Genomic DNA, 72,089 nt, shown 5'->3' with positions numbered 1-72,089 from the left:
GCCACCTGGCTTTGAAGATCCAGAATTTCCTAACTTTGTTTACAAATTATTCAAGGCTCTATATGGATTGAAACAGGCACCTAGAGCCTGGTATGATACACTGTCAGAATTTCTACTCAAACATGGTTTTACCAGAGGTACTATTGATAAGACTCTCTTCCATAAGAAGCATGGTGAAGATATGATCCTAGTTCAAATCTATGTGGATTATATCATCTTTGGATCTACAAATGAAAAGCTTTGTCAAAGATTCTCTAGGCTAATGCAGAGTGAGTATGAAATGAGCATGATGGGAGAATTGAGATACTTCCTTGGCCTTCAAGTTAGTCAAGGAAGTGATGGTATTTTCATCAGCCAAACCAAATATGTGAATGACTTATTGAAGAAATTTGGTATGGTGGATAGCTCACCTGCATCTACACCAATGTCTATTGCAACCAAGTTGGATGAAGACAAGAAAGACAAGAGTGTGGATATTTCAAGCTACAGAGGGATGATTGGATCATTGCTTTATTTGACTGCTAGTAGACCAGACATCATATTTGCTACTTGTCTATGTGCTAGATTTAAAGCCAATCCAAAGGAATCACATTTAATGGTTGTGAAAAGGATTTTCAGATACTTAAAGGGAACTCCAAACTTGGGATTATGGTATCCTAAGGGAACTGGTTTTGAAGTTGTTGGATACACAGATGCAGATTTTGCTGGATGCAGGGTTGATAGGAAAAGTACTAGTGGAAGCTGTCAATTTCTTGGTCAAAGACTTGTATCCTGGTATAGTAAGAAACAACAATCTGTGTCAACTTCCACAACTGAGGCTGAATATATAGCTGCTGGAAGTTGTGCTCAGGTGCTTTGGATTATAAATCAGCTAATAGACTATGGTCTAGTGTTACACAAAATTCCTATTATGTGTGACAATACTAGTGCCATATCTATAGTAGCTAATCCAGTTAATCATTCTAGAACAAAGCACATTGATGTTAGTTACCATTTTATCAGGGAACATGCTTCAAATGATACCATTGAGCTCATTTTTGTTCCAACAGAGAAACAATTAGCTGACATTTTTACTAAACCTTTGGATGAAGCAACCTTCACTAGACTTGTGAGTGAAATTGGAATGCTCAATTCTTCATCCTAAGGCAAGAACTCAGCTAATGTGTTGCAGCAGATTAATTTCTAATAAATCAACCTAGTTTGATTTAATTGGAAATTAACTGAAATATGAATTATAAATATTTCAGAATCTCTGTATATTTATTTTTTTTAAAACTCAAAAAAAATTAACTTAGAATATTTCAAATTCTAAGTAAATTGTTTAGTTGTTAATTTACATCTTAACTGTGTAAAATTAACACAAGGAAGAATAACAGTACTCAAAGGTATAGAGAACTGAGTTCTCGATAAGTCAAAATGACTTATCGACAAGTCATTCTAGAGTTCTCGAGTGAGTCCTCGATAAGTCTATTTACAGACTTCTCGAATGACTTCTCGATAAGCTCTATTATGACTTATCGATAAGACCATGTAGAGTTTTCTAATAGTGTTAATTCACAGAGTTCTCGACAAGGATATTTTGAGACTTATCAATAACTCAGAACTAAAATAATTTAATTCAATGAATTATTTTAGACAAATACTTTTAGAAAAATTATTCTGATTTCAATTTGATTCAATTCAAATAAATTAGAATCCTTTTTAGTCCATTTTCGGACAAACTGGGCATTTATCAGAGTTCTCGATAAATCATTTCTTAGTTCTCGAAAAGAATTAATAAAATGACTTATCGAGTGTACCTTTTTCAAAAATTACTTCTCGATAAGTTTAATATCAAACGTTTATTTGACTTCTCGATAAGTATTTTACTTTTTCTATAAATACCCAGACTTCTCGATACATACACTGTACTTACACTTTTTCGAGATCTCAAGTGACCTAGCTTTCAGACAAAAGGCGATTTCTCTCTCGTTTTTACTCATTTCTCAAAAAAATTTCTTACCCACTACTTCTACACACTAAAATGGTACAAAACATTGTTAGAGCTATCATTTCAGAGAAGGGAACCAACTTTATTGCTTTTCTTGATGCTAACCAAGCCCCTGACAGTTTCAAGGGGTTTGTGAAGTTTCTTTCTGAATCCTATATTGCAGGTGCTTTAACTGCAAGTCCTGTCCTGTATTTGGATTCTTCAGGAATTTTGGACATCATCTATAACTAGGACAGTTGTTCTAGAGAATGTCACTTCTATGGTGGTCACCTGCACAATTGGAGGCCAAGAAAATGAGTTTTCAGCTACTGATGCGAATACAGCCCTGGGATTGCCAACTAAGAACTATGGAGAGATGCCAACTGCAGATGAGCTGAGTGAATTCATGGACTTCATCAACTACAGTGGCTCAATCAACTTGGCAAGTCTGAACAGGACAAACCTTAGGAAGGAATGGTCCTTTGTGTTTGATTCTGTAGTGAGGGCTTTCACCTGCAGAAAAAATGGCTTTGACAACATCTCAAGTGTGGTGCAGAAGCTGGTGTTCTCAATAGCTTACAACAGGCTTCTGAATGTTGGGGCTCTAATTCTGAAGGAGCTGGCTACCAGGCTTACTATGCCTTTGAAGAATAAAGGTAAAGAAATCTTTTTGCCAAGGTTTATTATGTCTATTTTAGCTCATAAAGTAAATGACATACATTTTTTAGCTGGTATTGCTAGTAGTAAAATTGGCAATTATAAGCAAGTGTCCAAAATAATATTTGGCTCACTTACTACAAAGAATAAGGTGAGTGTAAGTCTTAGAATCACTCCATTTATGTTGGAGAGATTCAAGACTTATCCTTACCCTATGCCAGACATGAGGGCTCCTCAATTTGCTAGTTCAGCTATGGTTCCTGAGCCTGTGGAAGTACAAACACAGGCACACCAACAGGGACCTTCCAAAGCTGCAGCCCCTTCTTCTAAACCACTAGATGTTAGCAAACCAACCACTTTAGTCTCTCAAAAGGCTGAAGTGAGTAAAAAGAAGAGAAAGGAACCAACCCTTGGTGTTGTAAATGAGAGTGAAACAGTTCAAACTGAACCAGAGTCACCCTTGGTCAAGAGACCAAAGAAGAGTAAGATACCTGAGTTGACCACTCAAAACACCTCTGTGTCCTCCCAAAAGGGCACAGTTGAACAAATGGGGAGTAAACAGTTACTAGATGCATCCTCTCAACATGGTGTATCTATTGAAAAGAGCATTCACCCCAATGCATCCTGTACTGAGTCAGCACAACCTGCACCTAGAGTGTATGGTAGAAGATATAAGGATGGCACACAAATTGAGGGCACATCATTTGAAGCTCCCTCATCCATTCAGGGGGAGCTGCCAACACTCACAACTGAGCAAACTTCTCTAATCTCTCAAACTTCTTCATCATATAGAGCACTTGAATCTGATTCTCAAGTGCACCAACACTCAAGTGACATGGTTCATGAAACTGTGATCACCACCCAGAACCAACATCTAGATGATGAGAGGCTACTAGCTATGGTAGACCTTGATGACACCATCAAAAACATGGGGGTTTCATCAGTTTTTACTGAAGACCCCATGGTCACTCTTGCACCTTCATGTGCACAATCATCTTCACAGATGAATAGGTTTAAGGGTAGTACTCTTGAGGGAGAGCTATCTAAATCCTCTCCAATTCAATTGGAGGTTCCTCTAGAAGGAACAACTCCCCTCAAAACCCTAGCTGAAATTGCCTTGGGAGTTGAAGCTAGGAGTACAATTGCCAATGACCCTGTTATGGGAGAGGCAAGTTCATCACATTTATGTGACAGTGCTCTGCAAGGTGCACAAAGGTTTGAGGCTGGTGTACATGACAGTAACCCAGTCAAGTCCTCTCCAATTCCAATGAAGGTTCCCACTACATGTGGTGAACAACAAACTGTCAAAAACCACAGATTTATCCGTGAGTCAAACTGTGACTTCAGTAACAGGTGGTAATCTAGACATTTCTCAACAACCATCCATATCTCAATCCAGCCAACCACATGTCATGGCTCAATGGCTACAAGATATAGAAGCTCAGCCTTCTACAGTTGATGACATGTTGGTAGATCAAATCTCAGGCTTGGCCAATCTCTCTCAGCAATTGCTCACTTCAGACATGGGGAACCAGGACTATCAAGCTATACTGCTATGCTTCAATGAAGAGGTTGAACAACAAAAGGAGAAGATAGTAGATGAGGCTGAAGAGGATGGCAATGTAGATGCCTGGTTGTTTGATGACCATGTGGCAGAAATGGATGAAGTTTTGGCTAGATTCAGGAGGGAGTACATAACTATCATGGGAAGCAATGCTAAATCTCTCACTCCTCCGGAGGTCTATGATGCCATCATGGATGTGCACAAAGCTCAACTCAAGGCTTTCCATCTCTTTGGAAAGGCCCTTGAAGTAAAATTGACTGGACATGAAGATAAAATCAGGAAGCTGATCAAGGAAAAGATGGATGACATTGTGCCTTCTCAAAAGGACATCAAGAATAAATTCCAGTCTTTCACTGAGTAAATGTCAAGGATGAATCTGGCCTCCATGGAGAAGGAAGTGTCAAATATGAAGAGTTCTTTCAAGGCCCTGTTTGAACAAGTTCAAGCTCATATCACAAATTCAAATGATACCAGGGTCAAGCTAAATCAAATGCATACTTCTAGGTATGAGCCTTCATTTCTTCTCATGGAGGGTGTCAGAAAAGCTGTTGATGAACACTTTAGGTCCTTCTCAGCTACAACAGTCTCCACTACCTCTACTCCTCAAATAAAAGAACTTCAAGATCAAATTTCTTCACTTCAAGCTTCCAACTCAGATTTATCTTCACAAGTCAGAGCTCTAACCACATTGGTTGAGAGTCAACAACATGATATTCAGGCCCTAGTGGAGTCCCATAAGCATTTATAAATGCAGAATACAGTTGCTTTGGGAGCCATTATGGGAAAACTCAACATACCACTGACAGCATTGCCTGAAGCTGTAAGAGCTGAGATTCCTACTCCCCTACTCATGCCTGTCACCAAGACTAATGGGGAGATAGATGCAAGGCTAGCACAATCATAACTTAAAAGTCAAGTACAAGGTCTAGAACAAGAGAGGCTCCTTATGGCTGCCCAAGGTCCAGGAATGACACAAGAGTTTGACAATTTGCTCACTGGACTAAGGAACTCTCTTAACAACAACTTCTTCACTTACAAAAATACCTTGGAAAAGACTATCAATTACATCAGGGTGCTGCAGATCCCAGTCAAGGACCAGTTTTTGGAGAAAAGGATAGTGATCAATCTTAATGATTCTGGTGTAGACAGATGTATGCAAGTCAATATCAATTATCTAATTCCTAGAAGAGCATCTGAGGTGGATATTTTGCTTAACAAGGTCAGGATAATCACCAATGAAGAGAAAATGCTACTAGCAGAGTTGAAGAAGGCTCAAGAAGCTGCATTTCCAGAAGCCTATCTACATCCAAGCAAAGGGGTGCACTATATCTGCTCTACAACCAAGCAACTGAAACATTTCCAAGTACCTAAAAATGGTGTCATGGCCAACAGAAGACTGATAATGGTGCTTGAGTCTGAGCTGAAAAGTAAGAAATTGAAGACTAGTGAAGATGAAGCTATGATCAAGATTCTGAGGAGATACATTGATAACCCTGAAGCCAATTTTCCTAAAACTCAAATCAACAAAGATGACTTGGGTGATGATGAGCAGAAGAAAGATGGTCAAAATCCTTCTGGCTCAAACTCAAGTCAATCTAGCAAGGCAATTGGTGGAAAAAGTGATAGTGAGAAAGAGAATAAGAAGAAAAGTGGATCTGAGACTCAAAGGAGGGGTGGAAGGAGACAAAGACAAAAGAATGATACCTCACAACCCCTCCAAACCCTAAATATCCAAATACCAATTGCTAAACCTTCACATTCAACCTCATCAAAAACTGCTCAACCTCAAATCTCTACGTCTAAATATTTCTACAAGCTCACTGCAAACTCTCTCCTCAAAACTCAAATCACTCACAGCCATACTTCTCTGAAAAGACTCAAAATTGTACCTTCATTCAAGCCACCTCATAAAACACACTTCAAAACAGTTGGAATAGGTCCAAAAGAAGCCAAGGTCAAGAGAAGATTCAGAAGACAAAGAAGATAAAGAAGAAGACAACTAATAGCTGAATTTCTCAATGATCATGGATTTGGTGAAAAGGCCATCTGGAACAGATATGATCAAGATGATTTCCAACCTCTAAATATTGTTGATTTAGATGAAGACTACTTCCAACAGCTAGCTGAAAGAATGGTCAGAGTTTGGGTTGTTAACATCAAAGAAGTTAGAATCTACTACAGTGATGGGTCCTTTGAACAACTTGGAAATAGACTAATGGCTTCTCTCTCAATTATTGAACTAAAAAGGGTACTAAGCTTGATGAATGGTAAAGATTCAGCCACTAAGGCATGGAAAACAGTATTGGCAGTGTTTGTGGTTAACAGAGAGGAGATGAGAGATGAGCATAGAGCTTTGCTAGCTGAAAAGAGGAGAAAGTATGAGCATGACATTGATGAGTATATTAGAAGATCAGAAGAGTTGAAGGTAGCAGGCAAGAGCAGAATATCAAAGGATGGAAGATTTCTGAATATAAAAGCTGGGTCTTTGTCAAGATACAGGATAGGGATGTTAGCTAGTTATCCTAAGCTAGATTTGCTGAAAATAATAGAGGCTCTAACTGACACCCCCATCCTAGAAGAATTAGAAATACTTGTACAGATTAAGAACATAATTGAGAAAGGATCAGAAAGCTCAGTCTTTACTTAATTATTGTAAACTGTCAAATGTCCAATGTACAAGTGTTGTATCAGCTTTTGTATTGTTTTATTTTCATTCTTTAACTTGGGGTTAGTCTTGTTAACAGGCATGAATTTGTGATAAGCAATCTTCTCACAAATTGGGGGAGATTGTTGTGCAAGACATGCCTGTATCATAACAAGACTAAATCATATTGACAACCCTAAGATTAGTTGTATTGTAACCTTAATCTGTAATTTATACTTGTAACACTTAATGTCTGTAAAATGCAAATGGAGCAGACTGGAGCATTTTTCCCTAAACAGTGTCAAGCCTAAGAATTCTATCTGGAAGAAGATCAAGAAGTTCATGCCTCAGAAGAATTATGAAGAAGCTTGGAGTTGAATAATTCTGTTTGATGAAAAACATTCTAAGTCAAGATCTCTACAAGTCACAGAATTAGTGTTATAGAGAAGTCATTCGAGAACTCAGAAAGACCTATCGAGAACTCAGGAATTGTCTATCGAGAACTCAGGAAATGCTATTGGAGATATCGATAAGTCAGATACCCATTCGAGAACTCAGAGATATCGACAAGTATACATTCATTAGAGAACTCTGAGTTATCGATAAGCCAAAGTCCATTAGAGAACTTTGAGTTATCGATAAACCAAAATTCACTAGAGAACTCAGAGTTGTCGATAAGTCAAGTCAACAATGAAGTTTCAGAGATATCGACAAGCCAACATGCCTATCGAGATGTCGAGTTCTCTACAGCTTAATTGGAGATCTCGAAGTGAAGAAATTTCTCTAAGTACAGAATTGCAGAACAGTTCAATATCCAAGGTTGCAAATCAACAAACAATTCACACAACTGGATTGACAAGTCTACAAAAAGCAGCTTGAGAGATGTGCAGGATTAATGGTGAAGATTAACTGACAAAGGAGGATCAACCAATACACAGTGGATGAAGATATGCTAATCTAGATATGGAAATCTCACTTTTCCTTTAAATAGAAGTGATTAGTGACAGGTTAGAAAAGTGATCAGCACTTCTTATTGTTCACTGTGTAAATCAAAGTTAACTATCATACAAAGTTAACTGAGGTCCTTTGTTTAAGATAGGACTGAATAGATTAGAAATTGTATTATCTCTCAAGAAAGAAGCTAAGTTCTAAACCAAGAACTTATAGATTTTGTAGCAAAACACTGCTTGATTTTTAATATAAAATTAAGTGAGTTTTGAAGATCTTTATTTTACATATTTGCATTGTTATTTATGTTTAACATCTATTCTACAAAATCATTGATATCAACCAACTGCTAAACCCAAAGTCGATCAAAAAGTAAACATTTAAGCCAAAACACATTCACCCCCTCTGTATTGTATTCATATCTAACAGCCTCCCAAAACACATTCACCCCCCTCTGTGTTGTATTCATATCTAACAGCCTCTTAGTGTGTTCCTTATATATATATATATATATATATATATATATATATATATTCCACTCTATTTTGTTAATTCACTCTATTTTCCACTTAAGAGTTTGTTTGACGAGTTTTTGGAGATGCTCTTAGGATTCTAAATCTAAACGCAAGATTATTGTGCTTAATTTGTCTTTTTAAGAGTAACTCCAAGAACTTGGCTATTTGGAGTCTTAAAGTACAATATAAGGAATAGTTTGTAGGGAATGGATACATGGAATATTGTTGAAGCTGAGATTAGTTATTGATGTCTTAAATTATTAGGATCCAATATTTTATATTAAATTAAAAAAATTAACTAAGAAACTGTGGGAAATACTCTGACTACCACTACTAGTGTAATAGTGTAGATGAAAAATAATAAAAAAAATAGACAAATTTGGACGCACTAGCTATAATTTTCATTCCCATGTTCATATGTTTTGCATCTAGTGAACATAATATGATTTCTTTGGTCTTGTCATATCTTTTTGGAAATTTTTTTGGTTGAATTTTATAGCAAACGCACGAATGGGTTGGGGGGGATTGGGGCAGACATTGTGGATGTTAATTTCATAGCAAGTGTTTAATAAGTGCAACATAGAAGAGATAAACATTAAAACGAGGTCCAGAACAGAATCTTCATTTTCGGAGCAAAGTTGATGTGAAAAAATAAGTCTGTTCCTCAAAACACATATATAGGAATAACACGGAAATCAGCACCAAGGAATTATTGTCTTTTCAGTTCATTCTGCTCTGTAAATATAAAATCTGTTCTGGAAAAAACATTTTCCTCAAATGACTAATTACAATAAAATAAATAAATAAATGAGAATCACAGCAACTGAGTTTCAAAAGCATATAACAAGATAATATTTGAAGGTATTACAAACTGCGATGATTAGTGCAACAAAAGAGAAAAAAGATTACAAAGTACATTTCAACAGAAAGCCAAGTATATAAGACTGATGGTACAATAATGAAACAGAAAACTTCTGAAGAACAGAATAGTCACGCTAAAAATGCACAAAACAAGAACAGCTTCATGCAGTAGTACCAAGGTAGCCTGAGCATTTAGCTAATATAACAAAGCAACATCATCTCTCTGTAGTCAAACTTAGCATTGACGATTCATCACCTGACACAGAAATAGCAAAACAAGGAAGAAGTTAATTTGGAACAAAGAATATTTCTATTTTTTGTAAACAGATGTTTTATTTATAAAAGAAAATAAAGGACACATTTTTACGACTAATTTACCAATAGAAGTTCAGATTTTATCACCGGTCTCCACTCTAAATTACTCCATATTTTAATAAGATAAAACAGAGTATACCTTATCAGCATTTTCAGCAACAACATTTCTTTTGCTGACCGGGACAAGTGTTTCAACATAACTACAGGAATGTTCATAGTAGAACTGCCCATATTTAAAAATGTACATCCTTTCTTGTGTGTGGAGGTTATAGAAAAACAAGCTATTATCCGTATCATTGTCAACCATAAGCAGAAGATCATCTTTAAAATATCCACACGGACGTGCAAATCCAGTAGATTGTTCAACAACGTAATGCTTAGTCCAGGATTCTCTGTTCCCGTAATCATTCATCAGCCATATGTCAAAGTCTGGGGGATATTCCGTGGGGCTGTGAGGAACAATTAGACCCAGTAGATCATTTATTACCTCAAGCTGGCCCTTCTTTGCATGCAAAATTCTACGAGGCTCCAGTATGCTGTTCAATTTTAATTCCTCACGCTCAAGATCAAATGCCACGACTGCTACGCAAACGTCGGTAACATTTTTAGGATTTACAGCCAGCCAGTGAAATGCTCCCTTTAAAAACAATGTTCTAGTAGAATGACCAAAATGAAGCGGCAAAAAAGGATCACTTTCCAAAGACATATGATCAGGACCATCACAAGGTAAAGCCTTTGCATCAAGGACAGTCCAAGAGTCTGTGCTCATTTTGTAAACCTCGATTTGCATTATGAAAACATCACTGGGCGAGGGTAAAGTTATATTGCCAGAAGAATAGTAGGAAATAAACCTCACTACCTTGTACTCATTACTTTGAGGGGAATAACCAAATGCAAAAACAGGGAAAAGTTGTCTCTCTGGAGCATCAATCTTGGGTTTTGGAAGATATCTGTTATCTCTTGTGACAGGATTCCAAAGAATAATGTGAGATCCCCATTGTTCGCCAATCATTTCAAGAGAAGCACAAAACAGACCATTGCAGCTGCCTATGACAGAGGTAGGGATTGTGAGGGGATTACTCTGTCTCACACGCCGAATAGAAGTTACAGAATTGTCTTTGGTACCTATCAGGATGTGCTCGCTTCTGTCTCTATAATTCCCATCAATGACAAGAATACTAACCGAACAAGAGGTGTTGGTCTTGGATGAGGAGTTGTGGTTGACATGACTGGCTATAAATGTAGGGCTTTTGATCAGCTCGTCAAATGATTTGCAAACACATTTGCAACTTAAGAGCGACCTCATTGGAAGTTTTAAGAAGATTTCACAAAGAACTTCGACTGGTAAATCAGATAGTGATTGATTCCCCCCATGAAAGTTTGGAAGCTCCATCACTGTTACCATACCTCTCAACAATGAAAGCAGTATATACCTGAAAAAAATCTGGGCATTATATACATTAAGAATTTCTACAGAACGCAATAAACATAGACTAAAGCAAAAAACATGAGAAGCCACCAGACCCTTTCATTGAGATATAAATGCCAAGGGAAAGATGTAGTCGTCGTATTCTTAAAACAAGCGTAAATGTAGTTTAATGATAAAATGATAATATAATTGATCAGGCGTAAAGCATGGTAGAGCTAGGAACTAAAAATGTGGAATTCGTGGATTCACAGAAGTCAACAATACTATTTTGTTTCGTAGTTTACTGCAAAAAAAAATTCTCAACCTCAGTTTAGAGTAAATAAAATTTCTGTAAATTCATATAAAACCTTAATTTCAGATTGCTATTTCAAAATCATGATGTAGAATCCAAGGTCTACCAGAATCGGTAACTAGTGTTGAATAATAAACACTGTGTGTGAAAAAACTTACATGAGAATTTTGTAAAATAATGGGACTATCGGATGTTTACCTAAAGGACATGTCCTATAGTTCACTCCCGCAAATTGGTGGGGCAATGAAAGGACGAAGAGGTGTCTTATTTTCAAACAGTGGATTCGATATGGATTCCGTGTCTGTGTTCCCTGCTGTGTCCACGAGGATGCTGACAGGAAGTGCCGTGTTGGAATAATATGACCCCCAAAGCTAAATAATTAATCAAACTTATTTAATATACTAAATGTAATAAACAAAAGAAGATATTATTTGATTAAACCTAGAAGACTGATACTAATCAATTAACCCACAACACGAACATACAAAGTATGATGGCATGTTTTAATATAAAATTTAACAGACTATCTAATAAATACATCTAAGGATAATTTCTTAAGCAAAGCTTCAATCTGTTACCTTTACTAATACTAAGATAAAACATTGAAACTCCTATTTCATACTTCGTTCATATATACCAAAGAGGGGAAAGAGATTGATAAACATGCACAATTTGAAGTTTAGAAACAATTCAATCAATCACAAAATTAAGTTAAATATTGAGTATTAAAAAGACGAAAGACTTACCCGAGAAGATGACCAAATCTTAATTGCCGGAAGAGTGAGAGAAGGTAGTGTTTCCTCTTTTTTCTTCTTGGCAACCGGATAACAAATATACTCCGTTCAACTCTTATAAATAATAAATGTGCATGTATCAAGATAAACCAAATGGACACTAATCGCCTTGATAGCGTGCCACGTTGATATTTTTTTTATACACACACTTTCAACTCTCTTAAATAATACACGTGTATATATCAAGATAAACCAAATGGGACACTAATCATCGTGATAGCATGCCACGTTGATTTTATATATATATATATATATAAATATATATTTTTTGCATGCAGATTTTAACCCCTCTCCCCCGATTATAATGGATTATGGTCCATTTTAGCACAATTTAAATTAAAAGTGACCAAAATAGCACTCTGGAAATAATGACCCTTATAGGCACATTGATAATGCATATTCATCATGCGTTACCATCGAAACGTAAATCAGGGTTGCATTACAGGGTTGCATTACTGTGACAATCACCTGAAATTCAATGCTAACACATAGATTTTGCGTTTGTAGCTTTAACCACATCTATTTTTGTGCTATTTTAGGCATTTTATCAATTACTATCGATTTCTTTTCAAATTTGTTGTTTTCTTATACCCCTTCCACCTTTCTCATTACAAGTAACATCCCACATCAATTAGTATGTAAGTTAGAGGCCTTAATTACAACTAATGTATAACAAAGTTGGTAGCTCTTGGAAAGAAACGTGGTGGGTTGTTGAGCAACCCGCTGTGCATTGGGTTGTGGTTGTTTTTTTTTTTTTGCCAAAATTGGGTTGTGGTTTTAAAGCGTTACAAATGGTATCAGATATCTCCCCGATCGGAAGTACATTGGCACTTCCCCAGGGCCGATGGTTTGCTTGTGGGCTCGACCAGATGTTGACTCTGTATGGTGGAGTGTTGTTTGTAACATCTAACATCAATTAGATTCGATAACTTTGAGGCCTTTATAAGCACACATTTATAACTAGTATATAACAAAGTTAATAGTATCTCGGAACGACTTGTGGTGGGTTGTTGAACAAATTAGTATGTGTTGTGTTGCAGGTTTAGGATACTAACATATATACACATACTTGCAAAAGTGTAGGAATTTAACAAAACTTTCCGCTAGATCACAAATATAAATTTTATAGAGATTTCTTTAACAATAAAGTGCATAATCCATGATTTCTTGACCCCGTGAATATTCATAGTATATAACCGTGAAAATATATATTAGAAGATTTTACTTAGGATCTCTCTATGCAAAAAGTATAACCTTGCACGCTAGAGAAGTCTCTTTAAGCAAATTTTGCATATCAATGTTACCAAGTCTAAATCACTAAGAAAATTATATAATATAATACCTGCAGTTGTTATTGTTATTTGTTACTCCCTCCGTCCCTTTCAATTGTTTACATTTTTTAGAGAGTGTTCGATACGCATTTTAAGGTGTATATTACGTATAGTTCTATAATTTTTTTTTACAATTTGTTTTTTCTGAATAAAAATTAAAACATTTAACTTTTATTCAGAAAAAGAAAATTATAAAAATAAGTTACATAATTATACTTTTTATGCACCTTAAAATGCGTGTCAGACACTTCCTCAAAAATGTAAACAATTGGGAAGGACTGAGGGAGTAGTTGACAATGAAAATGTTTAAAAGCAAACACATCATCTCTTTCTTACTTAGAGATAAAAATTAGTATATAAGCTATGGTCTTGTTTGTTGCAATAAATTTGTAATTATTTGGGCAATTTGAACTTCCATGAAATTAAGTCGCAACTCATAGTTCATAGTTCCAAAAATAGTAATTTATGTGTATGGTTAAGTACCATGTAACTAAACATAGCTAAATTTGAAAATTTTAATCATTTAATAATTAAATAACTATGTATCTTTTTAGTACCTATAGGACATGTTTAACTGGATCTTTATGTTTTAGCGTCACTACAAAAATGAAAAAAATGCCTATTGATAATGCGGATATATTTATCAATGACAATGAATAATAATAATAATAATAATAATAATAATAATAATAATAATAATAATAATAATAATAATTTACAAAATTCTACCAAGTAAAGATCATATCTCTCCATTAGAAAAAATATCATTTCTCACAAGTTATTATGGGAATTAATAATATTACAGCCGATTATATATATATATATATTAAAACAATTCAACTGTAACAAATTTCAAGATCTGTATATATCTTTCAACTTCATAAAAGTTATATTTTACCTGTAATCAACAGTGGATAAATAGTAAATTTATAAAGTAAAAAAAAATTAGGACATGCCTCGAGCATCCCATGAATCTTGACTCTAGGTTGCAGTGGCGAAATAGCAAATTTATCAAGTAAAAAAATGTAGGACCTTCCTTGAGGATCCTATTAATCTTGTGCTCAAACCATTGATACAAGGAATGCGGTACGGTCCCGAGAATCGCGAATCAAATCGTTCGTCCCGGAACACGGTTCGTTTCCGTCTCAGATCGCCGGAATTCGTGTTTGGTTCGTCATTTCCGGCGACCTATCCGACGACCCATGTGTTATTCCACCCCGCAACCCATCCCGTCGGTCATCACCGGAGAACTTCCTTGGCTGATCTGTTATGAGAGACCAAAGAGCAGAAAGGAAGAAAGAAGAGGAGAGATTAAAGAAGAGGAGAAAGAAGTGGGATGACGAAGCGATATGTATACATACATGCGTGTACCTATATGAATGTATGTGGACTATATGCAATCTTCATTTATTAATCATTTTAGTAAAAAAAATTGTACAATAATAAGTTATTTAATTCTAAAGCTGTAAGGCACCTTATTCTAAAAAACAAGCTGTAACACACTTGTATATAAAATTGATTTAATTTGACACTAATAGATAGACAAAATAACTAAAAAAAAATCAAATAAACAATAAAAAAATTAAAAATTAAAAATGTTTAAAATTATTACTTTTAGTCTACTAATTAGACTCTTATTTTATATTTATTAAAACAATATAGTATTTGAATATTAAATAAAATTCTCTATATTACATTTTAGTATTTATATTTTTAATTTTTTTATTTATGAAACACTCATATTTACTTATAAATAATTTTATCCAAACACCTAAATAGCTTATATGATATATTCTATCGACACATTTTCTAATTTAAAGCACAAAATTTTAAATGAATATAAAAAGAACATCACAGAAAATTTCTAAGGTCATCACATTAACGTAACCCATATTTCCTATATATACACTTTATACATACATCTTCTCTTATTCCAACCAAAATATACTACAGTAATGGCTTTTGGCAAAAAAAACACAAGGCAAAGAGAAAAAACACAATCCACAGAGTGGGAGCAATCTCAGAATCAAGCATCAAACGAAGATTTTATTGATCTTGAAGTTGAAACTCAACCACTAGAAAATACAAGTGAGGAGAATCATTCACAAATTCATAAAAAGCCTCTGTTAGATGAAGTTACAATGGTGGAAGCACAGAAAGGAAAAAATGCAGGAGGAACAAAAAGGTGGAAATGCAACCACTGTAAGAAAAGCTATAGCAGTTCATATACAAGGATACATCTGTTGGAATAATCTTAAATTTAGTTATTAATTATTTGTTTATTTAATTATTAGATATTTAGCAATGATTAATTATTAGAGAAAAATATTATTTTAGAATTGTTTAGTAGTGGGGTAGTGGAGTTATGGAGTAAATTATGGACATGTAATTTACCCATTAATTAGTAGTGGTTAGTTTTAGTAATAGTTAGTTTTAATATGTTTGTAAAGCCTATATAATGGCTAGTTTACCTTGAGTTTTAAGAGAAAGAAAAGAAATAACAAGAAATATAGCAGTACAAGTTCTCTGCAAAATGTATGTGTCTTTTTCTTCTCTAAGTTTTTTTCCAACATGGCATCAGAGCTATATGTTCTAGGGCTTGTGAGACTTTTATAAAAATACATACATTTATATATATATATATATATTAAGTATTTATGTGTGATTTCAAATGGAATTAAAAATTTCTCCATATATATTTAGTGAAGTATCAAGATGAAATGATAGGTGGAAAAGAAAAGAAAAGCAAGAGATCAATGAGGGAGGAAGAAATTGGAGGAAAAAATGAGGGACTGCTATTAGCTAAAGCTTCATCCTCAAAAGGCACAGGTAACAAAGTTCAATGCAACCATTGTCATAAGATGGGACATGAAGAAAAAGACTGCTGGTACAAAGGAAAGCCACAATGCTACAAATGCAAAAAATATGGGCATCTGGCGAAGAATTGTAGATTTCAGAATGATGAAGAAAGGATGGCACAATTGATCGAGGGAGAACCACTCCTTTAGAGTTGTGGAGAGAAAGTGCTTCAAAGTGTTTTTGGAGAGAAAGTGCTCCAAAGTGTTTTTGATGAGATAGTGCATCAAAATTGATGGTGGTGAGAAGTGCATCACAGGCGAAGAGAAAGTGCTTCGTAAATTTAAGATTATGGGGGTGAATGTTGGAATAATCTTAAATTTAGTTATTAATTATTTGTTTATTTAATTATTAGATATTTAGCAATGATTAATTATTAGAGAAAAATATTATTTTAGAATTGTTTAGTAGTGGGGTAGTGGAGTTATGGAGTAAATTATGGACATGTAATTTACCCATTAATTAGTAGTGGTTAGTTTTAGTAATAGTTAGTTTTAATATGTTTGTAAAGCCTATATAATGGCTAGTTTACCTTGAGTTTTAAGAGAAAGAAAAGAAATAACAAGAAATATAGCAGTACAAGTTCTCTGCAAAAATGTAGGTGTCTTTCTTCTCTGAGTTACAATAATATAAGATCCTGGAAAGGGTCATTCTCTAACACCTTGAGGTTTTAGAGTAACTGGTTACTCAACATGGTATCAGAGCTTAGGCTGGCGGGAGAACTAAGGTTCGATTCCCAGCCACCCCCAATATTCTCACAATTTATTGTGGACACTAAAGGCAATTAATACCCCAAAGATGGGTGCCGGTGTTCCACTCTTCGACCCATAAATGGGCTTTCGAGTGAGGGGGAGTGTTAAATATATGATCCTATTGGGGCCTTCCTCTAATACCTTAAGGTTTTAGATGAGCTGGTTACTCAACAAATCACCACTTTTTTGGTGCTCCCGTGGGTGTCAAAGCCGAAATCGCTCGCTGCACGGTGATGTTAACAAATCGGACACTACTACAACAACTAAAAAAGAAAGTTGAAGAAGCTGAGAAAACTGGTATCTCTCCCTCACTAACAAGGTATACTGTTAACAACAAACTTACAGGCATAAGTAATAACCCTATTGAGAAGGCCTTTGGTGCTATTGAGCGGCATGATGTTGATATTGCAATAGTACGATTCTTATGTGCAAATGGGATTCCGTTTAATGTTCTTAGAAGTCCAGAGATGGCCTTAATGACGAATGCAATCAAAAATGCTCCTAAAGACTAACAAACATCCTTCTGCTGATAGAGCCAGGACATCACTACTTGATGATTGTAAGCCTGTAATTGAAAAAGAGTGTGTTCCGATCAGTGATACTTGGACGATGCTGGGTACTTCCATAATCTCTGATGGGTGGACAAACATTAAAAAAAAATCACTGATCAATGTTATTGCATCCAACAGTCGTGGCTCCATGTTTCTCTATGCCGAAGATTTTTCAGATGTGGAAAAAACCGGAAAAGAAATCTCCAACTTCCTACTCAAAGCAATTGACGAAGTGGGCTCTTCCAATGTTCTGCAAGTAATCACAAATAATGCAGCAAACTGTAAAGCTGCCGGAAAGGAAATCGAAAAGGTACATAAACACATCTTTTGGTCCCCATGTGTTGTACATACCTTGAATCTGATATTTAAAGATTTTGCTGTTGCGTTTCCATGGATGAATGATACCTACATGAGAGGAAAAAATATTGTCAAGTATTTTATAAATCATTCTCATGCTCACTCTATTTTTCGAAATCATTCTGGACTTGAGTTGTTAAAAGTTGCAAAAACAAGATTTGGGTCACATCATATGTTATTGAAGAGGTCAACACAATGCAGAGAAGCATTAGTTACTACTGTTTTTGTTCGAGCTTGGAAGGATTAGTTGAATTCTGGTGATGAACGAACAAAGGAGTTGGGCAGAGAAGTTACAGCGGCAATAAAAGATGAAGTGTTTTGGGATGAAATTGATAACATCTTGGCTATTACTAAGCCAATATACCGAATGATTAAATTCGCTGATGGGGAAGGACAAAAAATGGGAGAGATATACGAAAAGATGGATTGTATGATTGGGGGCGAGGTAATGAAAAATAATAAACATGAAATTGATCATGAGAAAATGAACGAGATTATGTTTTCCAGGTGAGAAAAAATGAATATCCCAGTGCATTGTTTGGGATTTGCTCTCAATCCATATTATTATGATACCAATTACTTGCAATCTCCTGCCCCCGGTGGGGAACCTAGACGAGCTCCAAATTGTGATCGAGAGGTTGTTTAAGGAGTGCTTAAAGCTTTTGATAAGATTGGAGAAGATGAAGAGGAAAGAAGGGTGTTACGTCATCAATTGGCTAGTTTTCAAGGTAAGGAAGGTATGTTTGGATCACTTGCGGCGAAAATTGATGCTGTGACAATGAGTCCTATATCATGGTGGTCTACCTATGGGGCTGAAACACCACAATTATCGGAAATAGCTATTAAAATCTTGTCGCAGCCTATAAGCAGCTCTTCTGCTGAAAGGGTGTGGAGCACATATTCTTACATTCACAACATAAAAAGGAATCGGCTTAATTCTGTGAGGGCAGACAAATTGGTGTATATTCATACCAATATCAGGCTCATTTCTCGTTTCACATCAAGTTATAAGGAAGGTCCATATAGAAAATGGGATATTGATGCGGAGAATTCGTATTTGGAAGATTCAATGGCTAAGCTCGATGAACTAAGATCGAAGGATGATGGGATTGAAGAAAAGAGTGAGACTCCTGTGATATCTGCTTCCAAGAGAAAGAGATATTCAGACTAGTTAAAGTCTGATTTTTTTTTATTTATGGCTTATAAACTCTATGTAGTGTGACTAGTATGATTGTATGACTAAGTTATGAAATCTGAATTTTGATCTTTTAACTTTAAAGTAAATTGCCTGAAGCATGCTATTTTAAATCTTTGTATTTTAAAGTAAAATTATGAAATTTAAATGTTTGATTTCTTTGACATTTGTTGTAGCAATATTAAAATAAATCGTACCCGTACGTTCCCTCGTCCCCGTGCGTTCCCTCGTCCCGGATTCATCCAAAACAACCTTCCGCGTATCCGAATTCGTACCGCGTCTCGAATCGAATCGCGTACCACGTAACATTGGCTCAAACCCATTGGTGGAAACCTTCCCCTACACCAAAACAAAAGCAATAAAGTTGTGATTTCAGCAATTGTTATAATTGAAAGGATGCGACATAATTACATAGTACAAAAATCATATAAAGTTATAACCTTTGATTGCTATCCTTGATGCCGAACAGAGAATTAAAATATAGGTTAATATACATTATTTTATTAGTTAGGATTAGTTGTGATTGTAATTTATTTTAAAACATTATTTTATTAGTTAGGATTAGTTGTGATTGTAATTTATTTTAAATTTATTTCATATATATTAGCAGGCATATACTAGAATAAGGTAGAGAACAAGAAAATGATGTTTTACTTTATTAAGAAAACTTTTACTTGATTCTTTAAGTTTAAGGGGTTTAACCCTATATAAGGAAATGAAAAATTTATTATAAGAAAATAATTGATTATTATATTTAATTGAGTTGCGATCCTAAAAAACTCTTCTCTTCTACAGTTGAGAAATCATAGGATAGTGATTCTTCTCCGGCTGAATCACTTTAGGGCGTGGATTGTCCACAGTTAATCCATACAATAATCTATCTTATTATTGTTTTTCCTTCTTGTCCTTACATCAAAGTGGTATTAAGAGCTTAAGTTTCGACATCGATTTCTATATTTGTGTGAGATTTAGGGGTTTCAAAAAAGAAGTTGCGATTCTCAGTCACTATTCACAATACTGCTCGTCCAGCACTATGAAAAAAGAAGTTGCTATTCACATCACTGCTCATCCAGCATTATTCATACTGTTCATTGCCACTGCTATCTTTATTCTTCATACGAGAAAAGACTTTTTTGGCTAGAATGAAAGAGATGCTTAATATTATGACAATAAACAACCACCTTTGACATTATGGAGCAAAACAATTTGAGATCATGAAATTTAGAGAATAAATTTAAAGACTTGAGTTTGCAAATGAAAGATGTGCATGATTTATCATGGATAAACTTGTTGTACGACATGATCCTCCACCTGTAAGAACTACCTAAAGGTGAAATAATGTGAAACTTGAAGTGTTGAATTTCATGCAGAAATGGTGCAAAGAACACCATTTAACCACCATGCAGATGATGATTGGTCTAAGATTGAAGTTGTGAGCAAGAAAACTGACATCATCGTGGTAAATCATATTGATTTTCTTGGAGAAGATGAGTTATTGAGAACTATTTCCATGCCAAAATATATTATCCTTTCCCCTTTACTTCCCCAGATACTACTAATGGGGTTGAACGGTGAATTGTCACTTCAAGAGTTGATTCCTAAATTTTATAAAACTCGAGGATGAGTTTTTTTCCAAGGCAAGGAGAACTATGCAGAACAAAGAATTAAATGTTAGTTTATATGATATACATTCATAGGAATATACTAGATTATGGTAGAGAACAAGACAAGGATTTGTTTCCTTTATTAAGATGATTTTACTTGATGGTTAAGTATAAGAAATCTGCTAAGATGCACCCCCTCCATCCGATAGATAATTGCCATCTCGATATATAGTTAACATTGTTATGGGAAAAAATAGTTTAATTTAAATAAATTAAGGTGAAGAAAAGGCAAGGAAGTGGGGTAAGTTAGTAGGACACATTTTTTTTTTTTTGGACTCATTAATATTAGTAAAGTAAAATATTGCTATTTTAAGAAATTTACCAATATATTGGGACATCCCAAAATATAAAGTGTTAATAACCTATTGGGACGGAGGGAGCAATCTTTTATTATTAAGAAAACGCTAATTAGTATATTGAGAATTGATTCTATCTTGTTATGGATTCCAATCCTCAAAAACTCTTCATTGAGAAATCCTGGTGTAGTGGATCTTCTTGGGTTGAATCACCTTGGGGTGTGCATCTTCTGCGGTTAATTCACATAATTAATTATCTTTTCCTAGTTATTATTATTTTCTGCATATAACTTTGTTCGTGTCATGTGGATTAATAAAAATATACTGATTTTAAATAAAAAAAATACTTGGAAGAGCAATTAATATAGTAAACATGTTAGGCAAAAAGAATGCTTATCTTAGTGCTACGTATACGAGTAATAGGTGTTGAAGAAACATATCACCTACTGTGGTGATTACAAAGTTCTAAATATGTACTTCAAGAGACTATTTATAACAGACTATTTAGGACCAATGGTATGAGTTGCAGTATATTGGGTCAAAACTTACATAAAAGTACATCTTCTATGTTCATTGGCCAAGATTCCTAGCTGCTTCTGGGAAATCAAACGGAGCTTGATTTGTTTCTACGTTCATTAAGTTGTTATGAAATAGTCTAGGTTGAGAAAGTATCAGATAAAACACTAGTGTCGCTAAAATTCTGCAGGACATCTCAAATATAGTAGATTGTTTTCGCACTGCGAGGTACCAAGGTTGCAAGGATAAAAAGAAACACATTTCTGTCAAGTACTCAAACTTTAGCAGAACATTTCAATTATAACAATTGCTGAAATCACAACTTTATTGCTTTTGTTTTGGTGTAGGGGAAGGTTTCCACCAATGGGTTTGAGCCAATGTTACGTGGTACGCGATTCGATTCGAGACGCGGTACGAATTCGGATACGCGGAAGGTTGTTTTGGATGAATCCGGGACGAGGGAACGCACGGGGACGAGGGAACGTACGGGTACGATTTATTTTAATATTGCTACAACAAATGTCAAAGAAATCAAACATTTAAATTTCATAATTTTACTTTAAAATACAACGATTTAAAATAGCATGCTTCAGGCAATTTACTTTAAAGTTAAAAGATCAAAATTCAGATTTCATAACTTAGTCATACAATCATACTAGTCACACTACATAGAGTTTATAAGCCATAAATAAAAAAAAATCAGACTTTAACTAGTCTGAATATCTCTTTCTCTTGGAAGCAGATATCACAGGAGTCTCACTCTTTTCTTCAATCCCATCATCCTTCGATCTTAGTTCATCGAGCTTAGCCATTGAATCTTCCAAATACGAGTTCTCCGCATCAATATCCCATTTTCTATATGGACCTTCCTTATAACTTGATGTGAAACGAGAAATGAGCCTGATATTGGTATGAATATACACCAATTTGTCTGCCCTCACAGAATTAAGCCGATTCCTTTTTATGTTGTGAATGTAAGAATATGTGCTCCACACCCTTTCAGCAGAAGAGCTGCTTATAGGCTGCGACAAGATTTTAATAGCTATTTCCGATAATTGTGGTGTTTCAGCCCCATAGGTAGACCACCATGATATAGGACTCATTGTCACAGCATCAATTTTCGCCGCAAGTGATCCAAACATACCTTCCTTACCTTGAAAACTAGCCAATTGATGACGTAACACCCTTCTTTCCTCTTCATCTTCTCCAATCTTATCAAAAGCTTTAAGCACTCCTTGGACAACCTCTCGATCACAATTTGGAGCTCGCCTAGGTTCCCCACCGGGGGCAGGAGATTGCAAGTAATTGGTATCATAATGATATGGATTGAGAGCAAATCCCAAACAATGCACTGGGATATTCATATTTTCCCACCTGGAAAACATAATCTCGTTCATTTTCTCATGATCAATTTCATGTTTATTATTTTTCATTACCTCGCTAATCTCCCCAATCATACAATCCATCTTTTCGTATATCTCTCCCATTTTTTGTCCTTCCCCATCAGCGAATTTAATCATTCGGTATATTGGCTTAGTAATAGCCAAGATGTTATCAATTTCATCCCAAAACACTTCATCTTTTATTGCCGCTGTAACTTCTCTGCCCAACTCCTTTGTTCGTTCATCACCAGAATTCAACCAATCCTTCCAAGCTCGAACAAAAATAGTAGTAACTAATGCTTCTCTGCATTGTGTTAGCCTCTTCAATAACATATGATGTGACCCAAATCTTGTTTTTGCAACTTTTAACAACTCAAGTCCAGAATGATTTCGAAAAATAGAGTGAGCATGAGAATGATTTATAAAATACTTGACAATATTTTTTCCTCTTATGTAGGTATCATTCATACATGGAAACGCAACAGCAAAATCTTTAAATATCAGATTCAAGGTATTTACAACACATGGGGACCAAAAGATGTGTTTATGTACCTTTTCGATTTCCTTTCCGGCAGCTTTACAGTTTGCTGCATTATCTGTGATTACTTGCAGAACATTGGAAGAGCCCACTTCGTCAATTGCTTTAAGTAGGAAGTTGGAGATTTCTTTTCCGGTTTTTTCCACATCTAAAAAATCTTCGGCATAGAGAAACATGGAGCCACGACTGTTGGATGCAATAACATTGATCAGTGATTTTTTTTTAATGTTTGTCCACCCATCAGAGATTATGGAAGTACCCTGCATCGTCCAAGTATAACTGATCGGAACACACTCTTTTTCAATTACACGCTTACAATCATCAAGTAGTGATGTCCTGGCTCTATCAGCAGAAGGATGTTTGTAGTCTTTAGGAGCATTTTTTATTGCATTCGTCATTAAGGCCATCTCTGGACTTCTAAGAACATTAAACGGAATCCCATTTGCACATAAGAATCGTACTATTGCAATATCAACATCATGCCGCTCAATAGCACCAAAGGCCTTCTCAATAGGGTTATTACTTATGCCTGTAAGTTTGTTGTTAACAGTAGACCTTGTTAGTGAGGGAGAGATACCAGTTTTCTCAGCTTCTTCAACTTTCTTTTTTAGTTGTTGTAGTAGTGTCCGATTTGTTAACATCACCGTGCAACGAGCGATTTCGGCTTTGACACCCACTGGAGCACCAAAAAAGTGGTGATGTATCCTTGTATATGAACTGCTATAGCTTTTCTTACAGTGGTTGCATTTCCACCTTTTTGTTCCTCCTGCATTTTTTCCTTTCTAAGCTTCCACCATTGTAACTTCATCTAATAGAGGCTTTTTATGAATTTGTGAATGATTCTCCTCACTTGTATTTTCTAGTGGTTGAGTTTCAATTTCAAGATCAATAAAATCTTCGTTTGATGCTTGATTCTGAGATTGCTCCCACTCTGTGGATTGTGTTTCATCTCTCTGCCTTGTGTTTTTTTTGCCAAAAGCCATTACTGTAGTATATTTTGGTTAGAACAAGAGAAGATGTATGTATAACGTGTATATATAGGAAATATGGGTTACGTTAATGTGATGACCTTAGAAATTCTCTGTGATGTTCTTTTATATATTCATTTAAAATTTTGTGCTTTAAATTAGAAAATGTGTCGATAGAATATATCATATAAGCTATTTAGGTGTTTGGATAAAATTATTTATAAGTAAATATGAGTGTTTCATAAATAAAAAAATTAAAAATATAAATACTAAAATGTAATATAGAGAATTTTATTTAATATTCAAATACTATATTGTTTTAATAAATATAAAATAAGAGTCTAATTAGTAGACTAAAAGTAATAATTTTAAACATTTTTAATTTTTAATTTTTTATTGTTTATTTGAATTTTTTTTAGTTATTTTGTCAATCTATTAGTGTCAAATTAAATCAATTTTCTATAAAAGTGTGTTACAGCTTGTTTTTTAGAATAAGGTGCCTTACAGCTTTAGAATTAAATAACTTACTATTGTACAATTTTTTTTTACTAAAATGATTAATAAATGAAGATTGCATATAGTCCACATACATTCATATAGGTACACACATGTATGTATACATATCGCTTCGTCATCCCACTTCTTTCTCCTCTTCTTTAATCTCTCCTCTTCTTTCTTCCTTTCTGCTCTTTGGTCTCTCATAACAGATCAGCCAAGGAAGTTCTCCGGTGATGACCGATGGGATGGGTTGCGGGGTGGAATAACACATGGGTCGTCGGATAGGTCGCCGGAAATGACGAACCAAACACGAATTCCGGTGATCTGAGACGGAAACGAACCGTGTTCCGGGACAAACGATTTGATTCGCGATTCTCGGGACCGTACCGCGTTCCTTTTATCAATGGGAGAAACCAAATGCAAGAGCAAGAATAGGGAGAAGATTTGGATCATCATTCTTAGGTTTTGGAAGATACCTATTATCTATTGTGGCAGGATTCCAGATCATGATGTGAGATCCCCACTGTTCATCAGAAATATCAATGGAAGCACAAAACAAACCATTGCAGCTGCCTATTACAAAGATAGGGGTTGTGAGGGGATTACTCTGTCTCACATGCGAAGTGGAGATTTCATTGTTGTCTTCAGTTTCTATCAGGATGTGCTCACATTCTTTATAATCCTCATCAATGGCAAGAATATGAACCGCACAATAGGTGTCACAATAGGTGTCGGTACTGGAAGTAGAGTTGTGAATGACATGGCTGGCTATAAATGTAGGGCTTCTTATCAGCTCGTCAAATGATTTGTACACATATTGGCAACTCAACAACGACCTCACTGGAAGTCTTAAAAGGATTTGACTAAGAAGTTTGACTGGTAAGTCATATAGTAACTGATTCCCACTACAAAAGTTTGGAAACTCTCTCACTGTCACCATACCTCTCTACCATGAAAGCAGTAGATACCTGAAAAAGTCCGAACTTCATTGAAAGCAATAAAACAAGGACCAAAGAATGAAAAAACGACAAGCCACCAGATCCCATTATAAAAAATACCAAATGCTAAAGGGAAAAGTGAAGCAGTCATGTTCTACAAACAATCTTATGTGTAATTCAAAGGTAAAATAATACTATAGTTGATCAGGCGTAAAGCATGGTAGAGCTAGAACTAAATTGGGATTTCTGATGCTTACCCAAAGGACATGTATAGTTCACCCCCAGTGTATTGATGGGGCCATGAGAAACAGAGGGCGGACAAATTTCATGAAGAACACTTATCTAAGTTTATATAATTAGAATAAATTATATTGCAAGTACATAAAATTAATTACTTAAACATATAATTCAATAGAATTTCCGAATAGTTAAATATGTGTTAGTAATTTTTCAAAGGCCAGGATGAAAACAGTTGGCCACCCAGCATTTAAAAATTTTAGCTAATAGATCAGAAAATTAGCTAATGGATCAATGTTTACATGTTACCGTCTAGGTACATTATGTACATGTTAGACATTTATATTGACTGTATCGTGTTCTCCCCTGTTTCCTTTTATGTTTTCTCGATAATTGCTCCTCCCTTCCGGATACCCTAACTTCTCCTGCTTTGCATATCATTCTTCTTTACCGGTCTCTATTCTATTTCAAATCTTCTCATTACAAAACCATCACTTTTTTTCTTCCCCCACCATCAAATTTTTCTAGTGAAATTAAGGAAAAGTGTCTGATTTCAAACAGCGGATCCAGTACAGATTCCATTTCGCGTTCCGTGTTGACAGTGTTGTGTCAACACGGGTACACAAACTGGAAGCGCCGTGTCGGAATAATATGTCCCCAAAGCTAGATAATAATTCAAACTTATTAACAATACAAAATGTATAAACGAAACAAGATCTAATTTGATTAAACCCAAGAAGATCGATAAATCACAATGTAAGTGCTTATTTTAATTTAAAATTTTAACAGACTAACAGAAACATTTAAGGGATTATTTTTTAAAATGATGATAAAATACAAGTAGTCCTGTATCATGGGCAGTCGATATATAGCTAAAGAGGAAAGAAGTAAAACAGGTATAAGCATGTATAATTAAAGTTTAGTAACAATCCAATCAATAGCAAATTTAGTTTCAGTATTCAGTGTTTTATGCGTACATAAACTAAAATACTTACCCGAGAAGATGACCAAACCCTAATTCCCGCAAGAGTTTAGAGAGGAAGAGAAGGTTGTGGTTCCCTTTTTTCTTCCACGCAACCCAATACCAAATATATTCCGTTTTTCAACTCTTTTAAATAATTAATTTACAAACTTCTTCAATTTTTTTTTATTTTTGATAATCGTAAAATTAAAGGGGAGAGTGATTGTCCTGATAGAAGTTTTTGGAGTAAAGTTTGGGGACTCAAACTTCCAGGAAAGGTGATAAATTTCATATGGAGAATGTGCAGAGAAGTGCTCCCGACAGCTGCAAATCTAATTACCAAGCATGTTAATATTGTTGATAGATGTGCTTGGTGTCAAAATTATGTTGAGGACACGGCCCATGTAATGTTTCTTTGTGATTTTGCAAGAGAGGTCTGGGCTGCTGTAGGTATGCTGAGCCTGATCGCAGAGGACCCTGGAGATACGGTGTTGCAGGTTACTAAACGAATCTTTAACAAGGGTAACAATGAACAGAGGGCTATGTATGGTATGATTTGTTGGGCCTTATGGTACAGGCGAAACAAATGGGTATGGGAGAGAGTGACAGTGTCATCTTTCGGGGTGAAATCTATGGCATTAAACATGAAGACTGATTGGAGCAAGGCTAGGAAGGTTGAGGAGCAACATGAAGTTCAACAACAAATGAGGGTGCATACATGGTGTAAACCACCAGAACAATGGATAAAAATAAACACGGATGCAGCGTGTCATGTGAATGGAGAGATGACTGGCCTAGGATGTGTGGCAAGAGATGATTCTGGTCAATTTGTTCGAGCAAGAAGTAGGAAGGTACAGGTTGGACATCAACCACGAATTGTTGAGGCTTTGAGCATGCGAGAAGCACTCTCCTGGACAAAGGAATGGAGATCGAGCAGGTGTGTTTTTGAAACAGATGCTAAGACACTGGTTGACGCAATCAACAAAGTGAAGGAGAGTCAAGGGGAGTCGATGTTCGATACAATTGTTGATGATTGTAGGGAGTTAATTAAACACTTTGAGGAAGTGTTAATTGTTTTTGTTCCTAGATCAGCGAATAGTGTTGCCCATTTGTTAGCAAAGGGTGCATATTCTATGTCTGGTTTACAGGAGTGGGTTATTACTGCTCCTGATTTTCTCATTTGTAACCTTGATTTAGACATGGTTTGAGTAATGCAAGTACGTTTATTTCAAAAAAAAAAAAAAAAATTAATTTACAATTTACAATATATCACGAAAAACCAATTGGGACACTAATCCGCCTTTTATGAGCACAAATTTGCAATTAATGATACCAAAGCTGCTGTATCTTTTGGACAGATATGTGGGGTTAGTTGTTGAACAAGCCGGTGTTTGGTTGTTAAAATAATCCTGTATGTATCATTCATGAATTATTGGATTTGCAACTAGTATGAAAAAATTACTTATTAATTTGAATAGGGGTGTATAAATAAACCGATCAACCGCATCAAACCGCTCAACCGCTCGCAACCGAACCACATTTGCGAATAATCGTGAAACGCAGGTTGGTTGTGGATTTAAATTTTAAAAACCGCTTATTCACGGTTTGGATGCAGTTTTAAATTCCTGAAAATCGCAAAATCGCAACCGCAACTCGCAACATAAATTTATAATAAAATATATTTTCAAAAATGTAGTTGATATCATATAAATTAATAAGTATACACATTTATCAACTAATTTTAGGTTAATATTAAACTTTCGTTCATAAAATTCACAATCATTATAAGATATATAACCAAACAAATGAAAAATATAATCAACATGTAATTTTTTTTATCCTTTTCTTTTTTCTTTTTTCTCGCCTTCATATTTTTGTATGTTTTTAATATCCTTACTCCACACGGAGCATTATTTTATATTTTATATTTTGAATGTAATTTATCACGTAACTTAAATTTCAATTTACTAATATTCCGAATTTATTTTTTTACAAATTATTAATTATTTTAAAATAAGTGGTTGAACCGCAAACCAATCCGCAATAACCGCAAATTCGCAACCGCAAATGACGCGGTTAACCGCAACCGCATTTGCGGATGCGGTTGCGAATGACAATTTTTTAAAACCGCTCTTCGCGGTTTGGTTCGACTTTTACCCCAAAACCGATCTGATCTGAACCGCGTACACCCCTAGATTTGAAGTAACGGGTCCAAAATATAGGAATACTAACAGAAGATTATATTAATCACCAGTTGCATTAATCCTGTAAATAAAAAGGATAATGATTGTCCGGAGATTAAGATACAGACATGTACTCTTTCCGTCGCCCTCAATTTTTTACATCGGGAGACGGGGGCTGAGCACGCACTTTAATACTCTTATTAAATATAGTTGTATAAATTTTTTTAACATTTTTTTCTTGTAAATAAAAATATAATGTTCAACTTTTTATATAAAAAAAAATTAAAAATAAATTACGGAAATGTACTTTACAGTTGCCTTCAAATGCGTGTCAAACATGTGAAAAAATGTGTGTCAAGCATTTGAAAAAAACTGTTAATAAATGAGAGGGACGGAAGTAGTAATATTTTCTTGGTTTCCAAGAACACAAGATGTGTCAACCGCTTCCAATCGCCACTGCAATTATCAAAATCACTATGTTCTCTAATTTCGTGTTCAAGAGAAAAGTGTATTTGAATTAATTCCAATGTGAATAAAATCATGTGCTAAGGTTTGTCTCAACCTATATTTACTTTATGCTATCAAATTTTTGTGTATTAGCTATTGCTACCCTTTTAATATTTTTTGCACATGCACACACATAAGCCGAGGGTCTTTTGGGAAACAGCCTCGTCATTCTTTGAATGAGTGGAAGACTACGTACATCTTACCCTTCACAGACCCTGCGATAAGCGGGATTTACCGGGTATGTTTGGTTTGATTTAAATCAAGTTTTTGTCGTGTATCCAAAATTTAGAATAAAGTAATTGAATTTAATATGACAATCAAATCTATTCTTAATTAATGGTAGAAAATAAATGCAAATTAATATTTTAATGTCTTGTTATGCATCATTCTCCTCACCTTTGAAAAAAACCTGTCCACGAGTGTTAAAAAAATTGGGAATTAACGGACAAAGAAATTATGTGTGTTGGCACTCAAAGACATCAAATTTCAACTCCATAAGTAAGATGTTCATAAATAACATGTGCAAAATCAGATTTGTTGATATGGTACTCATTCTTAATATAGGTGTGTATGACATTGTTGTTGGAGACATCAACAGTAGTTTTTTGTTGAAAAAGGGCTAAAACTGTTTGGTAAAATTCAAATACTGTTTTTTTAAAAAGTGTTTTTGGCGTAAAAACTGTTGTTAGAAAAAGTAAGGTCCCCATGTTTTTCGAAAAAGCTGTTTTTCATCTTTTGAGGGAAGCAGATGTTGTATTCACCATCAAACCTCATCAAAAACATTATTTTTTTATAAATTTTTATATCAAAATATATACATATTAAAAATATTACCAAATATAGTCATCTGATTTTTTCAACAACAGCCTAAAAATCAACATATTCCACCTCAGAGATGTTATTGCAGTTAGCAACTTCTTCACTTTTAACAGCCTCATCTACCTCTTCGTCCTCAATGTTGAAATAATGAATAAACGTCTTCTTCGTGTTTTTCTTCGATGTTGATTCACAACTTTAGGAGTTTCAAGAATATTGGATTTTTCAACAATTACGGAGAGAGGTTTTATAGGTTTAGATAGAGGATTATGTCAGACACCAAGTTGATCCATAACTGCTTTTAACATTGCCAGCACATCTTGCATTTTGCAAACTCAAATCTTTCAACTAATCCTCTATATTTCTCAATCTTATATTCTTTTGCTCAATATACGTCTCAAGACGACTGTTTACTTCGTCAGCATTAATCATTGCGTAAAACTAAGGGTGCCTCATAAATTTTGGAAAATCAGCGGATGTTTACACAACTATAATTAGGATTTTTGCCTTTATGACGGTTACCGAAGCAGTTTCTTGTGGGCTTCCCATACTGTTGGTGGCAGGATATGGTGGCTGATGGAGCAGTTGTTTGTTTATGACGGTGGTCGTTGGATAATGGTGGTTTACAGTGTTTGGGCGGAGGAATGGTGGCTCTGATACCACTATAATGTAGGACAACAATAAACACACAAGATAAAAATAAATTATTTGGATTGACCACCGACCCCAGGTGATCCAACTGAACAAAAACGACCCTAGGATTTCTCAACCAAAGAAGAGAAGTTTGTTAGACCCATAAAGTGAACAATCTCAATTCATAAATCAATCAAAGGCCTCGCTTATTTTACAAGTTTTGTAGTTACATAATAACTTCAAATACACCGGAATTACCAAATCAAATAATTTGTAAACAAAAATTATTTATTTAGTATAAATGTATTTAACAAAAATTAAAGGAAACTTAATGTTATAAAAATTACAATTTATGTATGATAATAAAAAAGTAATTAATATTAATAAATAAATTAAATTAAATTATAAAAGCACATTACTAAAATAAAAGAAGTTGAATTATTAAATAGCATAACAGACACGTCTAAAAATAATTACAAGAAATACAAATTAGAAATTAATACATATATGTTTAACCTAAAAATAAATTTCAAATTCTAATTTACAAATATTAATATAAAATATAATATCATATATTAATTATATTAATATACATTTATAAAATATGATAATATGGGTAAATTTTAAACACAATTTAATATATAATAACACTTTATTCATATTTGATATTTTTATTTAGTTTTGAAAATGTAATTTATAATTTTGATATTAGAATATATAATTAGATAATTTGTAATGTAAAATAAAACTGCTTACAACTATGTAACTCACAAAACCATGATTGACCTTGATAACGGGTAACAGTGTTTTTGATTAATTACAATAAACACTGAATTACTTAGGTTAATTTAAAATTTACCCTACCAAACACCAAAATTTATACAGGTGTATGGAAGTATGAGTTATTACGTTAAGTTACAATGAATCAAATGAGGTCAAAGTCTTCTTAATAAAATATTACATCTTATATACGAGCATCTCCTTAAACTGAAGAATCAAGTAAAAATCTTCTAATAAAGGAAATTTCAGAAAATATGAGAAATACAGAAAAATAGTAGAACAACAGTAGAGAGTAGAGAAAGAGATTAGTAGAGACTTTAATTATAAATTATAATGTCTTCTACATGAATTACATTGAGGCTAAGACTCCATTCTTAGAACAAACTGAATAATTACATATATTAAATCTACTGTAGTAACTATTAGACTTAGTGGCTACCCTTTCTAAAGTAACAAAGTATAGTATGATATCATCTTGATGACATAAACTTCAATATGTCAAATAATTGTTACTCCCTCAGTCCCATTCATTTCTCTACGTCTACTTTTTGCACGCATTTCAATGTTTAAATATCATATAGTTGCATAACATTTTTTTGATTTTTTTTCCGAATAAAAATTTAAATATTAAACTTTTATTCAGAAAAAAAATTAAAAAAATATTATGCAACTATACGATATTTGAACATTGAAATGCGTGCAAAAAATAAACGTAGAGAAATGAACGAAACGGAGGTAGTAATATTTAACAGCCCCGTCACTCAAAATCTCATCTTGGGATAAAAGACATATGTAAGGATTGAATAGTGGAACACTAGGAGCACTTCCGCGTAACATAATGGTCCAACCAGACCCATCTTAGTATTAAAAAGCCATCTTGAGATTGATTCATCTTGGAGTTAACTATCCATCTTGAGATTGAATCATCTTGAAATTGACTTATCCTTGGTTGAATACATGAGAAATTGGGGAATATTGGGACTCGACTTCATGACCACACAATACATTTTATGCTGTCAAAAAATCATAAGAGAAGCTGTTGTTGGATGGCCACCAATCTGCCTTTGAGCTGATTAGTTTTTGGAGATACTGTGACTCCCTTGGTTACCAAGGTGAAACTGAACCCGTCTGAAGACAGGTGGTGCTATGCTAGCACATGATAGATGTGCATATGTGATTCCTTAAATTGAGAGCTACTCGAACAGTGGGTGGTAGACTGCATCCTTTAAAATTAAAATATAAAGTTAAATGCATACAATTTATAGGTAGTCAACGATATTATAAAAAACGAGTAATGAATACAACAATTTAAATTTCTTTGAAATTCAATTTACATGCCAAGTCCCCTCACTTGTATTTAATTTCTGATCCATATCGAAGGACCCTATTCTTTAACTAAAAATCTAACAATTGGATCTGCACCCATGTCCCAAACCCATACAGTTTATGTTTGTTAACCAAAAGGTTTTATACTTGACATTTGATTCCAATTTCTCATGTCAAAATTCACATCATTTTATGGAAAATAATTCTATTGATATGTATCACACATTTCCATATTAATGTAAACACATCAAGTTAGTAGAATTTCTTCAATAAAGTAAACATATCAAGTTGATAACCAAACTCCTCTACCACCCCGTCCCCTTATACACCAACAAGCTCAAAACATAAAATATATAATGAGTTGCTATAATTATCTTTAACCTTTCTATCTCCATGGGGCTAGTACACATTAATGCATATTATTCCTAGATATATATTTTGTGCCACAACATCTTATAAGTAAATTATGCTTAGTTCCTTAAAATGCAGGTACTAAACAATTACACATTCCATGTAACAGTTAGTGTCTAAAAAATGGGTGATTAATCGCTAGACGATGACTAATTGACTTCATAATGCTAAAATAGGGTCAAAATCGATATTTTATAAGGTAGTCAAGATTTGGTGAAGGTCTAATTGCAATAACTGGTAAAAAATCGGGATGATGGTTAAGATTAGTAAAATACGACGAAATATTATTAAAAATTAAAAAATAAAAAAATTGTATAAATAATAAATAAATAATATATCATGAAATATATTTAATATATATATAAGGATTACATAAGTATAACCAAGTAATTAAAAATATATATGTAATAATAATTCTAATTAAAAATAATAATATTTTATTCATTCTAATAATGGTTGGATTAATCCCCCATTTTCTGATAAATTCGTGGACGGTACCTTCACATGATGAAGTCCCATGCCCCGTTTTACAAGAATTTTTTCGAGCTGTAACTTTACAATCCAACAATTGGGCTTAGATAAGGGCCATTAAAGCTCCATTATATTCATGTAAATTGTTGGTTTCAGTTAGAGGTGGCCAATAGTGCGGTCTGGGCTGGGTTTATTATAGGTTGGACACGTGAACAACGAGCACTGAACAGACACTGAAGTTGAACGAATCAGGTCGGGCCGGTCTCGAACCGAAGGACACAGACTCGTAACTGGCACTGGGCTCGCGAGCCGTGCGGGCTTCGCTGATTGGATTCCTTTTTAACTTGTGGCTGTGGTTGGTGCACGTAGCCTACTACAAATCGCATTTGCACCAGTTTTTTTTCTTTTTTTTTTGCAGAATACATATGCACCAGTTAGTGTCCCATAAAAACATAAAATCATATGATTTCCCATAAAAACATAACCATTACTTTTGTGTATATTTTTGTTTTGATTTTAATTTAAAAGTCAACATCAGTAATTATATTAAATAAATTTAATTATAATCAATTAATATTATTACTTTAATTTTTTGGTTAAAAGAGGACGGTACCTCTTGTAAATTTTATTAATTTAAAAAATTACAATGATGTGTGAGGACCCCTCTGTAAAAAAAAGGAACAAACCGCATCAAATATTAAAAAATTACAAATTAAGTAAATAAAATAATATTAATAAAAAATACATTAATTATTTATTCTAGAGTTTTTGTTTGCTAGTTGAGGTTCCCGATTCGGATGAAGTATCCATTATCATCCATGAAGTTCGGCCCGGTTTTTGGTGTCGTAGGGGAGGGATTTACCTTTCTAACGCATATTCAGTCGAATCGGCATGGCCCCACTTATTTGTTTTCGATCGGAGCATCAAGCAGCGCAACCCGGTTCTACTTGACTAAGCCCGTGCTCGTCCAAGGAGGGAGTTTGCTTTACCCAACTAACTTTTTGATAACAAGGCAGAAACCCCCGACCCGACATTCATTAGTTTCGAATGAAGAGTGCTCCGCCCTAGCAAGCACCTACTCCTATCAAAAAGCGAGACTTTACTAAACAAGCAAGAAAAGCCCTTTACTTTCTATTAGTCAAGCGCTAACGAGCGAGTGAAGTATACGACGTAACGAGGCATTAGAGCAACGGTTTTCAGCTCAATCCGTTGCTTGTTGCCCTTTATTGAAACTCAAGGAAAGCCTTGATCGATACCTTTTCTTTCAAAATAGAAAAGGTGATAATGCGCTCAAGCAACCTATCTTACTAATAATAATGAAGGGCCCTATTCGTCTTCATCATCAGAGTCTTCTTTTCTTCCTTGTTGTCTTTTTTCGGCTTGATCCTAATCTTTTTTGCAAACTAAGATATTTACAACGTCGGGCGCAAGACTCGGTCTCTTCTCGTCTAAACTCTTTTACCTGCGCTAAAAGCGGACTCAGACGCAATTGTAGAAGCCGGGACAATTAAAATATCCTTTGCAATTTTTGCTAAAACCGGAAATTGTAACTCATGATTCTTCCAGCATATTAGTATATCAAAATCATCATTTAACTCATAACTACATGAAAAGAAATTCGTTAATCATACTAGTGGCAGAAGAAGGTACGGGAGATGAAGTGAAAATTATACATTTTTATTTTTTGGTTAGTATTGAAGAAATAGTACTACTAAACCTACTAGAAGTATTACTACTCTTCAGTGGTATCGTACTTTGAGTTTTTGGAACATACATATCTATAAGACGAAACAATAAATTTAAACAATTATTTACGTATAAAACATTATCATATGAAATTCCTAACACTGCATAATGATGTTCTAACATGTTTTCTAAACCTTCCTTCCTAACACTGGGATCAAGAAGAAATACAATACCATAAATATAAGGAAATTTGGTAAAATATTTGATCCATTTAATTTTTATATCCTTAATAACATCACTAAAATTATCATGTTGTTCGTATTCCTTTAAAGTAGTAACAATACTAACACATTCAATGATGCAATGATGTATATTTGGTTCATAAATATAAGAAAAAACTTGTGATGATAAGTCCACACGTGTGATGATTGTCTCGAACATGTAGCAACTGCACAAATTTACAAAACGAATAAAATTACTTAACTAAAATTTACAAAATGGATTTACTGAACTAATTTATTAAACAAATTTATAAAATGAATTAAAAAACGAATTAAAAAATGAATTTAAAAATTACATAATTTTTAAAATTAATAAACGAATTACGAATTTACTAAAAAAATTTACAAAATGAATTAAAAAAAAGAATTTAGAAATTTATAAAACGAATTTACATAATCTTTAAAATTACAAAAAAAATAAAAATTACAATACCTTTTTTGGTATTAATAGTGGATCTGGGTCGAGATGGTAACATTGAAGTCGTCGGGGTTGAATTTTGAGAAGAAAGACTCCCTCTTCCCTGTTCCATTTTTCGTGATAAATTGTGGAATTGAATATAAAAGCTTATGCGCTATGTGACTGTGTCTCTGTGTCTGTGATATGCAACTGTGCAAGCAAGTGCAAATTTAAAAGCAAAATGAAAATAAAAGGATTATGGAGATTGAGATTGAGATTAGGGAGATTGAATTTAAAAGCAAAATGAAGCTCGGAAACAAGTCGGAAATAGAGACCGGGAGAGAGAGTTAGAGGGAGATAGAGAATTAGAAATTAAATGAGTGAATTATTGTATCATATACGTATATATTTATATGCACAGATTCAGACCGTTTGAGGGAGGGTAGGGCTGAACAAAACTGAACCAAAATAAAAAATTGAACCGAACCGTGCAGGCCGGTCTGTTCCTGTTTTTTCAAAAACGGATTCGTATTCGATTTGTTGATTTCAGCGAATTGTGCGGGTTTGAACCGGCCCAATTTGGAACGAATAAATTCGGGTTTCCGTACGAGCCAGTCCCAAACAGGCGGTTTAAACCCGCACAATTGACCAGCTCTAGTTTCCGTTCACTATATTAACTACCACCAATTTAGGGAATAGCATAAATAAAAAATTACCCAATTCTATGATATTAGCTAATCACCAAACAATTCTATTGGTTATATACCTCATTTCATTTCATTCTTCCCGATCAAACGAAAAAGTTAGTGGATGGAGAACCCTCCTGCAGATATACAAATTACCTGAAATTTGAGCAAGACAAATAGAAAAATTATCCAAAAACTCACACACAATAGACCACCCAAGAGCAAATGAGGAACCTCAAGAACTTTAAACATCCTCTTCCACTAGAAGACATGCAATTGCCTCCAGGGGAACAGTCCTTGCACCTGCAAGAAAGAAACCTGAACTGGATGACACGCAGAGATTACGGCTAGACAAAAGAATAAACAACTTAAGTTCATTAGGGTACAACAACTGCCAGGAAAGAAAACCACAGCAGATCACCCAGCGTAACTACACCCGATGATATCTGTGCCCGTGACCAACATGATGAGAACCATCAAAACCGTCCAGAGTTACTTTCCCCCTTTGAGTTTCCAACAAAAAACAAACAACAAGGGCCCGTAATCCTGCAATTATAGCATAATAAAGAAACTCTGCAAACAGGATTCCCAATATGTTGAATTAAAAATAGATCCACACGAGCTGTTCATTCTTGAACTCTAAGCCTGCCACACAATCAAATGATGGCATTGTGCAATTATTAAATAAACTAAGTATAATAGTGGGGATGAATTAGAACAATTCCTAAACAAAAGAAATATATAAATGTAACCATATACATGTGCAGTAATCGTTGAAGAATTCACCTGAAAGCACCACAGACTACCCTATTAAACATCAACAATTTTCCAACCAGAGGTAGATATTAACCCTATTATTGTATTATTGTGAAAATACAATAATACAGATAAATAGTTTCATCCTTAACCGCCAAAACCAGGCATGCACTGCACTCAAGGCCTTCACAACGGTATAAGACATGGCATCCGTATGTCATCTGTTACATTATATGTAAGATATTACTTTTAAATTTATATATTAAAACATAAACTACTGTGAATACTGGATTAAAATGTATGTAAACATTATATTGTTTGAGATACTGCTGATTTTGAAATTACCTCAAGTTCCAAAGTCTAGGAGAAGGATGTTATTGCAAAAGCCAAATCTGCAAAAACTAATAATAAGCAGTAATATATGTATTATTAATTGAAAATATCTTAAACACTTGTAGCACTTCATAAGACACCAATAACTCATAAGTCATCACATCTTAAGTAATTCAAAGTCTTAAAAACAAATGTATAATCAATAAACTGTCACATACTAAGGAAAATACTATCAAGTCCTCTAGTCGCAATTTCAAACACAATCATCAAGCATCATATCCCCTCCGACATCACTTCCACCTCCATAGTGGATTTCACTTTCATGAGATTTAGAAGGTGCTACACATTCATCCTCAACTTCTTAATCATCCATCAAATCAAAAAAGGAGGTTTAGGACACATCTGCCCATTGACGGAACTGAAGGGGGCAAGGGATGGCTTTTGTAATTCCCAGAAGGAATATATTTTTCCATTTTATGCTTATAGAATTGGAATTTTTTTCTTATAGTCCCCCAAGATCATGTATTGACAATAGCATATAGTCCCCCCAACTTTTTAATAGCATAGTTTTCTGCCTTGTCCTCAAGTACTAACTATGTTAAAAAAAAATTGCCCATCCAAAAGAATTTCCTGGTTTCATCCCTGCAGCTTCCCATATTCTTATCAGAATTATATGAGAACCAATCACCATATTTATTTCTTAAGTCTTAATTAAGAATTTAATGCTGCTGAAAAATCCCTTGACAAATGGTAATGGGACGCCAGGACGCTTATACTGAGCATTATAATCATGATGCGTTCACCAACATGATGGCATGCTGAAGAATGTTGTGAAATGAACAGAAAATTATATTGAATGAATTAACAATTTGTGTAGATAAGTTTCATATATACACCAATTGATTTAGATCTAACTAACTCTCCTAACTGACTTTCCCTCCAAATATATCCGTGTAGTTACTTTTCAACCCTTATAGCTTATTTACACTAATTACATCAATAAAGTTATCAGAAGGAACTATCAGGAGTACAACATACAAACTAAGCTTCTTTGTTTATGACTTACAAATGATTGAAATCAATAACTAACAAGCAAGAACAAATAAATTTATAACTTTCAAAGTATGCGCTTCCCATGAAATAACCAAAAAACAATTCAAAGATAACATCAAATTACTCTATCAGACTCCCGTAAATTGCAACTTTACTAATTACATGCCTATAAGAAAATGTAACAATAATAATGAACAAGGGAGAATCCCAAATATTCTGGGACTAACTCTAGGTTCTGAGTGGCTATATTTCATATGATTGTAGTCGCCCGGATTTCTACACGTCCCATTCGGAGCTGGTTCATTATTGCCGCCCGGACCTGTACCATTGAATGTATACAAGGACACAGGAATATCGTACACTCTTTGCATGTTTGGATAAAAAAGACCATAATTTCTCTCAGAAATAGGTCCATTCTTTTGATCTTCGTTAAACCGTGCAAATAGAAAGACATTAAGTGTTTGGTTGGGCCTTGTTGATTATATAGACCAGTCTAAGAGCAAGTCAGCAGTGAACACAACCAACAAGCTACAGGCGCCAAAGTTAGTTACAAACATATGACATCAAGCTGTTGTCCGCTGCTATCATCAGATACACCTCACAGTTTATATTACAGAATTCAGTTACAAAATAGAGATACATTTCGTATAGCAATGATTCCAGAAGTGTGTAGAAGATTCAATACATTAGTATATAAGAACACTCCCATTCATTCATGAAGCTTAAGTTGTAATGTTACATTGTTTTCTCAAATATAATGAATTATGTTACTGTGTTTTACACATTCTGATATGGTATCAGAGCCATTTGAGCTTTGATCTTCATCATTGCTGAGATGCGTTCATATGCTTCCGCGCTTAACAATCAAGCTTCAACCTCTGCATCAATGGCGTCTTCGTCTTCCACCGTAATCGACATTAATCATTAGTACTTTCTCAGTTCGTCAGATCATCCAGGTTTATCTCTCGTTACTGAAACTCTTACAGATCACAATTACAATCACTGGGGTAGATCTGTTAAGATAGCTTTATCTGCTAAACTCAAACTTGGATTCATTGATGGTTCACAAACTCAACCTAGTGATAATTCTGCTTTACTGCCTCTATGGAAACGTAGTAATGATCTAGTGATTTCTTGGCTTTTGAACTATGTATCTTATGATATACGTAAGAGTATTGTGTTTATGCAAACTGCTAAACAAATCTGGGATGATCTTGCGATTCGTTATGCACAAAATAATGTACCTCATTTGTTTAATCTACGTAAAGAACTGGCTTCTCTCACTCAAGGATCCAGATCTATTACTGCTTATTTTACACATTTTCGAGGATTGATGGATGAATTAGAGCATTAGCACCAATTCCTCGATGTGTGTGTGATGTGACTACTTGTGCCTATGGTGTGACACTTAAATTGATACAATATGAACAACAAATGAAGTTAAGTCAATTTCTAGTAGGGCTAAATGATCAGTTCACTGCTTCTCATGGACAAATTCTGTTAACGTCTTGATTGCATGATATTAGTCAAGCTTATGTTATGCTCTTGCAAGATGATAATCAGAGAAACAGTTCTGGAGGTTCACTCTCGTTTTCTCATGATTCTGCTGCTATGAATACTCGAGTTTCTTCAGCTAAGAAGTCCTTTGTGACTAAGAAAGATGATAAGAAAGCCTCAGATATAGTCTGTGACTATTGCAGTATGTCTGGACATTCCAGAGAAAAGTGATTTGCACTTCATGGCTATCCTCACAGGTTGTTTGGCCAGCCAAATCCAAAGATTAAGCACAATGTTAAGAAAAGTGCAGTAGCTAATGTCCAAAGTATCACTCAAACTTTGCAGCAACCTGATGTCTCCTTAGAAAAATCTGTTAATTCTCAGTTTTCTCCAACTGATCTCTCTGAATCTCAATGCCAACAGTTGATTGTTATGCTGCAAGCTAAAGTCAAGACATCTACTACTGCAACTTAGCTTGTTAATAATGCTAATCAGGTGGCAGGTAATCTTGTTTCTAATTTAGTGATGTTTGCCTGTCCTGTTTTATGTAATAGTAGTAGCACTTGGATTTTATACTCTGGTGCTACACACCATATCACACCATACTTAAACCTTGTCATGCATCCAAAATATGTGAATCATGATATACACTTACCAAATGGTGATGTTTCAAAAGTTACACATATTGGTACAATAAATCTGTCCAACAATATTCAACTCACAGATGTGCTAGTAGTACCTAGTTTTCAATGTAATTTGCTATCCATTTCTAAACTTACCAAGCACACTTCATCTGTTGTCCATTTTTCTGGTACTAAATGTTTGTTGCAGGACCCTGCTTTGATGATGGAGAAAGAGATTGGTGAGATGACAGATGGATTGTATAAACTCAACACCATAAAATTTCAAAACTCTGCGTTTTCAGCTAATTCTACTGCATGTATTTCAAAGTTTCCAGTCTGTCAGTGGCATTGGAGGCTAGATCATCCTTCTCTTAATGTTCTCAAACATGTTAAGTGTCTGCCTATTTCCAATTTAGATCTATCAGATTGTGAGATTTTTCATTTGTCTAAGCAAGTCAGATTACCATTTCCAGTTAGATAATCTAGAAGTAAGGCTTGTTTTGAGATAATTTACTGTGATGTATGGGGCCCTTACAAATATCAAACTCATGGTCATTGTAATAAATTTCTTACAATAGTGGATGATTTTTCCAAATGTACTTGGGTTTTTTTATTGTCCACTAAATCTCAGGTTCCTAACTTGATTAAAGACTTCATTTCTTATATTCATAATCAGTTTACTACTTCAGTTAAGATTGTTAGATCATACAATGGCACTAAATTTCAAAATTCTGATTTAAATCAACATCTTACTACTCTTGGCATCTTGCAACAATTCACTTGTTCTCACACACCACAACAAAATGGTATTGTACAAAGAAAACACCAACATTTGCTAAATGTTCTCAGGGCTCTTAGATTTCAGTCTAAGGTTCCTTTATCTCTGTGGGGTGACTGTATATTGACAGCCACACATCTCATTAACATGCTTCCCTCTCCTGTTCTTGCTTACAAATCCCCTTATGAAATTTTATATAAAAAAGATCCAGATTATTCATCTTTAAGGGCTTTTGGTTGTCTTTGCTATATCTTAAATCTGTACAATTCACCAGATAAATTTGCACCAAGGTCTCTTAAATGTATCTTCTTAGGCTATCCTTTTAATAAAAGGGATATATAGTTATGGAGTTAAGTACTAAAAAATGTTATAATTCTAGAGATATAGTGTTTGTTGAAGATCAATTTCCTTTTCACTCCATATTTGTTTCTTCACAGCCTTTAACTTCCACACCTCTATTTCCAGTGTCACCTTTTCATGAACTTTCTGATCAATCATTTGACATCATATCATCATTAGTTCCTCAAACATCTGATACCTCTGATAATCTTCACTCTTCTATAATTCATCAACCTTCTATACCTCATCAATCTTCTGAACCTGTAGCCACAGATTCATCTGTATCTTCTAACCCTAATATAATTCTTGAAAATTTACCTCTAGCTGTTACAAAACCTATAAGAACTAGAAATCTTCCATCCAAATTCAAAGATTATGAAGGAATGCCAGCTCAGTTTAAAAATTCATCTGTCAGCACCATCTCTGGCTCATCTCTATCTCAAACAGGTACTTATCCTATTCACAGATATCTCTCTTACCATGCTTTTACTCCTTCCTACTCCAAATTCTTGTGTGCTACTGCTGCAACACCTATACCTTATACTTACAAACAGGCTGCTACTGATGCTAACTGACTCAATGCCATGAAACTTGAGATTTCTGCTATGGAATCCAATCAAACTTGGGAATTGGTACCTAGGCCTGCTAATCAACACATTGTTGATTGTAAATGGTTGTTTAAGATTAAGTTTTTACCTGATGGAAGTGTTGACAGATACAAAGCAAGGTTGGTGGCAAAGGGGTTCACACAGACTTTTGGCTTAGATTATTTTAAAACATTTGCTCATGTTGCCAAAATGACAACAGTGAGACTTCTTATTGTTCTAGCTGCTTCTCAGAACTGGGTCGTGACTCAACTTGATGTCACCAATGCTTTTCTGTATGGTGACTTAAGTGAAGAAGTGTTTATGAGGATTCCACCTGGTTATGCTCACCTGTCTTCTCTACCAGCTGTCAATAAGATTACTGATCTATCAGGGTGGGTTTGCAAGCTCAGAAGGTGTATCTATGGGCTCAGACAAGCTCCCAGGTGCTGGTTTACTAAATTCTACAAAACATTATTACAATATGGCTTTGTTCAATGTCATGCCGATAACAGGCTGTTCACCTACAAGTCTGGCAGTTAGTTTATTGCTGTTTTAGTATATGTTGATGACATCTTAATCACTGGCACCAACAAGGAACTTATTCAGCAGATCATCAAGTATATGGCCTTTGCATTCAAAGTCAAGGATTTAGGGGCTTTAAAGTATTTTTCGGGTATTGAAGCTGCCAGGTCTTCATTTGGCATCTATTTGCACCATAGAAATACACTCTGGACATCTTATATGATACAGGTCTGTTATCTGCCAAACCATCCAAAGTGCTTATGGAACAAAATCACACCTTAAATAAAAGTTCAAGTGATTTGCTATCAGATTCTGACATTTTCTTATACAGGAGGTTAGTTGGTAGATTGATATACCTCACTATTACTAGGCCTAACCTTGCTTATTCAGTTCAGGTCCTGTCTCAATTCATTTCTAAGCCAAGGATAGATCACCTTACAGCAGCTTACAAGGTAGTAAGATATTTGAAGGGCACTGTAGGTTAAGGATTGTTTATGAATGCTAATACAGTTCCTAGGCTCACAGCTTTTTATGATTCTGACTGGGGTGGTTGCAGTAATACAAGACAGTCTCTCACTGGTTATTGTGTTATGTTTGGATCTACTATCATTTCATGGAAATGTAAGAAACAACAAAATATTTCTCGTTCCTCTGCAGAGGCTGAGTATAGGTGCATGGCTGATACCTGCTGTGAACTCACCTGGCTTCTTAATCTGTTCAAAACATTTGGATACTTTAATCTCACACCAGTTACACTCATCTATGATAGCAAGTCAGTCTTGTATATTGCATCTAATCCTGTGTTTCACGAATGTACGAAACACATTGAAATAGACTGTCATTTAGTACGTGAGAAGTTACAACTAGGAGTTATTCAGACATCTCATGTTGCCTCCTCTCTATAACCTGCATACATCTTCACCAAGTCCTTATCTTCAGCTTCTCTACAATTTCTATTGTCCAAGTTGGGTTTTTGTAATAAGTTCACTACTCCCAACTTGCGGGGGGATGTTGATTATATAGACCAGTCTAAGAGCAAGTCAGCAGTGAACACATCCAACAAGCTACAGGGGCCAAAGTTAGTTACAAACACATGACATCAAGCTGTTGTCAGCTGCTGTCATCAGATACACCTCATAGTTCATATAACAGAATTCAGTTACAAAATAGAGATACATTCTGTATAGCAATAATTCAAGAAGTGTGTAGAAGATTCAATACAGTAGTATATAAGAACACTCCCATTCATTCATGAAGCTTAAGCTGTAATGCTACATTATTTTCTCAAATATAATGAAATCTGTTACTGTGTTTTACACATTCTGATAGGCCTTAAGTGCGTGCCACCGCCTGTGAGTACTCTGCGCACCAGGTTTCCGGTATACAACGCGGCATTGGCCACTCCAGCGCCAAATTCCTTTTCCCCGCCTGTAGAAGGCCAGCCAGTTTCCGAAACTACAAATTTTATATCATGAAAATTCAAGGCATCAAGAGCTGCAAAGACAACATCAAGTTGGGCTTCGAAAAGGCTCATATAAACATTCCCATTGCCAGGATCTTTAACTCCCTTGTTGGGGCGAAGCAAAGCATAATCCAATGAGATAGTATCCTTGTTGGCTTTATAAGCGAAGAAAGGGTAGAAATTAACCATAAGATACGAACGAGTTTGATGAAGAAATTCGAGCATTGGTTCAATAACAGGCTTGATCAAGTCGGACCTAAAATTTACAGACGAGGATGGATAAATATTCTCCAAGGCACTAAAATCAAGAGGTGATGAAATTTTAAAGCAAGAGGATGGATCAAGTTTTAGCAGTGAAGAAAACATGTTTTTCATAGCTGGAACGAGATAAGGCGTGTTTTGTGGGTCCATGAACACTTCATTTCCTATAGCGATGGCTTCAATCATGGTTCTTGGATAAAATGTTACTATTCTGGCCCGCATTAGCAGCAGCAGCAGATAGTAGCTGATTAGGCATAGCAACTGTAACCTTAATGTTCGTATCAACGAAAGCAGAAACAGTAGAAGGATTAGCGTCAAAGATTTTAACACGGCTAATGCCATTGGATTTAAGAAGCTCTACAACTTGAAGAGGATCGGGAAGATCATTAGCCACTTTACCATAGTTGACACCAATGGAACCAAAATCAGAGGACACAGCTCGAAACGAGAACAAACAAAACAAACATACTAGAAATTTTAAGATTGACATTGGCAGTAGATTTGCAACAATAGTTATGGAAAAGAAATAAAAGCTAGGAAGATGGAACCAAAATCAGGTTGAACAATGTTTTGGTTTGATGCTGTTAGAATTTTAAACTCTCCACCACCTTAATAAATATTTACAGCTAGTTTTTAGTACGTGTTGAATAAAAAGCACAAAAGCTGAGGTCAAACATTCATGCATGCACCAGCTAACACTAGAAGTAAAAGATTAGTATTAAAAATAAGGCAACGGCTATTGAGTTGTAAAAGATCAAGGTTGAATCCTAGAAAAATGGCAGGCTGCTCATGTTATCTATAAGTAAAGTACAGTAGTTGTGTATGAAAAGAAGGCTAATTTGCATGTGTCTAGAAGATGAAGTAAAAGCTGCTATTAGTTACTAAGTACATGCATGCATTTTACAGTCTATATGCTAATAAATATAAATAAGTCAGTAGTCCAAATATGTGGGCTATCTTGTAGTAAATATAGGTTATGTTATCCATGACGTCTGGGTATTCAAGCCTATAAATATGGCTTTGCTAGTGTATTCCAAGTTACAACACATCAAGTGAGAAATAGCAGTGATAGTGAGAATTGTAAAGAGCTGAAGCTCCCTGAGAAAAAAAAAGGCTGTAGCCTTGTGTGTAACCAAGAAAAGTTATAGCTTATTATTATTAATATATACAAGTGTGTGTTTGGTTTATAATCAAAAATATAAATATGTGATCGAGCCCATTCACATTTTCAATAAGTGGTATCCGAGCCAAGGTTACGTTCCTAAAAATGGCGAATATGGTGCAACCCAACATTCCAAAATTGACGTCTACAAATTACGGGAATTGTATCCAAATGAAGGTGTTACTCGGTTCTTACGATAATTGGAAAATTGTCGAAAATGGGTTCAACGAGCCCGCTGATGCAGCCGCTGAAGCAGCACTTCCAAATGCCGAGAAGACGGCGTTAAAGGAGATCTTAAAAAAAGATAAAAAGGCATTGTACATAATTATTCAAGGTGTTGATGAATCAACCTTTGAAAAAATTTCCGAAGCAAAAACGGCCAAAGAAGCGTGGAAGATTTTTCAAAAATCATTCCAAGGAGTTAAAAAAGTAAAAAAGGCGCGGCTCCAGGTGCTACGCGGGGAGTTCAAAAATTTGAAGATGAAGAATTCAGAAAATATTGGTGAATTTGTTACGCATTTGAAAACGGTAACAAACAAGATGAAAAGAAACGGTGAAAGTCTCGACGATGTTCGGGTGATGTAAAAATTACTCCGTTCGTTGACAAGGAAATTTGATTACGTTGTTACTTCTATCGAGGAGTCAAATGACTTGTCCACAATTTCCATTGATGAGTTCGTAGGTTCACTTCAAGCTCAAGAGCAGCGGATGAACTAGTATGATGATGCAAGCCATTTGGAAAAGGCGTTGCAAAGTAAGGTGTCCATTGGTGACAGTTCTGGCAGTAGCAGTTCTGCACGTGGCAGGGATGGATTTAGAGGTGGCTATCATGGTGGACGAGGACGAGGAAGGTAGTCCTTCAATAGAGGCCAGAATTCTGAAGGGTATCAGCCACCTGGTCGTGGTCAAAATTTAAGAGGCCGAGGATGAGGCGAATATCAACAACGAGGTGATAAGTCTCAATATCAGTGCTATAACTGTAATAAATATGGCCATTTTAGTTATGAGTGTAGAGCACCAAAGGTAGAAGAAAGAAGTCACTTTATAGCAGTAAAAGAAGATAAAGACGTTGGCACTGCTATGTTCCTCACTTATAAAGGAGACGAGGAGAGCAAAAAGAATGTTTGGTTTCTTGACTCAGTAGCCAACAATCATATGACTGGTTAAAAAGATTTATTTACATAGATAGATGAGACCATCAGCGGAGAAGTTACTTTTGGTGACTCGTCAAAGATTCCGTTCAAAGGGAAAGGTACAATTACGATTGTGTCAAAGAATGGTGAGAAAAAAGTATATAAATGATGTTTATTATATACCTGCTTTGAAAAATAATATCATCATTCTTGGCCAACTTGTGGAGAAAGGATATAATATTCAGATGCATGATAATTCTCTAACCATCAGAAATTATGTTCGAGAATTGATCGTGAATGTAGAGATGTCAAAGAATCGCCTATTCGCACTCAATATGCAGACAAAGGTGCGGAAATGTTTGAAGTCGGTCATTAAAAATGACTCATGGTTATGGCATTTAAGATTTGGTCATCTTCGATTTTCTGGCTTGAAATTATTGTCAAAGACAAAGATGGTGGACGGCTTGCCAGAAATCAATGAACCAGAAAATTTGTGTGAAGCATGTGTCAAGGGGAAACAACACAGACAAAGTTTTCCCATTGGAAAATCATGGGGAGCCAGGAGGCCATTAGAGATAGTTCACACAGATATAGCTGGTCCGTTTGATATTCCATCCCTAGGAGGTAATAAGTATTACCTAACATTTATTGATGATTTTAGCAGGAAAAGTTGGGTGTATATCATCAAAGAAAAATCGGAGGCACTTGATAAATTCAAGGAGTTCAAAGCACTTGCAGAAAAATAAAGCGACCAATATTTGAAGATACTCAGATCAGACAGAGGAGGCGAGTATACTTCAAACTTGTTTAAAAGTTTTTGCAGAGCACATGGCATAAATCATCAGTTGACAACGAAATATACTCCTCAACAAAATGGCGTTACAGAAAGGAAGAACCGCATAATTATTGACATGGCAAGGAGTATGGTGAAAGCAAAGCACTTGCCAAGAACTTTCTGGGCGGAAGCTGTTCTATGTGCAGTTTATTTGTTGAATCATTGTCCAACAAAAAGTGTCAGAAACAAAACTCCAAATGAAGCATGGAGCGGGAGCAAACCATCAGTTGGACATCTCATAATTTTTTGGTGTATTGCTTATGCCCACGTTCCCGATCAGAAAAGGAAGAAGCTGGATGATAAAGGCGAGAAATGCATCTTTACCGGATATGACAAAAGAAACAAGGCGTATAGACTCTACAATCCCTTAACGAAGAAATTAATCATTTCTCGAGATGTTGAGTTCAATGAATCAGAATACTGGAGATGGAGCGAGGAAGAAAGAAAAGTTGCTAGCTTATTCTTTAATGGTGATGATGATGACGGTGACAACCCCAATAATAAAGATGACGGAGATGATGATCAAACTCCTCCACCAAGTCCAAATCAACAAACTCCTGGATCGACACCATCCGTGGGAGGAAGCAGCAGTTCAGGGGGAGCACCACGAAAGATGCGGAGTCTGGATAATATCTATGAAGAAACAAGTTTGGTACAAACAACCTTTGATTATTCTCTATTTTGTTTAATGGCTGAATGTTATCCAGTTATATTTGAAGAAGCTTCTGAAGAAAGCAAATGGAACAAAGCCATGGATGAAGAAATTGGCGCAATTAAAAAAAATGATACATGGGAGCTCACAGATCTTCCAGAAGGACATAAAGCAATTGGCGTCAAGTGGGTCTACAAGACCAAGACGAATCAGGATGGAGAAGTGGAGAAATATAAAGAGAGGCTAGTGGCTAAAGGCTACAAGCAGCGATGTGGCATTGACTATGATGAGGTGTTTGCTCCAATTGCACGAGTTGACACCATCAGACTTCTTACAGCAATTTCCGCTCAAAATTAATGGAAGATTTTTCAAATGGACGTGAAGTCGGCATTTCTAAATGGTTATGTCGAAGAAGAAGTCTACATTGAACAACCTCCAGGATATGTTCAGAAAGGCCAGGATGATAAAGTCTACTGGCTAAAAAAATCTTTATACGGCCTTAAACAGGCACCGAGAGCGGGGAACACAAGGGTTGATGAGTATTTTCACGAAAATGGTTTTGTGAAGAGTCCATATGAGCATGCTCTCTACACGAAAACAAATTCAGGGGGAGATATTATGATCATTGGCTTATACGTGGATGATATAATCTTTACTGGAAACAATCCTGGTATGTTTGATGATTTTAAGAAAGTTATGACTAATGAATATGAGATGACATATATTGGTCAAATGTCATACTTTCTTGGAGTCGAGGTGAAGCAAAGCAAAGATGGGATTTTTATGTCTCGGAAAAAATATGCGGAGCAGATTTTGAAGAAGTTTAGAATGGAGGAATGCAAGTCAGTGAGCACACCAGAAGAATCGAGCATAAAGCTCAGAGTTGATTCAACAAGGGAGTCGGTAAATCCGACGTTGTTCAAAAGTTTGGTTGGAAGTCTGAGGTACCTAACTTTTACTCGTCCAGATATAATGTATGTAATTGGATTGGTTAGTAGGTACATGGAGAAACCAAAACAAGATCACTTCATGGTAACTAAAAGAATTTTGAAATACATTAAAGGTACACTTGATCATGGATTATTTTATTCTCATTCTCAATATGCAAAATTAGTTGGATACTCAAACAGTGATTATGGTGATGATTTGGATGACGGGAAAAGCACTTCGGGATATGCTTTTCATATCGGTTCAGGGATATTTTCATGGTCCTCAAAGAAGCAACAAACAGTTGCTCTCTCAATATGTGAGGCAGAATACATCGCAGCAGCAGCGTGCGCATGTCAGGCTATGTGGCTAGGCTACATATTGGGCGAGTTAAATCTTGTAGCGGAAGGTCCGATTAAAATTTACGTGGATAATAAATCTGCTATTTCCCTCGCAAAAAATCCAGTGTCGCACAGTCGGAACAAGCGCATCAATATAAAATATCATTTTATTCGAGAACAGGTGAACGAGAAAATTGTGGAGCTGGTACACTGCAGGACAGAAGAAAATTTAGCGGATATTTTCACTAAGCCGTTGAAGCCGGACGTGTTTGGAAAAATAAAAAATAAGCTCGGAATGCAAAGTCGAGTTTGAGGGGGAGTGTTAGAATTTCAAACTCTCCACCACCTTAATAAATATTTACATCTAGTTTTTAGTACGTGTTGAATAAAAAGCACAGAAGCTGAGGTCAAACATTCATGCATGCACCAGCTAACACTAAAAGTAAAAGATTAGTAATAAAAATAAGGCAACAACTGTTGAGTTGTAAAAGATCAAGGTTGAGTCCTAGAAAAATGGTAGGCTGCTCATGTTATCTACAAGTGAAGTACAGTAGTTGTGTATGAAAAGAAGACTAATTTGCATGTTGTTAGATATATTTGAGATGTCATATCTAATATGTTTCATGTTTAGTTTTCAGATCTTAACAAACAGAAAATATCAGTACTTACTGGAATCAGTACTTACTGGAAGTCAGAACTTAAGGATATTAGAACTTAGATTATCAGAAGATAAATATCAGAAGATGGATATCAGAACTTAAGTACAGGAGGACTAACAGTTAAGGAAGGAAACTGATTTACAGGAAAGAAGATCGAGACTAATACAAAAGAAGATATGCATGGAAAGAGTTAGAGGACTGAAAGAATAGTATAAGATATCTGATTGATATATTTTAGGAGACAGAATTATATTCCATATCAATTAGAAGTTATCTTGTAACTGTGTACTATATAAACACAGACATAGGTTTACACTATATGTGTTATCATTATCGGGAAGATCATACATTGTAACCTAACAACTCTCGTGATATTTGTTCATCACTGAGAGAGAACAGTTCCATTGTAACAGAGTTTATTATATCGAATATATCTGTTTACTGTTACTTGTGTTCGAAATTGATTTGATTGTATTCTACACTGTATTCAACCCCCTTCTATAGTGGTGTGTGACCTAACAATTGGTATCAGAGCTTATCTGTTAACACACATACAGTAAAGATCCAAACAATCATGTCTGAAGAAGCAGAAAATCCAACCAAGCCCACCAAAACTGAAGAATCTAAAAACACTCAAATCCACAGTCGATATGAGACTATTAGGGTCCCCATACTGAGATCTTCTGAGTATCCCATATGGAAAGTGAAGATGGCTATGTTTCTGGAAGCTACTGATCCAGAATACCTTGACAGAATTAATGAAGGACCGCATAAGCCAACCAAGCTCTCTGTTGTAGTTGCAGATCAGCCAGCAAAGACCATACCAAAGGAGAAAAGTGAGTATACAGCTGGAGATATCTCATCCATTGCCAATGATGCAAAGGTAAGGCATTTGCTGCATAGTGCCATTGATAATGTCATGTCAAACAGGGTAATTCATTGCAAGACTGCAAAGGAGATATGGGATGCTTTGGAGACAAGATGCCAGGGAACTGATGCAATCAAGAAGAACATGAGGACTATACTCACTCAAGAGTATGAGCACTTTGACTCAAAAGCTGATGAGTCATTAACTGACTTATATGACAGGTTTGTCAAACTCTTGAATGATCTGTCACTGGTAGACAAGGAATATGATCTTGAAGATTCAAATCTAAAATTCCTTTTAGCTCTTCCTGAAAGTTGGGACTTGAAGTCTACTACTATAAGAGACAACTATGCTCTGGATGAAACTACTCTTGATGAAATTTATGGTATGCTCAAGACTTATGAACTTGAAATGGATCAAAGAAGCAAGAAAAATGGGAGAAAGTCAAGGACAGTTGCTCTTAAGGATGAGGAGGAATTCCCCAAAGTGGTTGTCTCAAAGAAAGGCAAAGGAAAAGCTTTCATCACAAAGTCTGATTCAGAATCATCAAGTTCTGATGATGATGATTCATAAAAATGAAAGTTTACCTGAAATAGATGCTGATGAAGAGATGATGAAATTGTGTGCTCTTATGGTGAAGGGTATCACAAAGATAGCCTACAAGAAATTCAGAAGGGGAGAGAAGTTTTTAAAGAAAGGTGGAAGTACTGATAAGAAAGGTTTCAGAAAATCTGAAGGCAAAGGTGCAAAGTCTGACAGAGGAGATAACTCAAATATCAAATGCTACAATTGTGGTGAAAAAGGATACATATCTCTTGACTGCAAGAAAGGAAAGAGTGACAAAGGCAGGGCACTTGTCACAAAGAAGAAAAGCTGGACAAACTATTCAGATTCTGAAGATGAGGTGAATTATGCTTTAATGGCAAATGCTGATGGCAGCCCTGGAACTGCTGAATTAAAGGTACCTCAAAAAACTTATGCCTTTCATACTGATGATATTACTAAGTTGAGATTATATCTTAAAACCATGTTTATTAGCCACAGAGATCAAACTTTAACATGTGAAAGATTAACTTCTGAAAATCTTACTTTTAAGAAAAGGAATGATTATTTAGAAAAAGAGTTAGTTATGTTCCATCAAACTCAGAAAGAAAGAGATGATGCTTTTTATGTTAGAGATGAATTGCTAAAATTGAATAAATCTCTAAAAACTGAGTTAGAAAAAGAAAAAGAAATTATCAGGACTTGGACTAACTCTGGCAGAACAACTCAGAATTTATTAAGTAGTGGAAACTGGAAAGAGGGCTTAGGTTATGGAGATGATAAAAGTGAAAAAGGAACTGAAAAAATTGAGCCAATTATTGTTAAACAAACTGTTAAGCCAAAGGTAAATCCTGTTAAGTTTGTAGCTAAAACTGTAAAGTCTGATTCTGAAAAGATGAAAGAGTTTATGACAGAAGTTAAGGAGAAGTCAACTTCTGACAAATTAGAATAGGATAAACCAGCTGAGGTCAACATAGGTTTAATGACAAAGAAGCAGCTTAAGCATAAGCTGAAAGAAATAAGTAATGTCAACAAGGTTAAGGCAGCTAGGAAAAATAGTAATGGAAAGGAAGGTGTGAATAAAAGTAATAATTATATGTCTGTTCCTAATGCTACTAGAAAGAAATGTTATAACTGTGGAAACTCTAACCATCTTGCTTCTTTTTACAGGAAGAATAAGAATATAAACTCTTTACCTCCTAAGTCAGGAGTTAAGAGTCATTCTGTTAGGTTGAAGCCACAAAATCCTTGTATTCATTGTGGAAGTATATGTCATTCCATTTATACTTTTAAGGAATATCATAGTTTATACTATGATTATTATCAAATAAAACCTTCTTTGAAGAAAGTTGCTTTAATTCTTTCTAGTGTAAAGTCTGATGCAAAGTCTGATATAAGTTCTGATAAACAACATGTTAGCATAAACTCTGATATTAAATCCGCTGCAAATGCTAACTGTGGCGCCCTCCAAACCTGGGTCAGAAGTTTGGGGTCCACACTCACACCTTATTTATAACCTGCTTATAACAATAATAAAGATAATAATAATATATGCAGTGACCCAATTTACCAACTACCACGGACCGCAACAGGTTAAAGTATGCACACAAGCCAAACACACTAATATATTACAAACCGTTCAAATCCCAATCATTCAAACTCAAACTGAGTATTAAACTTTATTATAACTTTTACAAACTTAAATTATTCCAAAAGAAGCCTACTAGCTCAGCTTTCTCAACCTGAACCCCTAGCTCTCGCGCTGGACTGGGGATCCTCGTTACCAACTGGTTCCTTTTTAACTGGAAAGAATATAAACAACATCGCACAAATGAGCTAACTAGCTCAGCAAGTCACAATGACAAAACTGAGAATAATGATCATCAAGAGAACATGATTATGATATCAAGTGAATAATGGATTATGATTTAGAATTGGATATTATACTTTTAATTTAAAAACCAAGGTTAGGCTGCTGATCAGTCACGCACTAACCCCGAGCAAGGCACACAACATTGCTCTAATTACTGGATACAAGGCACACATTGGCCTAACTTGACCATTATATGGTCTGACCACGAATCTGGTCCACAATTTTATAAAAACAATCCAATTCTAACATAATAACAGTATAAGCAATAATAAACAATAACCAGAATCATTAACAACAATGAGTGTTTAACAATGAAAGGGTTTCAATCCTTGTAAGGATCAATAAGATAATTTAAAAGCTTGGATGCTGGTATTGAAAGAATTGGATAACAAATGAATCAACATTTCAGGGTTTCAAAGATTTGGGCTTTCAAAGCATAGGATACAATGTTTGAGTATATAAGTAATATAGTTCGGTGTTTGGGATTTTGTTTGCATGTATTTGTGAAGCAGTATCATATACTTGAGGTTCGTGTTTGGGTATATAACAATCAATGGTCTAGAAAGAATAAGATTCATGGCTCAAGAACAATGACAGGAATCAGAGTTTGGGTTTCAGCGCTTCAAAGCACTTGCAATATCAACAAGACTATCAAATACCACAATATCTCAAGAAAGTTCAGAACACTTGCCTGGTATTAGCTTACTACACTGCACTCGCTTCCAATCACAACCGTCTTACTCCTCAACTACCTGTTTCCCTTTCCTACGCCTTGCCTCTTCTGCTCACATATCATAAGCATCTATCAATAATCGACTCATAGAGTTCTATTCAACACATACTTCTATCTACCCTTCGTTTTACCCAAATCCGATTAACGGATTGAAAGTTATGCAATAATCAAGTAAACACCGAATATATAGACCGATAGTCAATCAACCAGTCACGTATATCACATAATACATCACGTAATCAATGATATATCATTTATAAAGAAGTCTCGGGTCATAAATAGGCTTTCTGGTATTTAAAAAAAATTTTAAAACATTTTTCGGAATTAAAACGGGTCGTTGGATCAATTTTGGAATAATAAACAGGGTTCGGTTGGCCAATTCTGGCTCCGAAACAATTTTATAATAATTATCGAGCCTTGGAAATAAATTAGAATAATATTTTAAAGCTCGAAACTATTTTTCCAAATTTTTAAACCATTTTTAAATATTTAAATCTAATTAAATAATTAACTAAAATCAATTGATAATTAATTAAATCAATTAATCAATTAATTTTCGAATTAATTGACCAATTAATCAATTAAAAATTAACTGAAATTAATTAACTAATTAATTCAGATTTATTTTTGAATTAAAAATAATTTTTGGAATTAAAATAATAATTTTTTAGAATTTTCAGAAATTAAAATCGAATTTTTATAATAAAAATAAATAGGAAATATGATTTTTAAATATTCTTAAAACAGGAATCCTATTTTTGCAATTTCTGGAAAGTTCAGGGACCTAACTTCATCATTTCCAAAAGTACAAGGACCAAACTGCAATTTTGCAGTCCAGTCGCCGGAAAACGTCGAGGTTGGCCGGAGAACTCGACTCCGGCATCCTCCCACCACCACAAGCTCCAGATCAATAATACACAACACCAGGAATCTATATCTGCAATCAAAATTCATCAATAACCCCAGACTTGGCCGGAATTTGATCAAGAAACTCGCCGGTTTCCGGTGGGTTCGACGTAAACTTCAAAACACAACTCCCTTCTCTACAGACCTCGTTGATTCATGAATCAATTACGACTAGATTGCAAATTTCACAGAGAACACAATCCACTATATCACAACATCAATCTATTCCAGAATAAGAAACCCCCAAATTTCAATTAAGAACATTCATACGGCTTATAAACCCTAATTTTGAAATTCGAAAATCAAACTCAAATTTGAACATGTTATTGAACTCCAAATCAGACGTATAATATATCAAAATCATCAGGAAAACAAGCTCTATAACATGCAATCATCAAATCATACAAACAATCATCCGAACAAAAATTCATATTTTTAATAAATTTAATTTGAAAATAAATAAAATTATAGAAAATAAACCTTGATTTTTGCAGTAAAACGAAGCTTAGAATCTGGTAGAACACTTCAAATCCTTCGTTTTGGTTACTCAAGCTTTGAAAACACAGATCGGTAACGCCTTCGTTTTGCTGTTTGATTCTTAGAACAGTTTATGTAATTAGGGTTTTTCTCTGAAAATTATAAAATTAACTATCTGCAAATGATTTTGATAAGAAATAAAATACGGTAAAAGGCTATTTATAATTACAGAAAATTAGTATCCCGTTGGATCATTCCGGATATAAAACGGTACGTTTATTTATAAAAACTGATCCAAACGGTATCGGTTTTCGGGATAATTATCCGAACCAGTACAATTTGTACTGCGGTCTTGGTCTCAGCGCCTGCTTACACGTACTACGAAGTGATAATTGGGATAGTTTAATAAAAAGCTCCCGTTTATCGAAAATACGGGTTTTATTGATTTACCGAAATGAATATTGTATCGAAAATGTTGCGCCGGGACCCGCGCAGAACAAACCGTACGCCGGATCGAAAAAGTCGAAACATGGAATATGCTCAGAATATTACAATTAGGTTAGGAAGGAGTTCTCGGAAGAGTTTCGGGTTCCAAAAACGTAACAACGGGTCACGTCGGTTGGTTCCCGTTTTTATAAAATAGATTTTAAATACCCGGAAAAAGATTTTATAAATTTCATATGATTCTTATAAATTCATAAATCATCATAAAAATAATTAGGAAGATATGACAATTATCTATATTTTATTTTGGACATATAAAATTAAAATACTCAATTAATATTATTTTTGAATATCCAAGTACAGATAACACTTAACAATTAATTCACATAATAGATACTGAACACAGATAAAAATTATTTAATAGCAAAAATAATTACACAATATATCCCGGATATTACATCCCTCCCCCCTTAAAAGGATTCCGTCCTCAGAATCTCCTAAGAAAACAAATGAGGGTACTTTTCTCTTATATCATTTTCTAACTCCCAGGTTGACTCTTCAACCTTTGGGTTTCTCCACAATACTCTTAGTAGCTTTACCACTTTATTTCTCAATACTTTCTCTCTCTCCTCTAGAATCTCTATCGGACTCTCTACATATGACAAATCTGCCTTAAGCTCTATTGGCTCATATTCTATTACATGCCTGGAGTCTGGATTATATTTCTTGAGCATCGATACGTGAAAAACATTGTGAATGTGCTCCATGTGCGGTGGTAACGCCAACTCGTAAGCTACTTTGCCAACGCGCTTTAGGATCTCAAAAGGTCCGACATATCTTGGGCTTAGCTTCCCTTTCTTTCCAAACCTCATTAGTCCTTTCCATGGTGATACTTTCAATAATACCAAGCTTTCTTCTTCAAATTCCATATATTTCCTTGACTGGTCTGCGTATTTCCTCTGACGATCTTGTGCAGCTATCAATCTTTTCTGGATAATTTCAACAATTTCCTTTGTCTGCTGTACCAGTTCAGGTCCAAGTATCTTGCGTTGTCCTACTTCGTCCCAATATATTGAAGATCTACATTTGCGTCCATAAAGGGCTTCATAGGGTGGCATCCCAATGCTGGCATGATAACTGTTGTTGTAAGCAAACTGTACCAGAGGTAAATGTTCGTCCCAACTTCCTTTGAAATCAATAGCACAAACACGTAACATGTCCTCGATTGTCTGGATCGTTCTTTCACTTTGGCCATCCGTTTGGGGGTGATAGGCCGTACTCATATTCAGTCTTGTTCCCAAACATTCTTGAAAACTCTTCCAAAATCTTGAATTAAACCTTGGATCTCGATCAGATACAATAGACACAGGAACTCCATGACGAACTACAATTTCCTTCAGGTACATATGGACTAACTTATCGAGCGAAAATCTTTCATTTATAGGCAGAAAATGAGCTGACTTGGTAAGTCTATCCACTATAACCCAAATGGCATCATGATTAGCCCTTATCCTTGGTAATCCAACTATGAAATCCATGGCAATATGTTCCCACTTCAACTCTGGAATCTCCAATGGCTGTAACAATCCACTTGGTCTCTGATGCTCTGCTTTAACTCTCTGACAGGTATAACATTTTCTAATCCATTCCACAATTTCCCTCTTCATGTCTGGCCACCAATAATTCTTCTTTAAATCTCTGTACATTTTGGTACTCACTGGATGGATAGAATATCTTGAACTATGTGCCTCTTGTAAAATTTCATTTTTCAGCTCCGTCACTGGTGGAATCCAAATCCTTGAAGAAAACCTAAGAATACCTTGATCATCCTTCTGCGTGCATAATTCCTCACCTACCAAATGATTTATATCTTGATCCATTACATTTTCCTGACACTTCTTTATTTTTTCCAACAACTCCGGCTGGAAAGTCATACTGTATACTTTTGCTTCATCAGGCTTGTGAACTCTAATCTCCAATTCCAATTTCTGAAATTCCTTATATATATCTTCAGGTACTGATAACACATTCAACCTTTCCTTCCGACTCAATGCGTCTGCCACAACGTTCGCCTTACCGGGATGATAATTAATCGAACAGTCGTAATCCTTGATCAATTCTAACCATCTCCTTTGCCTCATATTAAGTTCCTTCTGTGTGAATATGTATTTTAAGCTTTTGTGATCCGTGAAAATCTCACACTTTTCTCCATATAAATAATGTCTCCAAATCTTTAAAGCGAAAACTATGGCTGCTAGCTCCAAATCATGAGTAGTATACTTTTGTTCGTGTGGTTTCAATTGCCTTGACGCATACACAATCACCTTTTCGTGCTGCATTAAAACACATCCGAGACCTTTGTGAGAAGCATCGCTATAAATTATGAAATTCCCTTGATCGTCTGGAAGTGATAAAATAAGTGCCGTGATTAATCTCCGCTTCAACTCCTGAAAACTTTCTTCGCACTTGTCATTCCATATAAACTTTTCATTCTTTCGTGTAAGCTTTGTCAATGGTGTTGCAATCCTTGAGAAATTCTGAACGAATCGTCGATAATATCCCGCCAATCCCAAGAAAGTTCTTACCTCAGTGGGTGTTCTCGGTCTCTCCCAATTCGTAATTGCCTCGATCTTTGCCGGGTCCACTTTGATCCCTTCGTTGCTGACTATGTGTCCTAAGAACTGAACTTCCTGTAGCCAAAACTCACACTTCGAGAATTTAGCGTATAGTTTCTTTTTCCTTAAAATCTCCAAAGCCGTTCTCACATGTTCCGCATGATCCTCTTCCGTTTTTGAATAAATTAAAATATCATATATAAACACAATAACAAACTTATCCAAATACTCCTTGAAAATTCTGTTCATCGGGTTCATAAACGCTGCCGGGGCATTGGTCAATCCAAAAGACATCACTAAAACTCGTAATGTCCATACCTTGTTCTGAAAACTGTCTTTGGTATATCTTCTGGCTTGATCTTCAGTTGATGATATCCCGATCTTAAATTAATTTTGGAGAAGTACTTGGCTCAACAGATCATCGATTCTGGGTAACATATACTTGTTCTTGATTGTCAGCTTGTTGAGCTCCCTATAGTCGATGCACAGTCTCATGCTTCCATCTTTCTTCTTGACAAATAATACCGGGGCTCCCCACGGGGATATACTAGGTCTGATTACTCCTTTCTCTAACAATTCCTACAATTGCTTCGCTAGCTCTTTCATCTCAACAGGCGCCATTCTGTACGGGGCCTTGGATACTGGTTCTGTTCCCGGTGCTAAGTCGATCGCAAATTCAATTTCTCTATCTGGAGGAAGTCCTGGTAATTCGTCGGGAAATACGTCTGGAAATTCATTCACAACTGGAATATCTTCAAATGTTGCTGGCTTTTGACTTCTGTCGATCACATATGCTACGAAATGCTCGCATCCTTGCCGTAATAACTTCTTGGCTGGAATCATCGTTAAGAACTTTTTTACTTGTTTCTGACCTTTGAACGTTACTATCCTTTCGTCTGGCGTTTTCACCATTACCTTCTTATTTCGACAATCTATCTGGGCATCGTGCTTAGATAACCAATCCATCCCTAATATAACATCAAATTCTCCTAACTTAAATGGTATCAAATCTACACAAAATTTACTACCAGAGATCTCAATCTCACAATTCCCACAAACTTGGTTAACAGTTACACGTTCTTGATTTGCTAATTCCACAGTCATTATTTCATTTAAACACTAAACTGGACAATTTAACTTACTAACAAAATCTTGTGAAACAAACGATCGAGTTGCTCCCGAATATTAACGCTTTGGCATATAAAGAATTCACATTAAGCATACCTGCCACGACATCCGTATCCTGAATAGCATCCTTCACATACATATCAAAAACACTAGCCCTTGGAGTCTCATTCACTGTTGGGGTAGATCCCATAATCCTCAATGCATTACTGGTTGGGGCCGGTGTCTTGCAATCCCTGGCCATATGTCCTGGCTTTCCACATTTAAAGCACATAAATCCAATGGCTGGAACCTTTACTGCTGGATTCCAGATAGGCTGATCTTTATTTGCTGGCTCTCTTGCTGGCTGATTTCGGCACTCCCTCGAATACTGCCCTTTTTGGTTGCATTTGAAACATACCACATTCAACTTATTACAAACTCCTCCATGCTTCTTCCCACATACTTGACAATCCGGAAAAGTTAGTCTCAACTGACTTGGCTGATTTGTATTAACTGGACGGTTGCTCTGGCCTCCGTCTCCTGCATTCTGTCTACTGAAATTAAAATTTCTCCCTGGCTGAAACTTACCCTTCTTAAAATTTGGAAACTTCCCTGTTTGTGGCTGACCCTCACTTCCCTCAACTTTCCTTTTCTTGCTTTCCTTTTCCTTCTGGAACATCTCACTCTCTGTCTCTGCGATCATAGCCTTCTGCACTACTCCTGCATAGGTATCCAATTCAAAAATGGCTACCTTCCCTCTGATCCATGGTTTCAAACCTTGCTGAAATCTTTTAGCTTTCTTCTCGTCAGTATCCATATACGATGGTACATACCTTGACAATTCCTCAAACTTACCCTCATAATCTGTTACCGACATGTTCCCTTGCTTTAATTCTGAAAAACTTCAGCTCCATTTGATCCTGAACAAACTGAGGAAAATACTTTTCTAAAAAGAATTCCTTAAACCTTTCCCAAGTAATAACATCTGTGCCTTCCAATGTCTTCACCATTTCCCACCAATAGGTGGCCTCATTCTTCAGATAGTAACTTGCAAACTCAACCTTCTGTTCTTCCTTTACTTTCACTAAGGCAAATGCCTTCTCTATTTCCTTTAACAAAACATTTGCTTAAATTGGCTCTAAGGAACCCTTGAATTCTGGTGGGTTTACTACCTGAAAAGTTTTAAAAGTTACCTGGGGGTTGGTCTGTCTTTGTTGTTGTTGTTGTGCCAGGTGAACTGTTTGTTGGGCCAAAATTTGAAGAATCTGGGCTATTGCTGGGTCCATGGGTCCTGGGTTCACATTTGGATTCGTATCATCTTGGTTGTTATTGTTGTTGGTTTCTTCATTCTGGGTGTTGGTGCGGGTATTTCTTCTGGGAGGCATTTTCTGTAAAGAATCAATCAACTTATTTAGCTTTTGAATCAATCTTTTGCATAAAAGAACAGTTTTGCAAAACATAAATATCTCTTTTTGAAAATAGTTGTAACTAAGTAAATTGCATGCTTCTTTACAGAATATAAACAGTTATGGAAAACAGGGTACATGGTATCACAGGGTATAACTGGTGCAATAAATAAGGTAAGGTATAACAGGTGCAATAAAGTAAATGTTAGTGCTGGAAAGGAAAAAGGTACTGATATATATAGATCAAAAGTTTTAGGTAGTACAAGCGTAAAGACGCTTCGGAAGTAAAAGCGAAAAGGGTACAACAACCTACTCACTAGTCAACATAGCTAGTCTATAAATACAACTCAAAAGTCTACTGATACACACTACACACTACTGTACATACTACATAACCATAACAACACTGCTCGACATCTTCATCTCTGAATCTCTGGCTCATGGCAAATCTGGACCTCCTATCTCCTCAAGCTCATCTAGAACCCACTTAGCCCACTCCACTAGGAAATCAGGGGTGATGTCCTCATATGTAGCCTCAGCAATCCTCACAGCAGCTGCTCTACGAAATGCCTGGAGCCTCTCTCTAAGTCGCCTCTCACCACTCCCCACCTCTCTGGTACGCATAATATGTAGTAACTCCTGAATCTGACCCTGAAGGAATCACTGCTCCATAAGGCAAGCCTCAAACTGATGATATGGGACAGGGTAGGAAGAGAACTGGAAAGGTACTCCTGTGACTGAATGACTGGTAAAGCCTGAATCAGCAGGTGAGGGTCCTGTGATAGGTGGCCTCATGACTGGAGGTGGAATAGCTTGCAGTGGTACGGGCTGCAAAACAGGTGGAGGTAGTATAACCAACACTGGTGGAACAACAGGACGTGGATCCGAAGATGGCACTCTAACTGAAGGCTCTGAGTGATCAGCTGATACGGGAATAAAAGAGTCGGCCATCGCTGCTATCTGAAATCATATCGCAATATAAGAATCTCGAACCATAATACGAATTACACTAATACCTGATATACTGAAGCACTCAACCTCTCGACGTTCTATCTTTCTATTCCTTACTTCTAATCCTAACCCTCTACCCATTCCCGTCAACCTAGGCTTGTGTCAGTGACTTATAACCTGTAGCTCTGATACCAAACCTGTGGCGCCCTCCAAACCCGGGTCAGAAGTTTGGGGTCCACACACACATCTTAATTATAACCTGCTTATAACAATAATAAAGATAATAATAATATATGCAGTGACCCTACTTATCAACTACCACGGACCGCAACAGGTTAAAGTATGCACACAAGCCAAACACACTAATATATTACAAACCGTTCAAATCCCAACTATTTCAAACTCACACTGAGTATCAAACATTAATACAAACTTTTACAAACTTAAATTATCCCAAAAGAAGCCTACTAGCTCAGCTTCCTCAACCTGAACCCCTAGCTCTCGCGCTGGACTGGGGATCCTCGCTACCAACTGGTTCCTTTTTAACTGGAAAGAATATAAATAACATCACACAAATGAGCTAACTAGCTCAGCAAGTCAAAATGACAAAACTGAGAATAATGATCATCAGGTGACTATGATTATGATATCAAGTGAACATTGGATTATGATTTAGAATTGGATATTATACTTTTAATTTAAAAGCCAAGGTTAGGCTGCTGATCAGTCACGCACTAACCCCGAGCAAGGCACACAACATTGCTCTAACTACTGGATCCAAGGCACACATTGGCCTAACTTGACCATTATATGGTCTGACCACGAATCTGGTCCACAATTTTATAAAAACAATCCAATTCTAACATAATAACAGAATATGCAATAATAAACAATAACCAAAATCATTAACAATAATGAGTGTTTAACAATGAAAGGTTTTCAATCTTTGTAAGGATCAAATAAGTAGTTTAAAAGCTTGAACGCTGGGTAATGAAAGAATTTGATAACAAAAGAATCAATATTTCAGGGTTTCAAAGATTTGGGCTCTCAAAGCATAGGATACAATGGTTGAATGTACAAGTAATTCAGTTCAGTGTTTGGGATTTTGTTTGTATGTATTTATGGAATAGTATCGTATACTTGAGGTTCGAGTTTGGGTTTACAATAATCAATGGCTTAGAAAGAATATGGTTCATGGCTCAAGAACAATAACTGAAATCAGGGTTTAGGTTTTCGTGCTTCAAAGCACTTGCAATGTCAACAAGACTATCAAGAATTACAATGTCTCGAGAAAGTTCAGAACACTTGCCTGGTATTAGCTTACTACTCTGCACTGACTTCCAATCACAACCGTCTTACTCTTCAACTATCTGTTTTCCTTTCCTACGTCTTACCTTTTCTGCTCACATATCATAAGTATCTATCAATCATCAACTCATAGAGTTCTATTCAACACACACTTCTATCTACCCTTCGTTTTACCCAAATCCGATTAACGGATTGAAATCTATGCAATAACGAAGTAAACACCGAATATATAGACCGATAGTCAAAGAACAGGTCACGTATAACACATAATACATCACGTAATCAATGACATATCATTTATAAAGAAGTCTCAGGTCATAAATATGCTTTCGGGTATTTAAAATAATTTTTAAAATATTTTTCGGAATTAAAACGGGTCGTTGGATCAATTTCGGGTTAATAAACAGGGTTCGGTTGGCCAATTCTGGCTCCGAAACAATTTTAGAATAATTATCGAGCCTTGAAAATAATTTAGAATAATATTTTAAAGCTCGAAACTATTTTTCAGAATTTTTAAATCATTTTTAATAATTAAATCTAATTAAATAATTAATTAAAAATCAATTAATAATTAATTAAATCAATTAATCAATTAATTTTCGAATTAATTGACTAATTAATCAATTAAAAATTAACTGAAATTAATTAACTAATTAATTCAGATTTATTTGTGAATTAAAAATAATTTTCGGAATTAAAATAATAATTTTTAAAATTTTCAGAAATTAAAAACGAATTTTTATAATAAAAATAAATGGAAAATATGATTTTTAAACATTTTATAAACAGGAATCCTAAATTTGCAAAGTCTGCAAACCTCAGGGACCTAACTGCATCGTTTTCAAAAGTTGGGGTACCAAACTGTAATTTTCCAGCTCTTCGCCGGAAAACAGTCGGGTTCGCCGGAGAACACGTTCCCGGCGTCCTCACCCCACCAACACCTCCAGATCACATCTACACAACATTAGGAACACAACCATGCAATCAATTCATCATAACAATCCCTGAGTTGGCCGGAATTTGGCCGTGAAGTTTTCCAGTTTCCGGCGAACATCGGAAAACTTCAAAACACAACTCCCTTCTCTACAGACCTCGTTGGTTCATGAAACTTATACGACTAGATTGCAAATTTCACAGAGAACACAACCCACTATAACACATCATCAATCTATCACAGAATACGAAACCCCCAAATTTCAATTAAGAACATTCATACGGGTTATAAACCCTAATTTTAAAATTCGAAAATCAAACTCAAATTTGAACATGTTATTGAACTCCAAATCAGACGTATGACATATGAAAATCATCAGGAAAACAAGCTCTACAACATGCAATCATCAAATCATACAAACAATCATCCGAACAAAAATTCATATTTTTAATAAAATAAATTCGAAAATAAATAAATTTTTAGAAATTAAACCTTGATTTCTGCAGTGAAACAAAGCTCAGAATCTGATAGAACACCTCAAATCCTTCGTTTTGGTTACTCAAGCTTTAAAAACAGAGATCGGTAACGCCTTCGTTTTGCTGTTTGATTCTTAGAACAGTTTATGAGTATAAGATTTTTCTCTGTAAAATTATATAATTATCTGTCTGCAATTGATTTTTATACGAAATAAAATACGGTAAAAGGCTATTTATAATTACGGAAAATTAGTATCCCGTTGGATCATTCCGGATATAAAATGGTACGTTTATTTATAAAAACTGATCCAAACGGTATCGGTTTTCGGGATAATTATCCAAATCAGTACAGCTTGTACTGCGGTCTTGGTCTCAGCACCCAGTTACACGTACTACGAAGTGATAATTGGGATAGTTTAATAAAAAGCTCCCGTTTATCGAAAATACGGGTTTTATTAATATACCGAAACGAATATTGTATCAAAAATGTTGTGCCGGGACCCGCGCAGGACAAACCGTACGCCGGATCGAAAAAGTCGAAACATGGAAAATGCTCGGAATTTTACAATTAGGTTAGGAAGGAGTTCTCGGAAGAGTTTCGGGTTCTAAAAATGTAACAACGGTTGACGTCGGTTGGTTCCCGTTTTTATAAAATAAATTTAAATTACCCGGAAAAAGATTTTAAAAATTTCATATGATTCTTATAAATCTATAAATCAACATAAAAATAATTAGAAAGATATGACAATTATCTATATTTTATTTTGGACATATAAAAATTAAAATACTCAATTAATATTATTTTTGAATATTCAAGTACATATATCACTTAACAATTAACTCACAAAATAGATACTGAACACACATAATAATTATTTAATATCGAAAATAATTACACGATATATCCCGGATATTACATTCGGTATTTGGGATTTTGTTTGCATGTATTTGTGGAGTAGTATCGTATACTTGAGGTTCGTGTTTGGGTATATAACAATCAATGGTCTAGAAAGAATAAGGTTCATGGCTCAAGAACAATGACTGGAATCAGAGTTTGGGTTTCAGTGCTTCAAAGCACTTGCAATATCAAAAAGACTATCAAATACTACAATATCTCAAGAAAGTTCAGAACACTTGCCTGGTATTAGCTTACTACACTGCACTCGCTTCCAATCACAACCGTCTTACTCCTCAACTACTTGTTTCCCTTTCCTACGCCTTGCCTCTTCTGCTCACATATCATAAGCATCTATCAATAATCAACTCATAGAGTTCTATTCAACACATACTTCTATCTACCCTTCGTTTTACCCAAATCCGATTAACGGATTGAAAGTTATGCAATAATCAAGTAAACACCGAATATATAGACCGATAGTCAATCAACCAGTTACGTATAGCACATAATATATCACGTAATCAATGATATATCATTTATAAAGAAGTCTCGGGTCATAAATAGGCTTTCTGGTATTTAAAATGATTTTTAAAACATTTTTCAGAATTAAAACGGATCGTTGGATCAATTTCAGAAAAATAAACAGGGTTCGGTTGGCCAATTCTGGCTCCGAAACAATTTTATAATAATTATCGAGCCTTGGAAATAATTTAGAATAATATTTTAAAGCTCGAAACTATTTTTCGAAATTTTTAAATCATTTTTCAATATTTAAATCTAATTAAATAATTAACTAAAATCAATTAATAATTAATTAAATCAATTAATCAATTAATTTTCAAATTAATTGACCAATTAATCAATTAAAAATTAACTGAAATTAATTAACTAATTAATTCAGATTTATTTTTGAATTAAAAATAATTTTTGGAATTAAAATAATAATTTTTTAGAATTTTCAGAAATTAAAATCGAATTTTTATAATAAAAATAAATAGGAAATATGATTTTTAAATATTCTTAAAACAGGAATCCTATTTTTGCAATTTCTGGAAAGTTCAGGGACCTAACTTCATCATTTCCAAAAGTACAGGGACCAAACTGCAATTTTGCAGTCTAGTCACCGGAAAACGTCTAGGATGGCCGGAGAACTCGACTCCGGCATCCTCCCACCACCACAAGCTCCAGATCAATAATACACAACACCAGGAATCTATATCTGCAATCAAAATTCATCAATAACCCCAGACTTGGCCGGAATTTGATCAAGAAACTCGCCGGTTTCCGGCGGGTTCGACGTAAACTTCAAAACACAACTCCCTTCTCTACAGACCTCGTTGATTCATGAAACTTGTACGACTAGATTGCAAATTTCACAGAGAACACAATCCACTATATCACAACATCAATCTATTCTAGAATAAGAAACCCCCAAATTTCAATTAAGAACATTCATACGGGTTATAAACCCTAATTTTGAAATTCGAAAATCAAACTCAAATTTGAACATGTTATTGAACTCCAAATCAGACGTATAATATATCAAAATCATCAGGAAAACAACCTCTATAACATGCAATCATCAAATCATACAAACAATCATTCGAACAAAAATTCATATTTTAAAATAAATTTAATTTGAAAATAAATAAAATTATAGACAATAAACCTTGATTTCTGTAGTAAAACGAAGCTTAGAATCTGGTAGAACACTTCAAATCCTTCGTTTTGGTTACTCAAACTTTGAAAACAGAGATCGGTAACGCCTTCGTTTTGCTGTTTGATTGTTAGAACAATTTATGTAATTAGGGTTTTTCTCTGAAAATTATAAAATTAACTATCTGCAAATGATTTTGATACGAAATAAAATATGGTAAAAGGCTATTTATAATTACGAAAAATTAGTATCCCGTTGGATCATTCCGGATATAAAACGGTACGTTTATTTATAAAAATTGATCCAAACGATATCGGTTTTCGGGATAATTATCCAAACTAGTACAATTTGTACTGCGGTCTTGGTCTTAGCGCCTGGTTACACGTACTACGAAGTGATAATTGGGATAGTTTAATAAAAAGCTCCCGTTTATCGAAAATACGGGTTTTATTGATTTACCGAAACGAATATTGTATCGAAAATGTTGCGTCGGGACCCGCGCAGAACAAACCGTACGCCGGATCGAAAAAGTCAAAACATGGAATATGCTCAGAATATTACAATTAGGTTAGGAAGGAGTTCTCGGAAGAGTTTCGGGTTCCAAAAACGTAACAACGGGTGACGTCGATTGGTTCCCGTTTTTATAAAATAGATTTTAAATACCCGGAAAAAGATTTTATAAATTTCATATGATTCTTATAAATTCATAAATCATCATAAAAATAATTAGGAAGATATGAAAATTATCTATATTTTATTTTGGACATATAAAATTAAAATACTCGATTAATATTATTTTTGAATATCCAAGTACAGATAACACTTAATAATTAATTCACAGAATAGATACTGAACACAGATAATAATTATTTAATAGCAAAAATAATTACACAATATATCCCGGATATTACACTAACAAACTTAAAAAAGCCAAAGGATCCAAGCAAGTCCGGGTCCTTAAAACTAACCATTAGTGGTCTTTGTGATTGCAGGGCAACAGGAGAAACATCCTAGTACTGGATAGTGGATGTTCAGGACATATGACTGGAAATAAAGCCCTGCTCTCAGACTTTGTGGAGAAAGCTGGCCCAGAAGTTTCTTATGGAGATGGCAACATGGGAAAAACTTTGGGATATGGCAATATTAATCTTGGGAATGTCATCATTGAAAAAGTAGTTCTTGTCTCAAGATTTAAAAACAATCTGCTGAGTGTGAGTCAAATCTGTGATAGAGGTTATCATATGGATTTCTTTGAAGAACACTGTGAAGTTGTAAGCAATTCTACAGGCAAAGTGGTTCTGAAAGGTTACAGGCATGGTAACATTTATGAAGCCAGACTTTCAACAAGTTCTGATAGTTCTGCAATCTGTCTGTTGAGCAGAGCATCAATTGAAGAAAGTTGGAATTGGCACAAAAGACTCTCTCATTTAAACTTTAACAACATAAATGAGCTTGTAAAGAAAGATCTTGTGAGAGGACTGCCAAAATCAGTATTTGCTCCTGATGGCCTTTGTGATTTATGTCAAAAGGCAAAACAAAGAAAATCTTCTTTCAAGAGCAAAACTGAGTCATCAATTCTTGAGCCTTATCACCTACTGCATGTTGATCTATTTGGTCCAGTCAATGTCATGTCTATTGCAAAGAAGAAATATGCAATGGTTATAGTGGATGAGTTCACAAGATACACTTGGGTGTACTTCTTGCACAAGAAGAATGAAACTACATTCACTCTAACTGATCATGTCAGACAGCCGGATAAGTTGGTCAAAGATTCTGTTAAAATTATAAGAAGTGATAATGGCACTGAGTTCAATAATTCAATCATGTAAGAGTTCTGCAAAGAACATGGAATCAAACAGGAATTTTCTGCACCTGGAACTCCACAACAAAATGGAGTTGTAGAAAGAAAGAACAGGACTCTCATTGAAGCTGCACGAACTATGCTTGATGAAGCAAAGCTGCCAACCTACTTTTGGGATGAAGCTGCTATTAGTTACTAAGTGCATGCATGCATTTTACAGTCTGTATGTTAATAAATATAAATAAGTCAGTAGTCCAAATATGTGGGCTATCTTGTAGTAAATATAGGTTATGTTAGCCATGACTTCTGGGTATTCAAGCTTATAAATATGGCTTTACTAGTGTATTCCAATTTACAACACATCAAGTGAGAAATAGCGGTGACAGTGAGAATTCTAGAGAGCTGAAGCTCCCTGAGGAAAAAAAGGCTGTAGCCTCGTGTGTAACCTGAAAGGAATATGTCCTAAGTCCAATCATGTATAAGGATTTAGGAATAACTTTTATGTAATCTGTTTTTGATTTCATTGATATTAATAAAGACTTGTTTTGTTTTTATTACGGGTTTTATCTATTTAAGTGTTTAAATAAGATATACCATAGTTTAGAGTAAAGCTTTTTATGGATTATGATGAGATCATAATAGTGAGACCTAAAAAGATGATAACTCTAAACTTAAATAGTTCCTGGTCATAGGATTACTAACTGGTAATTAATAATCCACAAAGATCGGTACATACTATGCTTGCTTTATTATGAAGGATGTCTGTTCTCATAGACATTTGTGTGGTGACACTATAGCTAGTATGTAGGTGCTTATTATAGAATAAGTTCACTGAACATGACTCGCACAGCTGAACAACTGATGGAGTTCACTCACGTGTCAGCAGTTGTTCGCATAGTGATAGTTGTACAAGTATCCTTAGACTTGAGGTGATCATAGTCATCTTGTGTACACTGAACTATGCTTTGGTTTAGTTCTTAGTCTCCAGGGACAATTATTAGGGCTCTTCTGGGTATAGGAATTTGTACACGAAGATAGTGTATGATCAATAAAGGATCTACCCCTTCCAGTGAAGGAAGCAAATGTTCAAGGCTGATCCACTTATGCTAGTTCAGAAATCTCTGGCCAGAGTGAATAAAATTAGAAAGGAGTTTCTAATTTGCATAGAACTACGCATAATAAATGGTAAGCAAGTGATTGAATTAGATAGGCTTGACACGAGATCCATGCCTTGTATTTAATCGGGACATTGTAGGGTAGAAGGAGTTTATTGTACGGTAACTATTCACTGAATAGGTTCTTGGTATTCTAAGCAGTGAATTCATATTATCCGGATAGTCGCGATATGCTGAGAAGTATCCCTCACGATGTAGAATAAATGTGATTAATTAATCATATTTAATAAATTAGAGAATTTATATAAATAATAATAAAATAGTTTTATTATTATTTATTTCTACTACCGGCTTAATATTGAACCTACAGGGTCACACCATAAAAAGAGAATGATTTAATGGTGGAGGAATTAATTAATAATGGCTAAATAATTATTTATTTATGAAATAAATAATTAATTGGCAAATTTAATAATTGATTAAATGAGATTTAATTGATTATAAATTAATTAAGAAAAGTTCTTAATATTATTAATTAAATGATTTAATTTTTGAAAATTAAATCAAGAGAGAGAATTATTTCTAAAGTGTTTAGAAAAAGGATTAATGATTAAAAGGTGTTTTAATTATTAATGAGAATAATAAATGGGATAATAATAATAATATTTATGGGAAAATTTCAGCTGAAAATTTTGCCTATAAATACACTATTATAGACCCTATTTTATTAGAACCCACATCGAACCCAAAAACCCAAAAAGTTTGGAAAACCCAATTCTCTCCACCTCCTTCCTCCTCCTTAACATCGTTTTCTTGGTGGATACCGGTGGAGTGCTTCACACTTGAGGAGCA

General features: G+C 35.1%; 5 protein-coding genes and 1 pseudogene across 7 annotated transcripts; 2 read left to right on the top strand and 4 right to left on the bottom strand.

Moving 5' to 3' along the window:
• Positions 1-9,121: 9,121 nt before the first annotated feature.
• Positions 9,122-13,948, bottom strand: LOC141707464 (F-box protein CPR1-like). Of its 3 annotated transcripts, none has more exons than XM_074510643.1 (4): positions 11,941-13,948; positions 11,393-11,565; positions 9,613-10,906; positions 9,122-9,414 (listed from the first exon to the last, which is right to left on the bottom strand). In XM_074510643.1, the coding sequence occupies exons 2-4, from the start codon at positions 11,401-11,403 to the stop codon at positions 9,394-9,396; spliced, it is 1,326 nt and encodes a 441-aa protein (XP_074366744.1). In that variant the 5' UTR covers positions 11,404-11,565; positions 11,941-13,948; the 3' UTR covers positions 9,122-9,393. The 3 variants fall into 3 exon arrangements, with proteins under 3 accessions (XP_074366744.1, XP_074366746.1, XP_074366745.1); XM_074510645.1 differs by having other exon boundaries at positions 9,613-10,917; positions 11,941-13,947; XM_074510644.1 differs by lacking the exon at positions 11,393-11,565 and having other exon boundaries at positions 11,941-13,946.
• An 8,268-nt stretch (positions 13,949-22,216) lies between these two features.
• On the bottom strand, positions 22,217-24,409 carry LOC141690179 (uncharacterized). The gene is made up of 2 exons (XM_074494850.1): positions 24,277-24,409; positions 22,217-24,102 (listed from the first exon to the last, which is right to left on the bottom strand). Exons 1-2 carry the CDS (start codon positions 24,407-24,409, stop codon positions 22,217-22,219), a joined length of 2,019 nt encoding a protein of 672 aa, XP_074350951.1.
• An 883-nt stretch (positions 24,410-25,292) lies between these two features.
• On the bottom strand, positions 25,293-25,832 carry LOC141690171 (uncharacterized). Its single transcript, XM_074494839.1, has one exon. It carries the CDS (start codon positions 25,830-25,832, stop codon positions 25,293-25,295), a length of 540 nt encoding a protein of 179 aa, XP_074350940.1.
• A 1,495-nt stretch (positions 25,833-27,327) lies between these two features.
• LOC141690163 (uncharacterized) lies at positions 27,328-28,236 on the top strand. Its single transcript, XM_074494830.1, has one exon. The coding sequence runs from the start codon at positions 27,328-27,330 to the stop codon at positions 28,234-28,236; it is 909 nt and encodes a 302-aa protein (XP_074350931.1).
• Positions 28,237-37,635: 9,399 nt separating this feature from the next.
• LOC141690154 (glucan endo-1,3-beta-glucosidase-like) lies at positions 37,636-45,906 on the bottom strand (annotated as a pseudogene).
• Positions 45,907-46,683: 777 nt separating this feature from the next.
• Positions 46,684-48,457, top strand: LOC141690146 (uncharacterized). Its single transcript, XM_074494807.1, has 5 exons — positions 46,684-47,159; positions 47,355-47,429; positions 47,580-47,700; positions 47,764-47,868; positions 48,053-48,457. The coding sequence occupies exons 1-5, from the start codon at positions 46,684-46,686 to the stop codon at positions 48,455-48,457; spliced, it is 1,182 nt and encodes a 393-aa protein (XP_074350908.1).
• Positions 48,458-72,089: the final 23,632 nt, after the last annotated feature.

Source organism: Apium graveolens, chromosome 2 (genome assembly GCF_009905375.1).
Source record: "Apium graveolens cultivar Ventura chromosome 2, ASM990537v1, whole genome shotgun sequence".
NCBI lineage: Eukaryota > Viridiplantae > Streptophyta > Magnoliopsida > Apiales > Apiaceae > Apium > Apium graveolens.
Note: the sequence above shows the minus strand (reverse complement) of the source record. Positions and strands in the feature narration are given on the sequence as shown.

Excerpts from the sequence above, each read along its gene's own strand:
- LOC141690171 (XM_074494839.1), bottom strand. The coding sequence starts at position 25,832 with ATGGTGACAGTGAGAGAGTTTCCAAACTTTTGTAGTGGGAATCAGTTA.
- LOC141690179 (XM_074494850.1), bottom strand. The coding sequence starts at position 24,409 with ATGGCTTTTGGCAAAAAAAACACAAGGCAGAGAGATGAAACACAATCC. Across the intron at positions 24,103-24,276 it reads TCAACCACTAGAAAATACAA|TGGGTGTCAAAGCCGAAATC; the intron begins GTGAGGAGAATC and ends TTGGTGCTCCAG.
- LOC141690146 (XM_074494807.1), top strand. The coding sequence starts at position 46,684 with ATGGCGAATATGGTGCAACCCAACATTCCAAAATTGACGTCTACAAAT. Across the intron at positions 47,160-47,354 it reads CTCGACGATGTTCGGGTGAT|TTCTGGCAGTAGCAGTTCTG; the intron begins GTAAAAATTACT and ends CATTGGTGACAG. Across the intron at positions 47,430-47,579 it reads GGTGGACGAGGACGAGGAAG|TTATGAGTGTAGAGCACCAA; the intron begins GTAGTCCTTCAA and ends TGGCCATTTTAG.
- LOC141707464 (XM_074510643.1), bottom strand. Across the intron at positions 9,415-9,612 it reads TTGCTGAAAATGCTGATAAG|GTGATGAATCGTCAATGCTA; the intron begins GTATACTCTGTT and ends TTTCTGTGTCAG.
- LOC141690163 (XM_074494830.1), top strand. The coding sequence starts at position 27,328 with ATGTGCAGAGAAGTGCTCCCGACAGCTGCAAATCTAATTACCAAGCAT.